Source organism: Periplaneta americana, chromosome 6 (assembly GCF_040183065.1).
Source record: "Periplaneta americana isolate PAMFEO1 chromosome 6, P.americana_PAMFEO1_priV1, whole genome shotgun sequence".
Lineage (NCBI taxonomy): Eukaryota > Metazoa > Arthropoda > Insecta > Blattodea > Blattidae > Periplaneta > Periplaneta americana.
The window spans coordinates 8,177,156-8,249,244 of record NC_091122.1 but is presented as its reverse complement, the minus strand read 5'-3'; the positions used below and the strand labels follow the sequence as shown (position 1 = coordinate 8,249,244).

General features: G+C 35.5%; 1 protein-coding gene across 1 annotated transcript; it reads right to left on the bottom strand.

Moving 5' to 3' along the window:
• Positions 1 to 20,271: 20,271 nt before the first annotated feature.
• On the bottom strand, positions 20,272 to 62,610 carry LOC138702153 (uncharacterized). The gene is made up of 7 exons (XM_069829759.1): positions 62,418 to 62,610; positions 51,804 to 51,871; positions 46,955 to 46,982; positions 43,529 to 43,557; positions 35,236 to 35,275; positions 26,326 to 26,384; positions 20,272 to 20,379 (listed from the first exon to the last, which is right to left on the bottom strand). Exons 1-7 carry the CDS (start codon positions 62,608 to 62,610, stop codon positions 20,272 to 20,274), a joined length of 525 nt encoding a protein of 174 aa, XP_069685860.1.
• Between the last annotated feature and the right edge of the window lie 9,479 nt (positions 62,611 to 72,089).

Below are 72,089 nucleotides of genomic sequence, written 5' to 3'. Positions count from 1 at the left end.
GCAAATGCTGCAAACTAAGTTCATTACAATTCAAATTAAAATTTTTCAAATTTATTTCCAATGAAGAATACCAGACATTTTGGAAGTCCCTATCCTAAGCAAGATTAATCCAGTCTGTACCATTATATCCCACCTTTCTCAAGTTGATTTTAATATTATCCTCCCATTTACGTCTGCCTCCCTCAAGGTCTTTTCCCTTCAGGTCTTTCAATTAACACTCTATACAATTTCTAGATTAACCCATACGTGCTACATGCCCTGCCCATCTCAAATGTGTGGATTTAATGTTCCTAATTATGTCAGGTGAAGAATACAATGCGTGCAGTTCTGCGTTGTGTAACTTTCTCCATTCTCCTGTAACTTCATCCCTCTTAGTCCCAAATATTTTCCTAAGCATCTTATTTTCGAACACCCTTAATTTCTGTTCCTCTCTCAAAGTGAAAATCCAAGTTTCACAACCATAAAGAACAACCGGTAGCATAACTGTTTTATAAATTCTAACTTTCAGCTTTAAATATCTATACCACACCGCCATTAAATATATGGAAAGGACCCATACCACTTGACTAATAACTATAAAAATATTTCACTTTAATAACAATATTGTTATCTTACGTAAGTTTTGTATAGACTACTATAATTACAGCCGTCACTCAGTAAATATTATAGAAATGAAGATCTAACTTCAGATATTTTCTACGCCTGTTTATATAACCCCAAAAGGTTTCGTTTTCATATCATCAATAAAGCATTAATCTGTATAATTGGTGACAAATACATCATGGAATTCACTATAATAATATTTTATTTTTAATGGTAATAATGTCATCAAATATTCTTAAGTTTTGTAGTTTTTAATATCCAATACACAGACAGCTGTACTCAGAAAATGACACACCAGAGAACGTTCTTTTTAGTAAGTCTTGAAGTTTTTAATAACCAATATTACAGAAACGTTCAGAAAAAGTTACACAAATGAAGCTCGGCAACCTGGCATTATGTCATCTGAACTCTAAATATGTTAGCAATCCTGCAGGTCATAGCCTTCGTGTGATATTGTTTATTGTAGTGCGTTTGTGTTTTGTTTTCTTTTATTCTGAAAGGGATATTAACTATTTTTGAAAACTGACGACAGATGGATTTTGAAAAATAGGAAAATGGTGTAGGAAAATTGACATCACTAAAAATTACTATTTTTCTGAAAAAACTTTGGGTTCCAAGCTTCAAAATGAGGGGTCATTTATTAAAATACGTTCAGTCGTTTTCCCGTAATTTCCATTACCAGTTCAAACTATATATATATATATATATATATATATATATATATGGGAAACTGGACTTAAAGGTAAATACCTGACGGTCAGGTTGGCTTATCTCCTTTAACCTTCACAACCTAACTGTTCTAGAATTTCATGCTACTTATCTTTTTTTTTTGCGCCAGTCATATTTGTTGTAAATAATTAGGGAATTTTATAACTTTATGCATATTTTACGTTGGAATAAACATGTTCTATCCCTGTCCAATAGATAAAGAAAAAGTATTCACTATTTTGTTATCCTACGAAATTACTTGATTGTCTAGACTTTACGACTGACTTACCTCGCATTAGTACAACCTGTATTACCGTATGATCACAGTCTACTATATACAGTCACGAAGTTTGAGTTTTGAGGGTGCTAGAAACAATAGACTGTGACGGTACTATTTTGCATTGCCTCTAGTGAGGCGATATTAGCGATCCTAGTGGTGAGCAACATTAATACAAGAGGGTGGAAACGCATTATCTAGCGAAATTTATAAACTTGTACTTGTAATTTGGGAAAAGGAAATTGTACCAGAACAATGGAAGGAGTCCATAATCGTAGCTATTTTTAAGAAGGGGGACAAGACTAACTGTAGTAACTTTCGAGGAATATCACTTTTGTTGACGTCGTACAAAATTTTGTCGAATCTCCTTTTGAGAAGATTAACTCCATATGTAGATGAAATTATTGGAGATCATCAGTGTGGTTTTAGGCGTAATAGATCGACTATTGATCAGATTTTTTAATTTTTTTTCCCAAGAAACTAGTTCGATTAATTAAAATGTGTCTTAGTGAAAGTAACAGCAGAGTCCGTATAGGCCAGTTGCTATCTGATGCTTTTCCAATTCACTGCGGGCTAAAGCAGGGAGATGCATTGTCACCTCTACTTTTTAACTTTGCTCTAGAATATGCCATTAGGAAAGTTCAGGATAACACAGAAGGTTTGGAATTGAACGGGTTACATCATCTTCTTGTCTATGCGGATGACGTGAATATGTTAGGAGAAAATCCACAAACGATTAGGGAAAACACGGAAATTCTACTTGAAGCAAGTAAAGCGATAGGGTTGGAAGTAAATCCCGAAAAGACTAAGTATATGAGTATGTCTCGTGACGAGAATATTGTACGAAATGGAAATATAAAAATTGGAGGTTTATCCTTTGAAGAGGTGGAAAAATTCAAATATCTTGGAGCAACAGCAACAAATATAAATGACACTCGGGAGGAAAATAAACGCAGAATAAATATGGGAAATGCCTGTTATTTTTCGGTTGCGAAGTTTTTATCATCCAGTCCGCTGTCAAAAAATCTGAAAGTTAGAATTTATAAAACAATTATAATACCGGTTGTTTTTATGGTTGTGAAACTTGGACTCTCACTTTGAGAGAGAAACATAGGATAAGGGTGTTTGAGAATAAGGTGCTTAGGAAAATATTTGGGGCTAAGAGGGATGAAGTTACAGGAGAATGGAGAAAGTTACACAACGCAGAGCTGCACGAATTGTATTCTTCACCTGACATAATTAGGAACATTAAATCCAGACGCTTTAGATGGGCAGGGCATGTAGCACGTATGGGCGAATCCAGAAATGCATATAGAGTGTTAGTTGGGAGACTGGAGGGAAAAAGACCTTTGGAGAGGTCAAGACGTAGATGGGAAGATAATGTTAAAATGGATTTGAGGGAGGTGGGATATGATGGTAGGGACTGGATTAATCTTGCACAGGATAGGGACCAATTGCGGGCTTATATGAGGGCGGCAATGAACCTCCGGGTTCCTGAGAAGCCAATAAGTAAGTAACTAAGTAAGTAAGTAAGTGGTGAGCAACTACCAAATGTTTGCATATTTACTACGCATTGAGCTTCGCGACTGTATATGCTAGACTGTGGTATGATAATATGCAGCGCGTTCGTAGCTCGGTCGGACCGGTCCGCGGCGGCTTGGACTGGGTGAGAGGGATTTTGAGTTAATTAATAATTCTGATGTTTGGCCTGCTGGATGCCTCATTGCACCCTCTTTTGGTAAACTTAAACTTGAGCAGCATTTTGCTCCCTCAGGTACTTCTATTGATTCTAGGGTTAATGCCTCTTAATATTATTCTCCAACTCTCAATGCACAGTTCTAGTAATCATCTTGAGATATTTTACCGAAATGTTCGTGGTCTTAAACCGCGATCGAGGCCTGAATCCTTATGCGATTTCTAAAACGAAATCCAGACGCGGCTTCAGAAGGAACAGAGGTTCGTGTATTTTATATATGGCAACGCAGCTTAGAATCGATTTTTATTCTTGTAAACAATCGATATTAGTAAGAAATGAACATCGGGATTAATATTTTTATTGGATTGCAGTAAGTCACATTCTTTTTTTCTCAGCTAAGGTATTGTTATATTTACTAATTTACAGAATATAATAGGTGCGTTTAAATGCTAGCATTGCTTAGATATTTAATAGGGAACGGATTTTTAAGTACCAGAATTAAGTTATATTGCCCAAATAAATGATTAGCACAAATCGAGCGTTTAAGTTGTAGTTTATCGTGTGTTTATAACTACTACCAACATTAACTACCTGAAAACCCGATTCTAAGGAATTAATAACCTAAATATTAACTGGATTACAATTTTTTTTTAAATAGGTTATTTTACGACGCTTTATCAACATCTCAGGTTATTTAGCGTCTGAATGAGATGAAGGTGATAATGCCGGTGAAATGAGTCCGGGGTCCAGCACCGAAAGTTACGCAGCATTTGCTCATATTGGGTTGAGGGAAAACCCCGGAAAAAACCTCAACCAGGTAACTTGCCCCGACCGGGAATCGAACCCGGGCCACCTGGATTACAATTTCAATAGAAACTAAAATGTTGTATGGTTCTATTTTGACATATAGTACTACTTGGAAAGCTCTAGTAGCATAAGACTTAAAATAAGAAGACAAAATCACGTTTCCTTCATATTCTTGTAGGCCCACATCATTTTCGAGTATTAAATAAAATGTCTAAAACTAATGTAAAGACTAAGAATTAAGTTATATCGTCTTATAGGCATAAAGGTATAATTAATGTAAATTATTATTTATTACTTCCCTCAAAGCAACAAGAAGGTTTAAAAAAATTGGTAACCCGCCGTCTCTTGCATTTCGTTGCAGATTATTTAGCATTATTGCTAATTTTTGCGTTGATTCCTTCGAAAATCGAAATATTCTTCTGAAATGATCGTCGTTATATAGTTACAAAGGATTATTCCTGTGTCTCATCGCTCTAATCCGGGATTTAATATTCGTAGTTACAAATTTTCCTTTCATAGTCATCCAGCTGATCTACTACCTCCATCTTGTATACATGAAAACCTGCCCCAGCCGTGGTCTCTGCTTCAGACCATGGTTTCGAGCCATGGCTCAGAAAAATGAAAAAGACCTCGTTTTATAAATCCAAACGCAGTTTAAAGCCACGGTCGTGGTCTAGACCTCGTTATAGAAATCGACCCTTAAGGCTATTAGAACTGCAGGATGCTTAAGGGCATGAGTTTCTGAGTTTCAAAGCTTCATCTTTATGTAATTTCAGTGATATTGTAATCAGTAATTCCTTTCATAGACATTACATGATGTTGAAATTTTCAGATATTTATTTCGGTTTGTAACCTTGGTCTCTATGGAATAAAGGAATGGAATGGAATAAAGCTTTGCACAGTTATTTATCATGGCCCAAATTATTTTTTTGTGGCAAAATTAAAAATTGGTAAGAACTGAAATGTTTCTCCAGAACTCAGTACCGCATACCTTTAAGAAAAACAAAATGGAAAAAAGTGGGAGAAATATTAATCTCCCATCCACGGACTGGATGTTTATCCTTTGCCACACACTGTCCTGTGTAGTCCTAGCGGGGGCCCTATGCCGTTCTGACCACATTACCAATACCCTCCCGTACACCAAGTGTGTGGTAGGAGGAGGCGAAACGTAAGAAAAAAGGAACAGGAAGGTGTCCATCGCTCCACAAAAATACAATAAATGTTAGGTTTTATTTGGAGTACTTTGCTGACGCACCGCCTTGACAATCCTGGTAATGTAATCAACTGAAAGCAGAAAAGCCTTCATGAAGGATCTGTACGAAGAGACCACCGACGCGAGTGAGAAAAGGGTCTCTTGGCATGAGAAGTGGAGGCCCGCTTGGAATGATAACTGTATAGGAGGCGATTATTCTTGACACGATAATTGGTCTGATACGCCTATCTGGCTGGGTTTCCCGGCATACGAGGCGATTATCCTGCTATCTACGGCGACCTTAGTCTTAGTTAAATAACGCAATAAAAAGAACAAAGAAATGAAGCTCATTGTCCTCAGAACAGGCTCTAAACCATGCCTGCACAAGATTTGCGCTCTCCGAGCCGGCTCACAGCTCATGAGCGGAATGCAGATATTAGCTGCGCTCTGTGTAAGGGTGGACTGGAAGAAGGGGTGAACTCGTACAAAATATACACAAAAGGAAGTACTATTACGAGTGTTTATGAAATGAATTCCCGTTCAGTGTTTGCAAAACTACCTTGGACTATTATTAATTAATAAAGAAATATTTATTTTACAGAAATAATAGAAATTCTATAGCTACTTAAATGTACAATATCATTTTGTTATATTTTTATTTATCAGTACATCAAAACGAGGTTTTATGCTGTTGGCAGCTGAAAGGAACAGTAGCCTACTGATCGTAATGAAACATCAGTTACAGATGTTCGATGTCTGCCTTTATTAAAGTTGATTATAGAAAACAGTTGCTCACAAATATAAATATTGAGCCAAACATAGCAATCATTTTCACAGCCAGCCTGCGTAGTTGTGGATATTATTGCTAATGTTTAGTCTCGTAAAACTCAACCAGGCTAGTAGTATTATTCAAACGATCTTTAGCCCTTAGGCCACATTGAAGATCAATAAGTTCGAGCTGTAAATCGTTAAATGTCAAATGTTATGTACCGTCTTTTAGATTCCTCCATACTGTACTGTAGCAGTAGGTAAGCAACGTGAAACAGTTACTGAGAATAGGCCTACACATTGCACTCCACTAGATAACTGAGTGGTCGTTTCCCTCTCCTCTACCTATAACAAGTCTATGTCATTCTGACGTATCTTCCTCTCCGTTTCGGCGAGCGGTAAACACCACTCTCCCGCTCCGAAGGAGCGCGTGCACTCGTTGAGCGCTGTTTGTGCAGGTATGCTCTAAACAATAGATCTGGACACTTACTGGCACAGACAGATCCTACGATGCATAATGTTTTATAAGGAAGCAGTAGACTTCACTACATTATAGCCTATGTGTTTATGTGGTGCCGATAACACACTTGACTGCATTCACACACAAACTCCAATGTCTGGACTACCACTACTACTATGAGATGATTTAATTGATTGACCCAAATTAAGGCGCCATTGTATTTATCTTAGTGGGTCTATATGAAGGACAGAATGCCTGCACTGAAGTATGGGAACTTAAAGAACATTGTGCTCAGTCAGGTTGCAGAAGTTGTTAAGGATAGGCTGGCCAGAGATCGATTATAGGTTGAGTATCTTGTACACATGAAAATATGCTGGTTACTTTACAAGTAATTTATTCAGTTGCTTGACCACACTGTGGCCCGATTTCTTCAACCTTTGTTATAATGCACCTAACATAGCGTTAATTAATTGTAAGTTAAAAGTATGAATTGCTGTTAAAAATTTTGATCGACTTCACATTTCACATTTTAACATTCTGTTTGTTAACTCTTTGTTAGGACCAGAGATTCTAGAGTTTAACCATAACCTATAACCAAGTATAGGCTCACTTCTGTTTTCTGAACTCTGACAATTGCGATTCTCGCTTGTTTCCGTTGTTTGATTCAGAGAGGATACGAGTCTTGCTATTCTCTCAGGTTTGATTTCTGCTTCTTTCCTCGTCTGTATCACAATAGCGTGGAGCAGCGTATTGGTATTGCTGTTATGAAATGGAAAACACTGGAACAAAAAGAAATCGTGGGACTAATTTCTCTTCGTTCGAAAGAAACCTTTTGCTGGAAATTATTTCCCAGTATAAACCAATTAATGAGAATAAACAAACAAACGGATCTAAGTTGAAAGCGAAAAGTGAGGCTTGGCAGAAAATAGCCTATACCTTTGTATGAACTTCTGGTCTGTCAAAACACAGAAATCATCCCCTCTGTTTATGTATTCATGGATATCATTTTCTAAATAATGCAGATATATAAGTCCAGCATCTAACGCACCAGCCATATTGGATACTTCTATGCTAACAGAGAGTTAAATGATTTAACTGCATGAAATTGGGCAGTTAAATTAACATAGGTTTTAACAGCCTGTTAGTACTAACAGTAGTTGAAGAAATGCTTCAACTGTTAAGTTTACAGTTAAAATGGAATAACACACTGTTAAATTTAACAAAGGTTGAAGAAACCGGGCCTGTGTCTAGTGCGAGCTTACCTGTCGTCGGTGTAGTCGGTGGACGGTGATAGTCAAATTATGCTTGACGAATGGTCGGAGGACTTTTCATGGATCACTTGGCTGAAGAATGTAATCGTCACCGTAGAATCAAGAAGCCATACCATCACTCACGATGGGAACAAACGTAACCGCTAAGACACTTATGTTACGTTTATGTTTGATTTTAATTGCGAATGGGCCTTTACAGTTTGTCAAATGTGAATGCTTTGTTTTTTTCTTTTCTATCATTTTTCAAATTAAAACACAAATATCTGTACAGTTGAATTCTATTTCGAGTGCTATAATTGGAATGAAATCGCCAGGAGGTTAGGAGAATGTAACTTATGTTTTATATTTTCATTGTAGCTGTTTTGGAAGGAAGTTTGTAAAGTAGTTGATAGATTCAAGGGAAGAATCCCAACTTTGTTCATCGCCCATAGTACTGTCACTTTTCTTTTGTGAAGAAGGGAAGGGTTCACACCTGCGGAGTAACGGTTAGTGCGTCTGGCTGCGAAACCAGGTGGCCGGGGTTCGAATCCCGGTCGGAGCAAGTTAACTGATTGAAGTTTTTTTCGGGTTTTCCCTCAATCCAATATGAGAAGATGCTGGGTAACTATCGGTGTTAGACCCCGGACTCATTTCACCGGCATTATCACCTTTGTTTCATTCAGAGCCCAGGTAACCTGAGATGTTGATACAGCGTCGTAAAATAACCTTCTAAAAAGAAGGAAAGGAAATATTTCGATACATCATGTTTATCAATTAATGAATTATTTGGAAATATATTGTTTCATACGTACAATTTATTCAATAAACTCTATTACTGTTTGAATGTGAAACAGTAGGGTTGTTTACTGTGATTGTAGGTACATAGTGGACAGTATTGAACAAACTTTAGCCTAGTAGAAATAATAACATAGGCCTATTAAATTATAAATGAAGAACGTGATTTAATGAATTAATAAGTGTTTATTATTGATTAACACATAATATTGAAATGTGCGATAATACAAATGAAACATAATCTCATAAAACAACAATGTTTTCCCACACCGTAGAGTTTTTCTTGAATGAAGTAATATTAATGTGTTGAGGCAAGAATGCACGTCAGTTATTTATCCTCGTTTTTCATTTATCACTTTGTCCGAAATCTGTAACATGCAAAAAAGAAAGTATATGGTTAACAGTAACAATAATTGGTACATTGCCGTCTTGAAGGTACAATAATTTGTTGTTGTTATTATTTATAAAGAGATTTTGCCTTTGACATTATTGAAGACCCTAGACACATCTCTTGTAGCTCAGTGTAGATGAAGAGCTGACAATATAATACGAGAATTGGGTTTGTCTTTATGAGAATGAGTGCTTTCATTGCAAGTTGTCATGGTAACAAGAAAAATACTAATGATGATGTTACTGATGCTATTTTCGCAGAATCTTTGATTGATTTGTATGAATATGAGTGTGATTGTGAGTGTGCCGGGTTAATATTAATTAACCAGTGATTACAAATATAAAAATACATCAGGACTGTCGCTGGGCAGTAACCTGAACACACGTTTCAGCGTCACATTGTTGACAAGTAACTCCATCTGTTAGCACAACCATAAAGCATCTAGTAGTTGCTATAGAGCAGCGGCGGACGCAGGATTTTTTGTCGGGGAGGGATTTGAGGAGATAGTGAAAATGGAGTAATGAGAAATAAGTTTATATAGTCACAAATTGTTTCCGAGTCACGAACGTTTACAAGTTGGCCTGAGTAGCGTAGTCGGTATAGCCTTCTGTGCTCGAAGTTGCGGGTTCTACCCCAACCCAGCTCGATGGCATTCAAGTGTGTTTAAATGCGACAGGCCTCATATCAGTTGATTTACTGGCATGTAAAAGAAGTCCTGAGGGAAAAAATTCCGGCACACCGGCGACGCTGATATAACCTCGGCAATTGCGAGCGTTGTTAAATAAACCATAATTTTTTTATTTTAACATTTACAATGACTGCAATACAAAACAATGACAGAATGACATTTACAGAAGAAGGCGACGAGGCTTCTTAGACATTTCATCCAGTACTTCATGAGCTTTTACTTCTACATTTTTATGTATATACATCAAGGCCAGTCCATTTAATCTGTCTGCTCCCATCGTGCTCCTCAAGTAAGTCTTCAAATACCGCAACGTTGAGAACGACCGTTCTGGTGTTGCTGTAGTTACAGGCAACGTGCAGAAAAGTTTCAGGGCCTTGCGAGTGCAGGGAAAAATAATTTCATTGCACCTGTTCAAAGATGATATAAAATCAGTAGGCATTAGGTGAAGATTTTTCTGATCAAGGAAATTTCTTCTCCGGATCCTCAATTCATTGAAGAAAGACTCTGGTGATGCATCAACATCAATGGGTCACTGATTTACTACAGCCTCAACAGCAGTTTCTAAATCTTCATCTGATGCTCGCACAATGTTTTTAGGCAGAAAAGTTTGTATGGACTTTAGGATTCCCTTTTGATTTAAAAACCTGTCCTTGAGCTGACTAATGAAATAGTCTAAGACTAGAAGGAAAATTAAAAGCCTAAAATACTCTTCATGACTCTCTGTCTTGAAGTAAGAATGTTGTGTTTGTCTTCCAGCAGTTCTTGGAATTTAACATTTTAGCAAAGAGAATTTACGTGGAAAACTCTCTAATTCCTATGTGCATTGACGAATTAAAATTAATATTACTTTTGTTTCTTGTTTCATATTTTTCTCAAAATTTCGGGAGGGGATATATCCCCTTAATCCCCTCCTTGCATTCGCCCCTGCTATAGAGTTACCAACAACGAAAAAAAAAAAGAATAAAATAGAATCTTTGATGCAGTAAATGAACATGAACTCATGGAATACTTTTTCTAATTTGCAGACTTTCAACCGCTAACTACGACTAAATCGTGAACGATGATGAATGAGAACATATTGCAAGTGAAATACTGTACGGTAATAAGTACGACCTTTTCAAACGTGCAATCCGTTTTGATCCCCGTCTTACGTGTTAGGATTAGGTCCACGTTTTTAGAGGTTGTGGGACATGCCAGTCATGTTTATTGGGTGCCTTTGACGTTAACATGATAGATAATTTAAATAAATAAATAAATAAATAAATAAATAAATAAATAAATAAATAAATAAATAAGTAAATAAGTAAATAAGTAAATAAATAAATGAATGAATGAATGAATAAATGAATGAATGAATAAACGAATAAACAAATAAATAAATAAATAAATAAATCTATACTAATAATAAATCTGTAGACGAAATTTTTCTGGTAATTTTCGATTTTCCAAAAATAATTGCTCCTAACATATATAATTAACCACCCTGAAACCGAAAATCGCTTTTTTGAAATTTTTGTTTGTCTGTCTGTCTGTCTGTGTTTGTTACCTTTTCATGCGATAATGGCTGAACGGATTTCGATGAAAATTGGAATATAAATTAAGTTCGTCGTAACTTAGATTATAGGCTATATGGCATTCAAAATACATTATTTAAAAAGGGGGTTATAAGGAGGCCTGAATTAAATAAATCGAAATATCTCGCTTATTATTGATTTTTATGAAAAATGTTACATAATAAAAATTGCTTTAAAAATCATTTCCGATAAGTTTTATTCTTTGAAAAATTTTGATAGGACTGATATTTAATGAGATAAATGAGTTTTAAAATTAAAATAACTGCCATCTAAGGCCGTGTAATGAATTAAAAAACAAATGACTTCCTCTATAAGGGGCCTTGGACAGCAACAATCGAAAGCTATGAAAGATAGCCTACAGATAATGTTTCTGCGTTTCTATGAAGTAATATCAGAAGCTTAATTAACTGATTTGTATAATTAATTATTAATTCACCATTGGAAAGTGTAGTTTCTCTAGATGGACATAATGCTATAATGTTATCACAGTAACTCCTGAGTGAATCGAGGACAGGTAAGATTAAAATAGATTCTTATGCACACAAAACTTGATAGGCTATTCTGTATATTCGTTTCCTGTATTTCCTAAACTAATTATTATGACCAAATGAGTGGTCTCTGGATCAAAATGATCGCATTTTAATTTTTTAATTAAATTTAAATTAAGTAACATAATAAACGATTTATCCTTCTATCAAACACGAATGTTCCCTGGATCAAATGTCCTATTTTAATTATATAATTACTTTATGTTTATTTCTAACGGGTGCAGCGGAGCGCACGGGTACGGCTAGTAAATAAATAAATAAAATTAAATTTAAATAAATATGTAGTCTACTAGTCGTTAAAACCTAACTGAAGAATATTGCTAGAGAACCTTTCAAGTGTAGTGTAAATATTCGTAATTTAAATATGTATTGTATTGATTAAGGCTGGTTGAGTGGAAGAGGAGGCCTTATGGCCTTAACTCTGCCAGCTAAAATAAAACATTATTATTATTATTATTATTATTATTATTATTATTATTATTATTATTTTATATGATTCCAATCTTCATTCATGATTCCATTATTTCATTTGTAATTATCATTTTAATTAATTGCCATTAATTTAATTATTTATTTGTACTTTTATTGTAAATTATTGCTAATGTTTTTGTTACATTGTTTGTGCTGAACTGTAATTGGCCTCTGGCTGTTGTACAGCACATTAAATATAAATAAATAGATAGGTAGGTAGGTAGATAGATAGATAGATAGATAGATAGATAGATAGATAGATAGATAGATAGATAGATAGATAGATAGATAGATAGATAGATAGATAGATAGATAGATAGATAGATAGATAGATAGATAGATAGATAGATAGATAGATAGATAGATAGATAGATAGATAGATAGATAGATAGATAGATAGATAGATAGATAGATAGATAGATAGATAGATAGATAGATAGATAGATAGGTAGGTAGGTAGGTAGGTAGGTAGGTAGCTAGATAGATAGATAGATAGATAGATAGATAGATAGATAGATAGATAGATAGATAGTATTACAGTGCAGAACTGGTTGAGTTTACGAAATTGTATATTTTCAACTTGACGTCCTTTCCGATCTCGCCCAAGGATCAACTAGATCTAACTCTTACATGCACATAGTATTGTGAAGTTATCCTCCCTGAATTACGTTTCGTACTAGAGCTACCATACGCCTATCTTAAGTGCAACGAATCAACATACTCAAGTCACTAACATAAATAATGAATAACGCAAATATTTGGGGTGCTGTAAATAAATAATGCACTTATGCACTAGCAGTTTTGCAATAAAGTTTCAATTTGAATTCCAAGGTGAAGTTGTTTTAATACAAAACCTGATATTTAGACATGTTTTTCAACGTTAATCCAGGAACGTTGGATCCCTAATCATTTTTATGTACGCGTAGTATTGATTTTAATTGAAATTATTTATTTTTTGATTTTATATTGCTTTTGAAGTTCAATTTACTTTTGAATATAGTGACATATAAATATAAATTACGTAAATTTATGTATTTTGGCCTTGGTTTACCTTGAATTAGCCAATATTCAGAAACGGATTTTTTCTTAACAAATGGCGGACACTAGACTCGTCAGTAACTGGCATTGCGTAGAGAGGAGTGGAGTGGAGAAAGCAGAAACATTACGTAAGCAAATAAATGCGTTATGATTGATGGAAAAATAAATAGTAGATTAATAATAAACCAATCTATACTAATAATAAATCTGTAGCCAAAATTTTTCTGGTAATTTTCGATTTTCCAAAAATAATTGGTGTTAACATGTATAATTAACCATCCTGAAACTGAAAATCGGTTTTTTGAAATTTTTGTTTGTATGTCTGTCTGGATGTTTGTTACCCTTTCACGCGAAAATGGCTGAACCGATTTATATAAAAATTGGAATATAAATTAAGTTTGTTGTAACTTAGATTTTAGGCTATATAGGATTCAAAATACTTGATTCAAAAGGGGAGTTATAAGGTGGCCTGAATGAAATAAATCGAAATATCTCGCTTATTATTGATTTGCGTGAAAAATATTACATAACAAAAATTTCTTTAAAAATAATTTCCGATAAGTTTTATTCTGTACAAAATTTTGATAGGACTGATATTTAACGAGATAAATGATTTTTAAAATTACAATAACGCCATCTAAGGCGCTGTTCTGAAATAAAAACAAATGACTTCGTCTATAAGGGGCCTTGGGATAAAACGATCGAAAGCTATTAAACATAGCCTAAGAGAATGTTTCTGTGTTTGTATGAAGTAATATCGGAAGCTAATTAATTGTTTAATTATTATTTCACCATTGGAAAGTGTATTTTCTCTAGATGGACATAATACTACAATGTTATTACAGTAACTTCTGAAACCTATAACAAGTAAAATAAAATATACACATTAAATCTAAATGATGTCAATCTTCATTAAACTATGGTTGCATGTAATAACAATTAAGAAACACGTTAAAGGAATTGTCATTGCACCAAATGATTGCTCTCTGGACCAAAATAACCGAATTTTAATTATTTAAATACAATTTAAATTAAGTAACATATTAAACGATTTATCCTTCTATCAAACACGAATGTTCCCTGGACCAAACGTCCTATTTTAATTATGTAATTACTTTATATTTATTTCTAACGGGTGCAGCGGAGCGCACGGGTACGGCTAGTAAATAATAAATTATGTATATAATTACACGCATAAATAGTAATGGAGAATTAAAAAATAAAATGCACTAAATCAAGAAGTAAATAAATGATATCAGCAAGTTTGTGATGATTTGAAAACTGTTTGCAAACTGTTGCAACTTCTCCTATTGCGCATGATCGGTTTGAAAATTAATTTCAACCATCCGTGATTTCAGCTGTACGAACGCATTTTCAAACTGATTGGAACCATTGCCGTCTAGATAAGTGTTTGAACCTACGACAGCAGAATCAATTAATTAAAATATTGCGATACTTTAAATTGTTGAGAGAGATTCTCTGCGATATGGCGGTTACACGGAAATGATAAATTCGCTGTTATTGTACCTGGGGATAATATGTTGAAAATAAGTTTCCTTTTGAGCCTGTGTCTTTCCTCAAATAATTCCAGAAGCCTAACTCATCCCCGCTGGATATACAGGGTGTTTAAAAAATACGGGGCATAATTTCAGGTATGTATTTCCCACATGTAGACAATCAAAATAGTTCATTACAACATGTGTCCGGAAATGCCTCATTTCCGAGTTATGGCCTTCACAACATTGAAATTCGCCGGAATGTTTTTCTTTCCGCAGGTCGTTGTCATTACAGAAGATGTTCAAAATGTCCACCTCCTGCTTGAATACATCGATGTCTCATTGACCTGCGAACACGATCCCAAACTCCAGGAGTATTGCGTATGTCCTCAGAACATGCCACAATTCGATTCCGAAGGGATTCCAACAGTCTCCAGACAGTCGTATGAGGAACATTGACTTGCAACGCTACCCTTCGTGTGCTGATAGAAGGAGTCATGTTCACAGCCTCCAGAATCTCCTCCTGTACTTCTGGAGTTGTAGATCTTGGTCGTCCCCTTCCCAAACCAGGAGAGTTAAATTTTCCATACTCGCACAGACGGTAATGGAGACGTACAAATGTCTTCAGATCTGGACATTGTCGCTGTGGGTACCTCTCCTGGTACAAACGACGAGCCAGCGCAGCATTGCCGTCCGCCTTACCGTACATGAAGTGTATCTCTGCCAGCTCTTGATTTGAATACATGTCGCACAGTCTAACGCCTACACAACACTGAATGTAACCTTCGCCTCGGAATGAACTGTCAGAGTGCCCTCTTAATGTCTCCTTTAACGGCAACGACCTGCGGAAAGAAAAACGTTCCGGTGAATTTCAATGTTGTGAAGGCCATAACTCGGAAATGAAGCGTTTCCGGACACATGTTGTAATGAACTATTTTGATTGTCTACATGTGGGAAATACATACCTGAAATTATGCCCCGTATTTTTTAAACACCCTGTATATTCCATATCGTTATCACTAGAAATGTTCAAATAAAATATCTGACAGAAGAATCGAAGCGTTGCACTTAATAACGGTCTATGTTACAATCTGCTAACTGTGCACGAGAAACAAAATGTTACATCGTAATTCCGCTCATAAATTTACTATCGGACGGGCAACATAGACCGTTATCCCATCAATATGTTTTGTACACTAAGCGAAGTATACGACTGTATGTTATGGAAAGTCATATTACACATCATAGAAGTTTGTAACATTTTCAACTGCGAAGAAATGCTACTGGGGAATGCAGACAATAAACAGTTTGATACAATCAGAATATTATGAAATGTACAAAATCAATAAAAAGGTTAAATTATGAACAAAATGATTATGACATCTATTTTTAAATGTTACATATTAATATGAATTAACAGAATGTCATTTATTGAAGTTAAGCTCAACGTCATATTATGAATAAACGCACAATATTGATCAAATAATAACACTATTATTAGAAAATAACTGCAGTATTGAGATGCAGGTACATCATTATATTAATGAAAGTTGTAGCAATAACAAATTAATAAAGAAAATGAAATATTACAGTTGAGAAATTGATGGGGGGATGGAATCTGAACCCCTATTCCGAATATTCAGTATTCATCCCAGCAGATAGCTTATTTGTTAAGAATAAAGTTTATTAATAATGAAGACAATAACAATCAAAATTTTTTAATCCTGACTGTAAGACAGTAATAGATTAATTTAAACAGTTCCTTTCTATCATCGACAGCAAGCTGTGAGCACATCTCCTTACAGGAATTTTCACAAGTCTGTTGCTGAAACGAAATTCCGTGATAAAATTCTAAGAAAAACTATAGTGACAAAACACAACATAGACCAACTAACACTAGATAACGTGTAAATTAAATATACCTAATAAAATGCTGCAAGAATAACAGACAGGAACTTGCATTACTTGGGGAATTTCTCGCAAAAACTTGCGACTTCGTCTTTCTTGTACAGGGACATCACTTTATTTTTACCAACATTTTTAACATTAACCTGGCTATACTCGAAAACACTTACCCCCTTCCATTACAAGAGTTTTGTTTACATATTGCACTGGTAACACCAATCATTTTACTAGCTATAGGAGGAGAGAAAAGTACTGTATCCATTTATGTTACAGGAAACACAGTAGCCTATTACGATTTTCAGTTTAATCATTACTTTTACGGTATTTTATCAAAAAACAGTAGAGTCGTAACATTTTTTTTTTTCACAGACTCAACTCTTCAGGCGGTTATATTCATTATGTAATGTCTTCTTTATTCAGTATATTACTAACCTAATTTATTCCTGAGAATTTTGTGAGCACTTCCGTAAGAAACCCCAATTTCTACAGCTAACGTCTTGACCCACTTATTAGGACTTCGCTGCATCCTTTCTCTAGCATCTTCTGTCATCTTTGTTGGCCATTTTACACTTTTCTTCCTTTCTGTACACACTGTTGCTCTAAATTTATCTACCAGATTAATAACATTTGGACACGAAAATATTCCGTAATGATATAATCAGGAAAAAAAAACTATTGTTCGCATTGAGTTATATCGCAATTTCAGTTTCCATCATCGTCCTTCATACCTACAAACAGTAAAACAAAACTCTTGTTTAAATAACGCTGTTAAGTACTGTGCCATATTATAGGGTACCGTACTTTGGGTAACTCTAATCTTCACTTGTGCTCAGTCCACACAGATAAATTCAATTATGCTACACACCATACCTGTGTGAAAATAAACTTCAATAATGTAAGCTCTTTCTTCTATAGAAAATGCAACATATTTCTGAAACACGCTGTACTCTGTACTGTTTACTTCACTGCTAGCAACAGCGGCCGTAAGTTTGTGTGACCGACGTTAGCAAGGACGTTAGTGAAAGGGGTGGGAGTCAAGTACATTCAGAGACGCAGGTACAATAAAAATGCAAGTAAAAATAAAGTGATGTCCCTGTATATTCAAGACCAGTATGTTTCAGCGACTTTCGCGACACATCTTTCCATTTATTGATATTAATTTGTCTGGATCTTTTTTCTTTTTTTTAGATTTATTTAGCCGGCAAATATCTACCATAGAAATCGTCACTGTCTTGCAGTCATCCATTTTACGTAATATATCAACCGAAACCTGATACACACAGTTCAAGTACCCAGTATTCGTAAAGAGAACAAACTCCTGTGCAATAACTCCCGATACGATGTAAACAACAAGAAATTCATGGTTGTAACTCGTGTAGAAGCGCCTTTAGTACAGATATTGAACAACAATTTTTGTTACAGCTGTGTAAGACTATACAGAGCATTATTCCATTAAGAGTTCGATTTTGAAATATTGTAACATAGACCGTTATTCGGCCCGACGCTTCATCACAGGCCTAAATTAGCCGAACTTGTATTTTAAAACACTTCCGGAAAATAATTTTACTAGAATTAATCCGGAAACGACTTCAGAATAATACCGCGTAAATACACCTATATGCCGTCATCATTGGTGCAAGAGACATCTCTCTTTATGCACTAATTTCTTTATGTACCCCTGTACCATCAATAAAAACGTGTTTTTAAATTATTTTCAATTTGCACAGTCTTTCTATATTTTATAAATTAAGTAAAATAGCTTGACATGATGTATCCAGAGAATTAAATGTTACAGCTATTGAATAAAAAATATTAGTACGCTTATAACTTATACGGTAAAAGTTTAGAATTGTAAGCATATTTTTATATAGTATTACATTTCTGAAAAATGGCAATTATACGAAGACAACTGTACTGTAATACAATTGATTATTCATTTAGGGCATACTCGTGTAGGTTATGTTGTAAATAACATAAAGAAAACAATGGCAAAACTATCTTAATGCGTATGCGTCAGCTATGGATAAAGATTGGTTTGCACTTGATTCGCAAATCAGTTCCAACTGTCGGAATGGATTTGTGACAGTTTGACGTGCTGTACAAACGTGTGACTATTAGTCAGAAACAGTCAGCGTTTGGAGTTTGGGCTGTGCGAACAGTAAAACCCATGTGCGCATGCTCGGAACTGTTCAAACCAGTTTGGAAATGCTGCGCGAACAAACGTATTATGGCACAGGAGTTACAATGTAAATGACATTGAACATACTTACTTGCTTCATTTTTTTCATTATGTCCTCTATTGCAGCTGAAACAAACAGAACAGTTATTATTCATCTTTATATCTGAAACATAAGACATGTATATTGTTGCAGAAATGCTTGTGTGATGATAATAATTAACCGTGCTGATTGCATCTGGTTGTACTTCACCTGTAGTGTATTTCAGCATCAGACTGGATAATTAAAATAAAATATTATGTCCGTATGTTGTCAAGATCCATTAACATATCATTTAAAGTGACTGCTAATAGTGCTCGTGGTTGATAAGGTAAGGAGTGATAAGTTTAACTCTGTTTTTAAGATGTCCAAAGCGACCAGTCTTCTGTCTAGTTACAAATTACTGTTTTTAACCTCATAATTAATTTGCCGTTAAATATTTTCTAGCTGTATAATTATGTTCCAGAATGATATATTTGCATTTCGATTATACTACAGCTTTGCTAGAAGTCTTCATGTAACTCTGAAAAGTCGGAAGGTTGCCGGTTCTATTCCCGATGGGGTCGTGAATTTTTTTCATTGATCTAATCTTTTCGGCCGCACAATGGCCCTGGTGTGTTACTAGCCTCTAACAGAGCTTATCCTTAGGAGTAATGGTAAAATTCAAAATAAGCTTATTGAAATAGGCTGCAAGAAAACATACCAAGAGAATGGCAAAGAGCTACAGTTGTACCAGTACTCAATAAGGAGGATCGGAAAGACCCCAAAAATTACAGAGGATTAAGCATATTGAATTCCTGGTGTAATATTTATGTCCAAATGGGCAATTTAAATGAGAAATTAAAATTGTATACAGAAAATTTTATAGATGAAGAGTAGTATGTTGATCTTGCGTAGTTACAGAGTTGACTCTAAAATTATTACTACTAGAAAGAAGATGAGAATTCAATTTAGAAATGCCCAATTTTGGATTATGAAAAGGCTTTCGATGACATCAGAAGACCATTATTAATCAATATTTCACAGAATGGAAACATACCCAATCCGCAATGGAATAAAAGTCAGTTTAGATTGAAAACTAACAAAATCCATCCATATCAATTAATAAGTGTGTTAGACAAGGAGGCCTTGTCTCCCGCTTTATTCAACACACACACACGCACGCTGATTACACAGCACAGTGGATAGCCACGGACAGCTTCTTTTATAAACTGGCATGTAGTAGTAGTACTATTACCACTACGAATATTAATAATAATGACCGCCTACATAGTCATGAAGTTAGAATGTCTGACTATAGATCCAGAGGTCTCGGGTTCGATTCCCAGAAAAGTGTTCAGAGTAGAAACGGAAATAGTGTTACTCCTCCTTTGGCCATCAGTGTAAAACTACAAATAAAAATTTCGCCTTAACTTGGCGTCAGTACTAGGAAAATGGTTAATCAATAGCTCACCTTTATTTTCAGGACTCGCAACGTCAAGGAATTGTGGTATCCGCTGTAAAAAATAAATGAAGCTGTAGTAAGGAAAAGTTTGTATTCGCATGTTATAGATATTGTGAGAATAATTACATCTAGTCCACTAACCGCATGGAAGCATTTTGCGCTTGAAATGTTAAAATAGAATCATGTGTGAGTTCTGTTTGAATTACGAAAGACTGTGGTAGCTCTACCTGCAGTTAGCCTTAGAAATGTGCAGTTTGAAGCACTGTTGTTACTGATTGATGAAAAGAGAAGGAGCGTTACCACAGTCTACTGCAGGGACCGTCAAGTGACTACACTCTCGTGCGTACGTACAAACCCTCAAGCCCTGACGTACGGCTGCGGGCAAGGGTAGCTGCTTCCACAGTGGCGGAGCTAAGAACTTGTATGTGAACCAAATTTGTGATAAGAATGTAAATTAATTTCAGCTTTTAATTGAAGCACGCTTTCACTGTTAATTGCACTATACTGAAAAACAGTACTCTATACAATTTTGTACAGTTAACTATATACGAAACAAATTTTTGCATGTTTGCACAATAATGAAACAAAACAAAATATACACTTTTATACAGATTAATATACTGTTTGTCTTCTTCTCATTGCTATACAATTCAATTAACAAAATAAAACAACAGTACAAACGTTGTCATTCAAATACAATTCTCTAATAATAGTACTTTTTCTTAAACATCAGAGATCCGCTGCGATTTTTGCAGTTTTCTGTTAGTAAGCAGCTATTTAATTCTCGGAGCTATTGTTTTAGTACCAGCCAATCGCAAACATGCTTTCAATTGTTCATCACTTAGTTGTTTCTGTGACGTGACTTTGTAAACTTCATTAAACAAAACAGTGTTTCGCATACGTAGGTTGTCCCGAACATTTACAACGTTCTTGCAGCAAGATTGTACTGTTTAGGAAACCTTTCTCGTGGAAAACAAGTATAGAAATGGTTAATACTTTTTCTGGTTTGATACTTATCCTTTAGCTCAATATCGCTTTGTAAATCAAGTATTTTTAATTGTAGTTCAACAGGAATATCCAGGACACTTACTGAAAAAGATATTGCAAATATCTTAAATTGTTGTTCAAGATCTCTAATATCCTCAAATCTACGTTCGAAACTTCGCACAATTGTTGCATTATTCTTATATATTCTTTCATGTCCAAGGCTTTTAACAGGTTTCCCATGTACATCCATAAATAAGGCAGTTTCATTTCTAAGTGCGAGAAAACGTTCCAGAATTTTTCGACTTCACCACCTTACCTCGGTATGGTAGAGTAAATCCCCATACTGTTAATACCATCAAGCAGTGCCCTGAAGTCCCTGTGATTGAGTCCTTTAGACCTTATGAAATTAATTGTTCGCATAACAACATTCATTACATTGCTAAGGTTCATGTTTTTAGCACATAAATACTCCTGGTGCAAAATGCAGTGCACCGGTGCCCCCAAGCGACCTCGATAGGTTCCACCACTGACAGACTGCAGTGTACAAGTGTACTGCCCGCAGTGGAAGCCGTAAGTAGGCCTGTACGCCCTCTCGCGATCTTGACTCGACTTGGCGGAGCCTGGTCTACTATATACAGTCACGAAGCTTGAGTTTTGAGGGTGCTAGAAACAATAGACTGTGACGGTACTATTTTGCATTGCCTGTAATGAGGCGATATTAGCGATCCTAGTGGTGAGCAACTACCTAATGTTTGCATATTTACTACGTATTGAGCTTCGCGACTGTATATACAAGACTGTGGCGTTACGGATACGACACATACTTCATCGCTGTGAGTGTTGCGTGATTAAAAGTAATCGAGTTGAAAGTTTTGCGCATAGGCGCTACATTTTCGGTTCGTCGTCGGTAGTTGGTGTAGCGGTTACCATTGAATGTAGAATTGTGAATTGGATTGTGGAGGGTGATAAAATACGTTCATTTCTTCAGAGAGAGGAATAAAATTTTTGAGTTCCGTTTCATCGTTAAATAAAATACTACCGGTGTAACTCAGCCGGCTGAGGTGTTTGCCTGCCGATCCGGCATTGCTTTCGGGCGTGGTTTCGATTCCCGCTTGGATTAATTACCTGATTGGATTCGTCCGAGATTTACCCCAACTGTAAGGCGAATGTGAGGTATTCTATGGCGAATCATCAGCCTCATTTCGCCAGATACCGCCTTGCTACCATCAATCCTATCGACGATAAATCTGAGAGTCGAATGTAGTTTTCTTGCCTGACTAATGAATGAATTGAAGGGCCCGTGCCACATTCCTGTTGATTTTTAGTTTCAGTGTTAATCCGACAGACGTTTCAATCCAGGACCTCTTTTATGAACTTCCAGTCTTGTGGCAAATCTACCGGATATAGTAAACTTAAGCATTTATAAATGTATGTCTCTTCTTTACTTGAAGAGAGAGAATCTCAGTGGAATAAATGCTTCACCTACAAAATTTAGTTTTGTGGCTTGGGCCCCTTTTCCACAGAGCTCCTTATTTGCAGACATTGCTCGAGATAAAGCTTCTCGCACCTAGAGAATACAAAACGTGAAGTTGTATTATCACAGTCACGAAGATCAATACTTACTAAATATGCAAACATAGATAGTTGCTCACCACCAGTTTCGCTGCTATCGCCTTATCACTGATTCTTTCCCTAGCAGACGATAAAATGTATTGTGCTTTCGATATCGTGTTCTTTTTAAAAAATTAACGCCTTCCTTCCACTATTGAATTATGAAATACATAAGGTTTATATATTATTTTCATAAAATATATATTATGTTCTATAAACTCACCCTCCTGGATCTTTCGGAAGAAGGATAACTCTAACCTATTTTTCTTACAATTTAAAGTACTACAAACGTCTCCTTGTCCTATATTATTATTCAGATTATTGTATTTTAGCCATTTACAGTTATTACAACCGATAACGAACATTTCACAGTTTATATAGCATTTTCACAAAAATGCGAAATACGGCACAGTCAATGCCTTTTCGATCTAGACAAGGCCATAATGTTTGCTCGGGTTTTCTATTTCAGTGTATGGAGCTCAGTGAAATATTATATTATAACTTTATTGCGTATCATTGCTAAGTTTTATTTAGTGTAATGTGTCCATAAGTTCCGCTTACTTCTTGTTGCATAATATGTTGCAGAAATAATTACAACACTGTGTTATTTTAATGTGAAGAGAATTTCACATGTTAACATAATCTGTTCGCGTCAACATTTCAAGTTTAGAATGGAAGCTATTTTGAGGTTCAATAAAAACGAATTTATATTGTGATTTCAATTTAGCACATCTACCTTCCTTAATTTTAGACTAAACATTTACTATACCACTCCTATGAAATTAGTGTACGAACAATTGTGTTGCTTCGTCTCTTAAGTAGTAGATAAATACCGGTACAGTAATTCAGTACTCAATTGTAGTATTAAAATACAGACAAATTGAATGTCCGGGGGTATCATACATGACATTATGCTTAATTATAATGTAGGCCTATAATTGCGAATTTAGGAATATAAGTTAAATATAGTAAGCATAACCTATAATTTTCATATGAATGGCAAGGCATTGGAGATCACTAAATTTGGACAGAAAGGGGCAACTGGGACAGTAAACATAACCTATAATTTCAACATATCTAAATATCCGTGCGGTGCAATTGAAAATTATTGAATCGCGCATAAATGAATGTACAAGAAGATTCGCAATGTTTACTCGAAATAAAGGCAGGTCTTACACATACGAACAACGTAATTTTCACACCATACATAATATTACACCTTAACTCGCAAGTGAATTATGTCTGAAGTGTCTCATAATCATTGTTTTAAATTTTATTAATGGAATTACACTACATTTTAGAGAAACATATGTTACTGTTTATGCAGTCCAACTAATTTATATGGTTGAAACGCCGCCCTTCGTGATCGGGTTAAGCGAGTTATATGTCTGCCTTACGGCCTGTATTAGATCACGATGGCTGTGGCACAGTCTATTGTTCCTAGTACTCACAGCGCTCCAAGCGGCTAGCAACTATCGCGAGAATTGCAAAAAATCATCCCAAGCTTCGTGACTGTATATAGTAGGCTGTGGTATTATATTGCCGCTATACTTGAAATTGAACGGCAGGAAAATTTGTTCTCACAAGGGATGTGCTTGACCTAGAACACTCAGAACCGCACAAAAACATGCTTATAATATAAATCGCTCATCACAAAAACAGTGGTGTGAGACATTCCCATACAAAACTGCGCGTTTTACCACGAGAGACATTTCAGAGATCGGCTATTCAAGATCTGGGAGAAGAACTTTGGTAAAGCAAAGAAACAAAATATCAATACAATAGGAAAAAACATATATTTCAATGTCGTGACTATATTGCTACCAGAACTACAAAGAACAAAATATTGCGAACATCTTTATGTGCACTTCTTTAGGCAGTAGAAGCTCTATTTATGAGAAGGATCGTTGATTTTGTAAGACTGCAATGTGAAGAGCCACAAGTAAAGTTACCTGATCGCCATTTCATCATCAGACTTCACTTTGTGATATACAGTCAAATTTCTGCACTGAAGTACAAGCCTATGTATGTTGCAATAAGCTTGGCAAAAGGCAGGTTGACATTGTTATTCTAATGTCATATGAAAATGTAAATAGTGTGGATTTTGATATTGGACTGTTGAATGTGAAAAAGTGGATTTTCAGATGCGCATTTGTTCAGTTCCTCTCCGCTTTGACCGCTTCATTGACACCCCACACCTGCACTTTGAACACCGAATTACCGTGCAACACTATCATGTGAACAGAAAAACAGTTATTTTTCATTTATGTACATAGGTTGGATAAAAAGTAATGGCAACACTGCTGTCACGTGACGATGGTGCGTTCGAGAGCTGCCAGGTGTGTGGACATGACCAAGGACTGTTAGATGAGTTAGTGCAGCCAGCGACGACAGTACTCTGTCAATCTACTGCAGTGTGTAGAACGTTGACTTTCAAAGGGATAGTGCGAGCGCCCTAAGACCATCCTTACAAAACTAGAGCAACGTTCCTGGATCAAAATTGAAGTGGCACGAGGTCATAGTGCATAAGAATGTTTTCAGGGACTGCGTGAAGCATGTGGCGATGCAGCGTTGCCATATCGCACTGTTGCACGATGGATTAAAGCGTTCCGGAAAGGCCTTGTTGCACCGGTACCAAAGGGAAGGTGACGACTTTCTTGGACGAATCGTCGCTATGGACGAAATCTGGACTCGCTCGTATGAACCAAACTTGAAACGCCAATCAAATGAATGGAAGCATCCCGGTTCTCCTCGTCCAAAGAACGTGCGCCATATACAAAGTGCTGTGAAGGAGATGTTCATTGTGGAGTATGCCATTGATGGGGTATTACTGCACCACGCTGTACCTCCAAGGCAGACGGAAAACGCGGACTACTGGAACATCCACCGTACTCACCCGATATGATCCATGCGATTACGATCTTTTCACCAAAGTGAAAGAACCACTGTGAGGGACCCGGTACGATACCAGAGATGAACTTATCGGTGGTTTAGGGCGGTCAATACGGAACATCAACAAAGATGGACGCGCTGATGGTGTACGACGCCTTCAAAACATTTGGCAAAAGGTAATAAATAAGGGGGGGTGACTATATAAAAGGTACGTAAATGTTGTACCCCTGTGAATAAAGCCATGTCAGAAATATCGAACTGTTGCCATTACTTTTTATCCAACCCTAATATATCTTTTAAATAATAAGTGCAGAAAAAACTGTTAACATTAATACCATTATAAAGCAAGTGAAATGTTGCGAAATGCTTGAAATGTTAACGTATGCGTCAACTTCGCGACTAATTTTTTAAAGTTTTTTCCCTGATTGTTCAAATTATAGATACAGGTCTTCAAAGAGGCTATAATTTGAAAATAGTAGGACATTATTTTAGAAAATTTTTAACGTACCTCCATTATTTGCTCGTAAGTTTTCTTCACCTTCTTTTTGTATCTTTGATGAAGTGCCCCTGCAAAGAGAAAGAAGAAAATATCAACCTGCAGTTCGAAATCAACACCATCTGTGAATTAGGTAGAAAGTAAGTCTTAATGTAACTTTGATGTTAGATATAGGGTGGAAGGTAACCACTGCACGAAAAACGAACTCAAGACGCTAACTGTTCAGATTATTTTTACTTATCTGCTTGTATAGCAATCAACTATTTCTCTCGGACCATTACTGCAATAGAGCGCTGTAAGGACTATTTTTTGTCCTGCTTAACCGTGCTCCATCGAAGGAAAAGTGCAATGAAAGTTTTGTTAAATTTAACATCTAGAATCACCTCTTAAATTTTGGTGCATCGCTCCCCTTCCACCATTTATATTTCGGATGTACGGTGTACGTTTGTTAGAAATGGATGGGTGCATAATCACAAGTAGCGTCAGCCAAAAGTTAGATTTGTTTTATAAGTTAAGATAATACATTAAACATTCTCTGATTCACTAATTGACAATTTAGCATTTCGAATAGGCCTACATAGGCCTATGAGTTGACGTTAATTGAGACTGAAATAGATTCACCGAGAAATTTTCCACAATTGCATTATGTGAGTTTTATTTATTGTTGCGATATTATGGGAGTCTCCATGGACGTACGCAAGGGGGAGTTACCGGGTTTGAACCCCCCGCCTTTTACACTATTTAAAAAAACATTACACATTTAGATTTGAATATTATTTTTATCCATAATAATTTTCTATTCTCTAATTTCGCACTGTTAGAGTAACAAAATCTTTATCAACATAAGACATACTCCTCCTTCAATAGGGTAAATTAGCGTCTGTTGGACAGTAGGGCATGTTGGACACTTTGTACTTTAACGTGTTACCTCGCCACTTGTTGGCACCACATTCTGCTAGAAGTCAATGAAGGAAGTATCCCCACTCGTGGCTACTTCTGTCATTGCCTTCTAGCAGAATGTGGTGCCAACAAGTGGCGAGGTAACACGTTAAAGTACAAAGTGTCCAACATGGCCGACTGTCCAACAGATCCTAATTTACCCTATAATCCCTGTGCTTGGTTCTGGGACACGTTCAAATTATAACAATACTACCTTTATTACAGCGCCTAGTACTGACCTTATAATAAAGTGATACTGACACAATATGAGATTTAACTTATGGTGAAACATAATTGCAAAGGTTGTCTTGACAATGAAGTTAAAACAACTTTTCCTGTTTTTTAGAAAAGCTAAAAAAACTATTGATGAAACATAATGGCAAAGGTTGTCTTGACAATGAAGTTAAATCAACTTTTACTGTTTTTTGGAAAAGCTAAAGAAACTATTAATGAAACATAATTGCAAAGGTTGTCTTGACAATGAAGTTAAATCAACTTTTACTGTTTTTTTTAGAAAAGCTAAAAAAACTATTAATGAAACATAATTGCAAAGGTTGTCTTGACAATGAAGTTAAATCAACTTTTACTGTTTTTTAGAAAAGCTAAAAAAACTATTAATGAAACATAATTGCAAAGGTTGTCTTGACAATGAAGTTAAATCAACTTTTACTGTTTTTTAGAAAAGCTAAAAAAACTATTAATGAAACATAAATGCAAAGGTTGTCTTGACAATGAAGTTAAATCAAGTTTTACTGTTTTTTAGAAAAGCCAAAAAAACTATTGATGAAACATAATTGCAAAGGTTGTCTTGACAATGAAGTTAAATCAACTTTTACTGTTTTTTAGAAAAGCTAAAGAAACTATTAATGAAACATAATTGCAAAGGTTGTCTTGACAATGAAGTTAAATCAACTTTTACTGTTTTTTAGAAAAGCTAAAAAAACTATTAATAAAAGATAATTACAAAGGTTGTCTGGACAATGAAGTTAAATCAACTTTTACTGTTTTTTAGAAAAGCCAAAAAAACTATTGATGAAACATAATTGCAAAGGTTGTCTTGACAATGAAGTTAAATCAAGTTTTACTGTTTTTTAGAAAAGCCAAAAAAACTATTGATGAAACATAATTGCAAAGGTTGTCTTGACAATGAAGTTAAATCAACTTTTACTGTTTTTTAGAAAAGCTAAAGAAACTATTAATGAAACATAATTGCAAAGGTTGTCTTGACAATGAAGTTAAATCAACTTTTACTGTTTTTTAGAAAAGCTAAAAAAACTATTAATGAAACATAAATGCAAAGGTTGTCTTGACAATGAAGTTAAATCAAGTTTTACTGTTTTTTAGAAAAGCCAAAAAAACTATTGATGAAACATAATTGCAAAGGTTGTCTTGACAATGAAGTTAAATCAACTTTTACTGTTTTTTAGAAAAGCTAAACAAACTATTACACAGTAACTATGCATCACCCATTTTTTTAACTCTTAGGTAAATGCAAATACATTCACACGAATTTATAATCAAAGATAGTGAAATAAATATATTGGATTTAAATGATTATGAACAGAACGATGGAAATAAACTGTTTTGAATTAAATTGCAGTGTTCCCTCACTTCACTGAACATAAATTTGATATCGCTTCTCTCTTCATTCAAATGAAATAACATATTGAGAAGTCTAAACAAAATCTCGATGGAAATATCCTCTTATATGTAGAATGCAGCTGATTGTTCCCTATTACGTTTAGGATTGAAAACTCGCTTTCTTGCTGCTGGTATTACTTTAACGTGAAGGAATAGATGTTTATCTTGATCTGTTTTACTTACAGTATAATTTCAAATAAACCTTCACGAAATCTTAGAATGTCAGTCTGATGCAGTCTTGAATACTGAAAAACAGAATTTATTTTCGTCCAAGTCCATGTGTACATGGTTGTTTCCACATAATGTTGTACCATATGGATCAGAGTAACGGTTTCTCTTCAAAGTAACTTGTTGTGAAACTCCTCGCTTACGTTTATGTGATCCTCTATTTACTTCTTCATTGTCACAATGTCATTTTCAATGATATTATTGCTTTGATTTATCAATACGCACATTAAGGGAAGAGGATGGTATTTTTTGGTGAAAAATGAGTAAATTTTCAAAAAACAATTTTTTCCCTTAAAATACTCTGTGATATGTGTAGAATACATTGTATAATATTTTGTGGGTATTTGTGCCCTTATCAGTTGTTGAGACGCCATTTTTAAACTTCCTGCGCTCTGGATTTTTAAATCACACCGCCCTTTTGTTTGTTGTTTCCGGAACTTCATTTTTTTTTCAAAACCAAATTTTTCTTTAAAATACTCTGTGATGTGTGTGGAATACATTGTATAACATTGTGTGGGTATCTGTGCCCTTATTGGATGTTGAGACGCCATTTTTCAAGTTCCTGCGCTCTGGATTATTAAATCACACCCCCTTTTGATTGCTGTTTCTGGAACTTTACTTTTTTCGCTACATAGCCAGACAAAAATCGATATAATTTTTTAACTATTAAAGATATATGAATGAAATTTAGAATACACATTCTCTAGACTACTAGGAAACTTTTCTCTGTAACGGAATTTCCCTAATTGATTTCATTTTAAAAATAAGTCTCTCTGTTTGCAAGAAAGAAAATAAAAAAAAATGTTATTAAATTTTAATTGTTTATTTTACAAATGTAGGAACTAATATCAAATTTCTGTTACAGACAGTTTGTAAAGCGTGCTTTTACAAATAAATTGTAACATAGTGTTTGAATTTATCTTTAAAAATGGCTTAGATATATCGAGTTTAGTAAAATCCTGCATTGGGTACATTTTTTTTTTCAAATCTGCCTCCCAAATAATTTATTCAAAATATTTATATTTTGTTGAGTTGCTATAGCCATGAGCTCTCTACATACAAAAAATTAATATTTTACACCAAATAAGAAAAAAGTTTTAAAAATTACTATCCTCTCCCCTTAACTTGATCAGCCATATTTACAAACTGAAGAATGTTCACACGGATAAACTTGATCAGCGAGAGTAGCTTCATTTAAATATTTCGTTATTCACTCTTCAATTATTAGATATTTAACTCGTATAACAATATGAACAACAAAATAATGATAATAAGCGCACGTATAACCTCCAAAAACATTTAAGTGTACTCACAACGTGAAATCCTAATCTTAAAAACTCAAGTTGGTACTTGTGCAATAAGCATGCGTTCCACGGGCTTCAACCTGAATGGAGAAGGAATTAACTTGATTTGTACAATAGTTCTTCAGTTCTGCAACACCTGCTAAATGAGGCGTAGTTACCGCTGCGTTGTATCTCGAGATGCTTCAGATAAATTGTACGAGCCATTCGAAAGCTGTACTGCCCTGCTAAGGCTAAGTGCCGTGTCTACAAAAAGCAAAGTATCGAGAAAAATGAGTTTAAAGTTTTCTGTACAGCCCCTTTCGATTTTTATTTATGATTACATAATTTATGTGGTTTCCAGCTATATATGACATTACAAAATTACTGAAACAAACAAAAATTATATTAATTCAGCCATTTAATAGCAACTGCAGATACCGCTCTTTAACACAGCATGACTTAATGTACTCGTATAAATATCTGCCTTAACTACAAAATGCCGTATGTTGCCGGCCTGGTAAGGAGAAGTGCGGCATCTGCATAAAATTAAGAAATGAAAGAATAGACATCCAGAACCATAAGGGCCCAATGTACGGAATCGAAAAATTCACATTAATTTATGATATTCAAATTATTATTCAGATTTCTAATATGTTAGGTTTTGATTTGTTCATGGTACAATCTTATCATCCCACACTATCTATTAAAATATATCAGAACATGCATATATATGCTAAAATATACAAATTCACCAGAGTGTGCTTTAGGCCCTTATGATTCTAGGCGTCTCTTATGTTGAAGTTCTGAAGTTGACGATTCTCTATTTTAATTAATAATGCTACATGAATAATATGCAATAGCAAATGCAGAAACCCATTAGTAACAAAAATTGAATATATATGATAAATCCTTTCTAATTATGTCACAACATGACATTATGAGTGACCAAAAATCACAATTTATGTAAGCCATGAACAAAATTATAGTATTAACAATGTAATATTATTAATAATAATCAATCTTTAAACATAAGTATGCACAAAATATTTACTGTATTAGTAAATCTCGCCATAATGTAAGTCTGTTTTCTGGAATGCATTCTTTCAAGGTGTTCTCAGTTCTATCTCTCTTCCCAAGATCAAATCCACAGGGCTTATCCAGTTGTTCAGGGAATTGCATGCCATGTCTTTTCTGTGTTATCTTTTGCAGGAAATCTAAAGTTTTGTAACTTTCAGTTTCATTATATGTTGTTTTGTACTCCAATACATAGTTACCTCTCACTGATTTCACATGAGCGATATCCTTGAGGTAAGGTAGTTAATTTGCAGTTTTTTTCTGATGGCAGTGGAATCTTTCCTTTGTGGAAGTTTGTCTAATCTATCTTTATTAGTTCCATTTTTCCATTATTTTCATCTTGACAAGCGTCTACAAAATCGTCAAAGTCGTATGTTCTTTTCTGCTTTTTGAGAGACATTTTGAACTTGGTGTTGAATACTGTAAGCAGAATAAATGTGTGTCCTGGTTCAAAATAGAAAAGGTTGATTTCTTGAGCAACTATTTCCTTGGAATTCACCATGAAGACCGAGAAAGAATACAGACACCATTTCTTGTTCTGGCTTGAACAATTATCTACCCAAATTACTATATTTCGACATCTCTGTGTCTTTCAGGAACATGTAAAACGTACCTATAATACCTTCCTTATTTCGTCCTGTAATAGTTTCATTCCAAACAAATGCAAAAGGTTTCAATTTAGATTTCTTTCCCATTGAAGCGAATGTTTCATGATAAGCTAGAATTCGTAAGTTGACTTGCAACGCTTAAATTAACATTTTCATTTTCCGTCATGTTGGATAAAGAACATTTTTCCAAAGCTAATTTCACTAATTGTTTAGAGCTAGAAGAAGTAGACATAATTATAATTGTTTTTAACACAGATTGCTGTTTAATATAACACTGTCAGGTGCATACTGAAGCAGAAAGCGCCATGTGGATAAAAAGAGTGTGTCAATGCTAAGAAAGGCCGCGGTATATGCTTGGTACTAAGCAACAATGCAGTATCTGCAACTCACATACCGCACTTTTGCGTAGCATGGGAGACATAGTGCAGTCTTGCTTAGTTTATCTACCGATTTTGTGCAGATACGGCAAAATAAAAAGCTTATATTTCATTTATCACTGGAGATACGGCATTTTTACTTAGTCCAATGAATTTCTGACAGTACAAAACCCTATAAAGTGCGAAAACCCCATTTTTCAATTTTCCTGCAGATACGGCACTTTTGCTTAGCAGGGCAGTGTATGGAGACGAGAAGTTTTATCTGCAACAAGATGGCTTCTCAGCTCACTGCCATTGAGATGTCAGGGTATATCTTGATGAAACTCTACCTGGACGATGGATAGGTCGAAGAGGTGCTGTCGAGTACCCAGCACGGTCCCCAGACCTAACACCTGTCCATGTCTCCCTATGGGGGGATCGTAAAGGATGTTGTTTATTTGTAAAAGCCAGCTACGCTGGATGCGCTTTGAGAACAAATCGAATTGTCTTGTATAGTTTTCACAGAACGTACCGTATATCGGCGGCATCGACAATGTTTGGATGCTGATGCATTAAGCTGCAATTCCCCCCCCCCCCCCGAAACTAGAATTTTATCTTAATTTGTCCCAAAGATATTTATGAACAAACAGTGTATACATTTTTTGGGCTACTCTGTATATCGGTTATCGACAAGATAGCAGAAAATATAGTTCCCTGTATTTTTTATGAGATTTGAGACTCTAGATTTGCCCAGATTATAACTTTTAAAAGTAATTCAGGCTCTGTTGTGAGTAGAAGTTTCAATACATTATTTCTTTTATTGTCGGATAAAGAAATGAAGAGCATCATATACTGTATATAGGCCTATATTGCATTTATACACAGAGTGGAAGTGAAATAGCCTTACAGATTTTCAGAGCTAATAGCTCATGTTGTATCTGAGAAAAAAAAAATATATCATATTGTTGGAAAAATAATAGTTTTTTTTTCAGATTTTTTTTTCCCAAACGTTTAACAACCTCGTATTCGGTAACTATTGCGAGTAGGATCGTGATTTTTGTCCATATCGATAGGAAATACAGGGACATCATTTTATTTTTACTTCAATTTTTATTGTACCTGAGTTTTTGAATGTACTTCACTCCCACCCCTTCTACTAATGAAGTTCAACTGTCCTCCACATAGATCCAAGACCGCATATAGTAGCCTTACGGTCATAGTAAACAGTACGTTCCAAAAATATGTTCCGTTTTCCAGTGACGAAAGAGCTTTCAATATTGAGTCACTTTCGCACAGGTACTGTCGTCCATTTGCCTACGTCGTATACCGGTTTCCCCCCACCAGCTTTTATTCGCCAGCTAGTGGCTGGGCTGTCTTAGCTCTCTTCTGAAAACATTAATTTCTGTTAGGAATTGGACGTCTACGTAATATCATACAACTGTTTAAAATAACTTAAATAAAAGGGCCTCTTTAAGTAATTAACTGTCACGTAATTACCTCCATTTCTACGACACTACGACATAACCACTTAGACGGACAGTAGATAGCATGTCTGAGTAATTTTATCTGTGCGGGTCGGGCAGAAGTGAAGATTGAATTTACAGTACGTAAGGTACTCTTTTATAGAGTAGGTACATAATTATTTCAACATGAGTTACTAGCACGAAGAACGAAACTGGTAATTGGGATTAGGTACAATAGTCTGTAGTGCGATAATATGCACATTAGAACTGAAGCCTGTATCGAAATGAACGGCCACCATTTTAAAAAATGTTTTTAAATATCCATATTATGATTATTTTTCAATTTAACTTCATTCTCTATATTGTACGCTAATGTGCTGTAGGCAGTATAATATACACTGCATAATGAATACGTCCACATGGACAGCTCAGTTCGTGAGTAAAAACACCCATTGTTAATACTGTACTGTATTTTGATTAAACAAAAACTTAATGAAAATTATCAAACTCAAAAGCGCAATGCTTCCTAGTTTACGTAAATGGATGAACTACTTTTCTTCCCTCTATACCTAGTAAAGTGATTTGTTTGTATATTACGTCAGTAGCATCGAACTCCAGTCGTGGGTAGCAAACGGCGTTGTGTCAGAGGTAGAGGCAAGTTAATATTAAAAATGTTAGTAAAAATAAAATGATGTCCCTGTATAATAATGTATAATTAATCTCTCCGGCGTATTTCAATAGCGTGAACGGTTTTCATGTAAATTTAATTTTAAGAACCTCTAATTCCAAGCCACTGCACATGCCAACAGATTGCAACGCCGCGCCAGAGAACAGGCCATCTAGCGACACACACCGCGTTCGTTGACCTGTTACATTTGTATCACAAGAGTGTGTTAACGGCAATGTTGCCGGACTACTGAAAATTCAAACTTAATTTTCTAATTAACCGTGCATTTAATCACAAAACGTAATAGAGGTTTTCTATGCATTTTAGTGTACCCTAATCACCTCTTTCAATCAGTAAGGTTATTTCACTTCCAAGCAGTATACTCTGGAAAGCTTAATCAAGTCCGTTCATTTTTGTGTTGCTCTATTTACGACTTTTAAACTGGTTTTTGTCATTTGTTAATTCGCTCCAGTGTAACAGGTCGTTGAAGTTCAGCACGGCACACTTTCGGCGCATTGCTCAATTGTCTCGTAAGTCACTTTATCTGCAGTAAGAGGGAACGATTTGAAGCTACACATTTGGATAATGAACACGGAGGCCTTACCTTTGGATAATGTACATGGGAAGAATAATACATTACGGAAGTTTTCCGTGGATACTAACCATTCCATTGCAACAGGAGCTTGCCAATTTCGTACTTTGTCTGCAAAACAAAAAATAGATACTCTTACATAAAGCATTATTCTTGCATGTAATAGTTGGATGATGACTAGGGATGTGAAGCTTGTGCACTGTAATGTAGGATTGGTGCTTTGTATACATTTAACCACGCCCTCATACGCACCTGATACCAGATATTTTTGAGTAGCAGTTGTGGTGTGAAAGCAATGCATATTATTCCAATCACAGAGGTCTTTAAAGAGGACATATAGCTATTTTTGTACAAGATCCTAAAGTAATATGCGTTACAAGAGCGGTATATTGTAGTTTTCATGTTCGAGGAAAAGTTTGAAAAAGCGAAACGTAGTTGAGAAAACATACCGCTCGTGTATCGTACATTATTTTGTGCGAAAATCGTTTATTACATACGTGAAAGAGGAATTTCTAATTAGTTGCAATGAAATCTCCATATTGGTTTCTGTTCAATGACGGCAAATTTGCAAAACAAAAATATCTATCTTCAACATTGTTGCTTTAAAATGTTTTCTGTGTTTACTATACTCCAGCAGGCCATTATATACGTCTGTCTTTTTTTCCCCCAGTCTATAAATGCGAACTTAAAACAAACGGTAAGGTTATGTAATGATTTATTTTTCATTTTAATATTTTAACAATATTATTTATATAACATATTGCAGTAATAACATCGGCAAGTTTGTTGATTTTTTCACGGCTTCCTTAATGTTACTTGCATTATGAATACAGTAACTTTAGTGGAGTTGTAGAGGTTACTTAATTTTTGCAAATATTTAAAAACAATAATTAACAGTGCAATTTAGGTGAAATTACAGTAGCAAGTTTCCAATTTATAATTATTACTATATTGAACATCTCTAAAAATAATATGTTAAAAGCCTAAAGCAGTAAAATGAATATGTCACTTAAGCGGTAAGAAGAGGGAAATTGTTATGTGTGTTACGTTGGGAATACTGAATGTGGAATTTTATACTTTCCGCGGTTTGGTTTTGTGCGGAAACCAAGCAAATACGCACGATTTTGCACAAAAGGTTTTCCTTTTGGCACGAATGTAAAGTTTGTGAAACGAGGTGAAGTCGAGTTTCACAAACATTCGAGGGCCAGAAAGATAACGGTAAGAACGTGTATCGTACAATATGTTTTTTGTACAATAGCTCAAATTTACATTAAATAAATATTTGAAATTGTAGAGGTTATAAGATCACGATTTTATGGCTGTCTAAACTCAGAACTATTAAGAAATAAGTATCCAAGGAATGACAGCCTGTTTTATTCATGATCACGATTTCATGGCCGTCTAACCCGGCAGTATAAATCAACAAAGCGGTTAGGAATAGTTGAATGCTACATGTATAATGAGTACTAGACATTTAACTTCAGAATAACACGGTATAGGCCTAAATGCAAATATGAATGTTGAATTTGTTGCTTGTTTATGTTACATGTTATAGTTAGGCCATTAAAGATCGATGTAATACATTAATTTCTTATTGAATGAAGTTTTTACATAGAATATTGCATTTTCTTTGGCAGTGCTTAAAGTGATAACTTACTTTTTAACGCACACGGTACGCGCCAATAACAGTGGGTAAAACGCAAGCTTACACACGCAAAAAAAAAAAAATCCATCTGCGTATGCGCTATGCCTCCCACCAGCAGGACCGGCGTGTTGAGGAACATTATGCCTAAAGTTAGGTGCGCACAGGAACGTGTTTACAAAACAGCTGGCAAGGAAGTTCTCTGCCCTCATAACAACGTAAAGCGTACTGTCATTGCAAGTTATCTTGAACCTTACATCCCCTAAGTCTGTCTTTGGAACTGCTCGGTTCGGCACGTACTCATCAACGTAACGACACGGCAAGGATGCCCCTCCCTCGGGTAACGTGACTCTTTTCAAAAAACGTTGGTTCTTTTACCTTACGGCTCTCTACTGTAAAAGAACTTGGTTCAATACAGACATCATCTTCTCTGGATACACCGGTTTTGAGAGGATAACATAGTTTCGTAGCAAGCTTTAATTAACCTGTAATGAGTAAGTATTGAAATATAATCGTGTGTACACTCCTCTCTCATCCGGGCTGGGGACCGGCAATGGAGGAGTTACTACAGCTATTTCTGTACATTATGTAGGCCTGCATGACTTACCCCTTCAGCTAATATGTACATATTCTTATAACAATATTTTACAGGCTTATTATTTGAATTTACATTAATTTACAATTATACACAATCCATATCCCTAGCATTGCTGCCATAATCGCTTGTTCCAAAATAAATTATTTCGTCAATGGCATCATCCATTCGGAATTATCTTCTTAATCGTAGGTACTACTTTCTGAACACGATAGAATTCTTCGATTGTATCCCGAATAACATGTTGATCGAAGTCGTCCACTTCAACTTTACACAAGTCTAATTCTGGAATGAAATGTTATGTTTAGTAGAACTATAAGAAAATAATAACTTGCAACAGTAATTCATTATGTCGCTCTCAATACACACACTATTGTACGTAACTATTATAGCAATAATTTCTAACATTACATACCTATTCTTTCCTGGACTAGTGTGAGGTTCATTGGGCTGTTATTCAATATTATTTTTAATTCTCTTCACGGAACTAATACTTTTGCCAGAGTATTTAGCCTCTCTCTCATATTCCTTATCAAGAGGTTCCAGCAAATATTTGTTTAATTTTTCCTCCTCGCAACGCATAATTTTATTATATTTGCGATAATTTCTCTTTCTCGGCTATGGATAACAGCGTTACTTTTCTCCGCGGTGGTGTGATTTCACCATAATTACTACCCTGTGGTTGCTGCTCCATGGTAACACTACTGGTACGCACTGAAGGAAATAGCTCTATGTTTCTTGACAAGAGATTATGCTGCGGAGCATGCGCAAACAACTCAGTTGGCTCCACCCATGTTACTCGCTTCCTTCCCTCTGCCCCTCTGTCCCCGCTCAGAAGGTTCAAGATAACTTGCAATTACAGTAATATAGGTTCAGCAAGGGGGGAGGGTTACCTTCGCTTGAAGGGCAGACGTAAGTATTATGTTTGATAGATACAATGTACTACTCGTGTCAGATTTAATTTTTTCTAGGTTAAATCTATACTAATAATTAGGCTTCGTGGAATTGCCACGAGAATCGCAAGGTTTACTGCGCACGCGGTATAGACTGTATGAGAAGGGGGCATGCAACGGATGGAGTGTGCCTCTGATGTAAACACTGAGCAGTATACTGCGGTTACAATAAAACCTGTATCCTGCATTCAAGAAATATAATGGGTGATCATTGAAGTAGGAAACGTCTAAACATGTAAATACACAATTATTTTGTAGTGAGATATATTAACTCTTAAAATGTAATGTAGTATACTCACATCATTCTTGAATATGTACATTGAAGTGAAGAGTTACGTATATTTTGAGCGACTGCAAAGTAACCTCCTCCGATGGTCACTTAAACAGTTTTTATATTGGGAAAATGTACGTTCAACAACACACGATGTAATACGTGCATATTTGAAGAACTTTTCAGTACACCAACTTCAGACGTTTTGTCGTGACCTGATAGTACATCATTTATAATAAGAAGTTGTGAATAGGCAGAATTTTTAGCAATAATGTTTCTCAACTTACATTTTATTTTTTCTGAAATTAGTGAATTATTATTTTGGATAACAGTTTGTGATATTTTATACACTATATTAAGGGCTTCTGAGAGTTGTAGATTAAACAATTCTAACAGGGTGATGCTTTTGGACACGATTTTAAAATTAGAATCAGTGAACAGAATATCTTCCAATAGCTGTTCAGAAGGTAATGATTTTACAGCTGCAACAGCGGAACTGTCTGTGCTATCCAATGCATCAATTACCTTCATTACTTTGCCGTAATATTTTGCATAATAATTAACAGCATCCAACCACGTTTTCCAAGGGTCAAGACTGGTTGCGGGGGTAAGGATATTCCAGGGGCAATTGTTTGGAAAGCAACATTCTCATTGTAGTATGTTTGATTGAATTCTTGTCTGCATTGAACAAATGTTAAGCTTTGACTATTCCAACCACAGTAATGCAAAAACATGTGCTTACTTAGGTATACATCAGCTGTAGCTGCTCTATCTATTTGGACCGGTCACAACTCTTAACATGAACTGCTTGTACTACGAGACCGGGCGGTCGCTCACCTCCTCTATACTACCGTATATCGGCAATCTGATTGCATGCTGCGTGTGGCAATTCAACGAAGTCTACTAATAATAAATGTGTAGCCAAATTTTTTCTGGTAATTTTCGATTTTCCAAAAATAATTGGTGTTAACATGTATAATTAACCACCTTGAAACCGAAAATCGCATTTTTGACATTTTTGTTTCTTTGTCTGTCTGGATGTTTGTTACATTTTCACGCGATAATGGCTGAACCGATTTATATGAAAATTGGAATATAAATTAAGTTCGTTGTAACTTAGATTTCAGGCCATATGGCATTCAAAATACTTTATTTAAAAGGGGCTTATAAGGGGGCCTGAATTAAATAAATTGAAATATCTCGCTTATTATTGATTTTTGTGAAAAATGTTACATAACAAAAGTTTCTTTAAAAATGATTTCCGATAAGTTTTATTCTTTACAAAAGTTTGATAGGACTGATATTTAATGAGATAAATGAGTTTTAAAATTAAAATAACGCAATCTAAGACGGTGCAATGAATTAAGAACAAATGAGATCGTCTATAAGGGGCCTTGGACAGCAACAATCGAAAGCTATTAAATATTGCCTACAGAGAATGTTTCTGTTTTTGTATGAAGTAATATCAGAAGCTAAATTAACCGATTTGTATAATTAATTATTATTTCACCATTGGAAAGTGTAGTTTCTCTAGATGGACATAATGCTATAATGTTATTACAGTAACGTCTGAGTAAATCGAGGACAGGTAAGATTAAAATAGCTTCTTATGCACAGAAAATTTGATAGGCTATTTTGTACATTCGTTTTCTGTATTTCTTAAAATAATATTTATGTACACTCATTTTAATCTCAGAGAATTAACGAACAACGAGAGTGTATTGATTTAGTATGCAGTAATAGTACGTTAGCTTAGCAATCCATTATTTTATAATTCAAATTTTAACTATGCTCAATTGAATCGTGTTAAAATACATAAAATATATATGCAATAAATGCAATGCAAAAAGAATTGGGTAATGAGCGAAGCAGATTATCTTGCGCTGTTGTAAAAGTTGTTCCCTGGATCAAACGTCCTATTTTAATTATGTAATTACTTTATATTTATTTCTAACAGGTGCAGCGGAGCGCACGGGTACGGCTAGTTGATAATAAAAGAGTAAACTGAGAATAAAATGAATTAAAATTAAATATCACCACATCATAAGATAATTGAAATACGTATATCAGTCATAAATGTGATAGTAACTTTAATATTTACGTATTCTACATATTTGTTTTATTTTTAATTTGAATTTATATAATGTTACAGTTTTTTATTTTAGGTACTTCGAAAACATGTCATTATAAAATGTTTATCCATCATTAAGGCTGTGTTTTTTTTTTGTCAACAATTGTTGACGCATTTTGTCTCTTCAAAAAAAAAAAAAAAAAAAAGACGTAGGCTATAGATTAAAAATTTGTTCTAATTGAATTTCGTTTCCGACATCACAATGACTTCAAGTTCTCCCAATTCACCCAGCGTCTGTGCTAGTACGTACGGGACCCCCAACCAGAACTTGAGAGACATCGCAAAGGATAGATCCGATAGATGGAAAAAGTGAACAAGCCCAAGCCTATTCCTCCATCTTTGCTCAGTACTCCGTTATTATCCTTGTTGGCCACTTGTCTCACCTGAATTTTATTTGTAATTCTTTCTGCTCTGCAAAATTATTCGCAAGATCTTGGAGGTGTGAATGACTCCTGCTTAAACATCTTAGTTCCGGAACTGCTTCTATAAGCGTATGCATCGTGTAACATCACCGTCATCCGAAGTGGACTTAGAAAATATTCGCTGTTCACGAGTGCGGCCACTTTTTTTGACAGCTGTAGACTACAAACCAGTTTTATATAATAGGTATCTTCATATGTTCTAATTTGTTATATTTTTAGATATACAGAACTAATGGTTGTTACCAAAGCTCGGAAGTTGGGGACTTGTGTCTTTGAACGTGGCTAAGCGACCGGACTTCAATGTCAACAAACTCCCGCTTCCAGCACAAAGGTACTGTCAGGTCTGCTATAAAAGTGGTTCCTGGCTGGAACAACATAATGATAATATTATGATAGGTTGAAACATCTAATTTTATAGCATATATATATAAATAAATATGCAAAATACATCAAATTTACAGTTCTGCTCTGTACATTTCATTACAGTGTATGACTACATGCATTCGAAGATTTTCGAACCCATAAATTCTTCGTCTGTTAGTTAAACATGATTTGAAACGAAGGAAACTTATTTCCAGAACACATGAAATGACGGGAGCAAACTTTAATTTTTTTATTTTATTTATTTTAACTAGCTACCTAGTGAGTACAAATTGCATTTATAAAATAAAAATGTTTCTAGCCACTACCGTAAGAGTCAGGCTCGTGTACGGTGTGGTCTTAGTGAATAATATAACATAAAATTTACAAGGACAGTTTACTAAATACAGTAATTAACTTAATTCAAACCAATAAATACAACACAAGAGCAAGAATAAAGAAGAAAGAGAAAACGAGAGAAAAATACACATTTAATATAAATTGACAATCCGACAGAAGCCAGTGATATTCAATAAAAACATGAATATAGTCGATAGAAATAAAAGGTAAAAAAAGTACATTTGTTACTATAATATATCATGGATAATTTTACAAAATTCTTTTTTAAAAGTTTCAATTTTAAAAAATTTCAAATTTGGAAAATGGTTTGAAATTTTATTATAAAGTCTTGGGCCTAAATAAAATACTTAATATTTTCACTGTCACTGTTTCCTGTTCGATTTTCAGCAGATCTCGTATCTGAGAAAAATAAGTATATCCTAAATTTTTCTCGCAAATAGTTTTCAATTAGTGTATCACTACTAGGGAAGATCCCTCTACGACTTGATCCATGGCTATGGACAAATTCTCCATCAATTTAAAGGACTGCAATGTCTTTCAATGAATGCCCGTTTCCAGCTCTAGTTTATGTGTGGCACAACTTACAAGATATAAACTCTGCATTAGAAGAAAGTAATGTATCTCCTCAGAATTCCTCCACGAAATTCTGTACCTAAAATTTAAGAAATGCATTTTCAAACTTCCATAACACCCATTCGAATAACACGTATTTTCTAATTCCTCAAACAGACCGTTTACCTGTAATTGTCTTAATGTCATTGGCTTCGACGTGGCACAGTTTATTCGTTCGTCTTCTTGCCATTCGATGTGACCACTTTCTTAGTACAAACGACTGTCCCTGAGCTCTTGCAGCGTGAGCTTTGTGTACGTTATGCCTGTAACCTTACTCAAGCGCACGACACACGAGTCCCCAAGTTCCGAGCTTTGGTTATTACAATGTAAACTACATTTATTTACTCTAGTCTGTATTATAAAAGAGTTCCATTTTACCTCCTCCCAAACAAGCTATACTCGCAACGCGCACACATTGCAAGCAACGGGATATTTGTCCGGGCTTTACTTATCCGGTACTCTTTTGAGGATGAGACCTGTATCTGTTAGGGCTGAGGCAGAATGACTTACCTGTCAGCATCGGATTCACGAGTGCCTTGGGACAATCATCCGCATTCATAGAATGGACAATGTGTCAAAGGATGCCTAAGTATAAGGGTACGGTTTGGGTCTGGCCATCGAAAAAAAGAGGCAAGCCTAGCTAAAATTATGATGACGAACACGTGAGAAGACTGAAGCGCTTTTCAAATGAAAGCCGTTTGTCCTTGAGAGCCTCGCGAGCAATGTCCAATCATAAAGAACGAAAGAAAAAGAGTAGGCATTCTCTATGCATGAAGCGGCAAGGTTCCACCAATATTAGTGTCTATTGGCTGTTCTGTAATTCGCTTCCGACTTGAAAAGTGCAAGTAGTATCGTACTGGGTTTGACTCAGAATCACCTGAGCCGTGATAGCTGGCTGCGACACACAGTACATCCGCTACGCTACTCCGCCTTCAGCTGGGAGATTATTCACTCATCCACTACGAATTCTATCTCTGATGAATTCATAAATAACTGTCGATGTAGAACCAATACTTACTTGCCCCAGTTTAGAATTTTCTTCAGGGTCTGGAAAAGAAATTAAATATGTTATTACTGTTGCTCAGAATTATATACAATAAAAACTTTAAAATATGCAATATAAATAAAAAAAATCTGACATAGATTCTCGCAAGTGCAAAATCAATGTTCAATAATGGAAAATGTTTCAATTATAGCGTTTAGGAAGGGATTAATAGAATTTATTAGAACTTATTCAGTTTAAATTATTTTTGCAAGGAACGATTGTGCCGTTTATATTTCGGCACGTCAGTTTTTCCTTTCCATTTCTTTCCTTTTCTCTGTTTGTTCTAGTACTTCTTACTCTTCATAGATGGCCTGTAGTTTGTTCCTTTCTGATTTAAGTGTTATTTCTTTTATATAGATGGCTTACTTCCTCTCATCTTTCTGTTTTTCCGTTTTCTCTGGTTCTGTTCCTTATAACCTGTGATGAGTTGAAACTGTACGAGTGTTAAGAGTGATCCAAAGCTGTTGTTGAAAACGGCCATAAACTAATTGAAAATGCATCCAATAGCTCAGTAAAGTTGCATCCTCAATTGAGGCGCTGACATGGGAAAGGTAGTAACTGCCAAAAACAAAATTTTTCAGGGGAAGCAAAAAACAAATTTATGAACACTTTCTCACTTACATTATTACAGAAACTGCTTTAAATGAAAGGCATACACTCATGTTTGTGTTATATATGAAATTTGAAAAGTCTGGCACAGATTTATCTGTGAAATCCTATTTTATGAAAATACAACATTGAAATCATCCTTAGCCAAACTGAGAATTAACGTTATTTATACATTATGCACAAATTTTTCGGTAAAATACATGACACTTTTCATCGAGGAAGTCTAACATAGATAACAATTCTCTCTTTTCGGCATCAGGGACGACTGTGGTCTTCTTTCAAGGCGTTGCAAGCACTGCAAGTTAGTGATTGACGTTAATGACTATCCTTTCTTAAAAATCCTGTGCTCTGTCCACATTTCAAGGTCATTAAATGACTGTCTTGTTTTTATTAGAGGAAAATCAGCTCTTGAGAGTCTAATCCAGTTGAGGGTGCTGATTTTGATAGGAGTTGTATTCAAAAACTTGTCACATTCTGCAGAAAAGTCGAAGAAATCCTCATCCTTCATCATTATTACATTATTAGGCCTTACCTCTTCTGGAACCATGGTCTTGCATCTTTTTTTTTTATTTTCTCTATGATGCCAAATTCCCTATCACATGGCATGTAGGAATGTTCTGAAACCAGGAATTTCAAGTCCACTGAATCAAAATGTTTCTTGGCAATAATGTAAATCAGGTCCATTAGAATCATCCGATTCTTATTCTGCCCTGCACAGTTATCAGCCCATATTTGTCTAGACACACTCTGATGTTGTAAAAGGAGTTACTACCTTCACCGTGCCAACAGCTGTGCACATACAACTTACAACATCTAGTGACTACGTTTCCAACTTCGTTTCATTCCATACGGACATACAACTTTCTCTGTGCCATTGGCATGGCCATTTACTACCTTCTCAATGAAAAACCTAAAAATTCGAATTTTTGGCAGTTACGACCTTTCCCATGTCAATGCCTCAATTAGTCAGCTCTGCCAGTAAACATTGGTCTAACGAAATATGTCCCTGAAATATTTTATTTTCTCTTGAAACATGTATTATAGGTTTATTGGTTACACTTTTATTCCGGGGAGGTCTTCCGTGTGTAATACAGAAAACGAATTTATGCTCGACCATGCCGAAATCTAGTAATTATACACCTGGTAGTAGCCGTTTAATGCACCTCATTAAAGTACACCTATTCATTATAGTTCAGTTGTTCAGCCAATCAGAAATCACCATTGTAGCATTATAAAAGCGCAAGTATCGATTATTCTCGGATATGCAATCGAAAGACAATTAGCGAAAAGTCACGGAGGCTGGAAATCCAATACTGTCGCAGAAGGTTATGTTCTGTTACTATAATAATTAGCGTTAATTGTAAATAATATTCAAATAAATTCAATTTGGCATCTCGTTTTTCAATTCTAAATCAATTTCCAGGTTATATCAAGACTAATGTTCATGTTATTCTCTAGATTATATCAAGGTCAATGACATTCGTTCCTCGGAAAAAAATCAATACTTTCGCGTCTGCGCACATCTCACAATTTAGAAGGCCAGTTCCGCTCCTCACTTACATAACCATAACATGAATACTTATGAATAATTTCAAGTTAGAAATATGGTCGAGCATAAAAAGTCGTATGGAACTTGCCTATAATGGTAATTAAGACGCTCGTATGAAAATTATGAAACTCGATTGCGCTCGTTTCATAAACAAACATACTGGCGACTTAATTACTACCATTATAGGCTCGTTGCATAATGTACTATTATCTTTCAGCATAGGTGCAAATCGCATTATTTCATTTTTACAACGTTTATTCTCTATTCTCTCTTTTTAATAATAATAATAATAATAATAATAATAATAATAACAATAATAATAATAATAATAATAATAATAATAATAATAATAATAATAAAAAATACATTTAATACATTTAATTGCAGTTACATACAATACAATAACAAAGATTTTACTATTGTAATACTCGTTTGTGAATATTCTTAAAAATTCGAAATTGATTACCAATCTCATAGTCAATATTACATATTACAAATTATTCTATAAATACAATGTAACTGGGTCACACCCGATAAAGCAAGATGCTTGATGTCGGGTGTGACCAATAATGAAAACTGGATAGAAGAGAAAAAAAATAATAATCATCATCAGAACTCTGATTAAACTGTTAACTATAATTACATATAAAAATTTATTAAAATAATAAGAAAACAAAACAAAAACAAACAAACGGTACATAACCTATACATAAACATTCTAAGTTAAGAATACAAATAAAAAAATAAATAAAGGATAAGAATTTACATGATTATAATTTTAAAAACAGTTCAAGCACTTGTTTTTTGATTAATATATTGTTTAATAATTTTAGTTTAGGATTCCTCTTTATAAAATCATTATACAATGTTGGACCGTAATTACAACTGTGCCTTAGACCTGCTTCAGTCTTACATTTTGGTTCAATGAGGGGGAGCGAAATGTTGTATCTTCTCGTGTTGTGACCGTGATTTGTTGACGTGTTTCAAGTAAGAGCATATGTTAAAAGGGGACGAATTTATATGAAACTCTCAAAATGTAGTCTAATTAAAAGAATTTGTATATTTTGCTACCTTGGTGAATCTTGTTTATTTACTATAATTCGTATTCGCAGCTAGGATTTCGTAAATAATCCTTACCTAAATTACTTATCCTGTGATAATTTTCAGTGTAGTCTTGGACGTGATGTTTCGTACTAGAAAAAAATATAGTTTCTGAGAGTAATAATGTTGTTATTGCTTACCTTTTACGTCCCAAATCACCTTTTCAAGCTGCAAATAAATGAAGAAAATTCAGATAAGTTTTTAAGGCGTGGAGAAATTAGTCATTATGATGACTTGGTGGGAAGAAAAGGTAGGATTATTGTGTTTGGAGTATAAGCTCTTAAGTCCGTGAATGGGAGCCCTGTCGAGCCAAGTTTACCAGTAAGTTATTTCCCGTCCATTAGATTTTTTCTTTGTAAATGAATGTATCTTTAGCACAGATTGTAGATATTTGTACAAGTCTTTTGTCGGAATGTATGACGAAGGAAATAGAGAACAAAATATAAAAATCTGTGTTCAGGGATCCGTAGCAAATACGCCCTAAACAGAGAATAGCAGCAATACATTGACGTGCAGTGGAACCGTGACCAACCGGATAACCACAAGACCACATAAGCTGAAGCGTTGGCCAAATAAGAGGTTTAGTCTTCACGGAAGTGTTTTATTATGAGCACTGGAAAATCTTTGGAAATTATGAGGGAAACTTCAGCCTCAGACATAAGCATCATCATTGTGGACCCCGGCCTGACGTAATATTTGAATCATGATTGTTGCTTAATATCGATCTGTGGGTGTTCTGAACAAGCGATGGGACACTGACAGATGAAGTAATGATGATTCCACGTATGGGGTTTTCTATCTGAGAGCATCCGAAATATAAAGAAAATAAAAAAACGAAAGTTTGTGTGTGTAAATAATTACGACACAATGCTTTATGCTAAGTTTGAGACATCAGAAAGTAACAGTTTTCAAATTAAAAATGTTCATATTTGTCGTATTATGTTAAAATTGACAATTTCCAATTGTTACAACTTCCAAATTCTTTATCGGATTGATTAAAATCGTGGTTTGTTGTGAAGCTGAAAACTTCGTTCATACTGATGTGTAAACAGGTTCTCTTAATTTTTACAGCAAGTGGAGAATAGTTATTTATGGTACTTGTGAGGTAAGTGCATCTTTATTGCACGAGTGGAAAGATCACGCTCACAAGTACCATACGTAATTTTATCCATGGCCATAACGAAAAATTCTGTTTTATAAAAGAAAATATGTTGAAAATAAGCCCTCATGTAATCACCATACCATGGCATGGATTTTAGAATCAATACGTGTACTAGGTAGGTCATGATGTAGGAGGCCATGATTAGTGAAGAATGGTATCCAAGGCGTTGGATAAATACTTACTTATTTACAAATGGCTTTTAAGGAACCCGAAGGTTCATTGCCGCCCTCACATAAGCCCGCCAGCGGTCCCTATCCTGTGCAAGATTAATCCAATCATACCCCACCTCCCTCAAATCCATTTTAATATTATCCTCCCATCTACGTCTCGGCCTCCCTAAAGGTCTTTTTCCCTCCGGTCTCCCAACTAACACTCTATATGCATTTCTGGATTCGCCCATACGTGCTACATGCCCTGCCCATCTCAAACGTCTGGATTTAATGTTCCTAATTATGTCAGGTGAAGAATACAATGCGTGCAGTTCTGTGTTGTGTAACTTTCTCCATTCTCCTGTAACTTCATCCCGCTTAGCCCCAAATATTTTCCTTAGCACCTTATTCTCAAACACCCTGAACATATGTTCCTCTCTCAGAGTGAGAGTCCAAGTTTCACAACCATACAGAAGAACTGGTAATATAACTGTTTTATAAATTCTAACTTTCAGATTTTTCGACAGCAGACTGGATGATAACAGCTTCTCAACCGAATAATAACACGCATTTCCCATATTTATTCTGCGTTTAATTTCCTCCCGAGTGTAATTTATATTTGTTACTGTTGGTCCAAGAGATTTGAATTTTTCCACCTCTTCGAAGGATAAATCTCCAATATTTATATTTCCATTTCGTACAATATTCTGGTCACGAGACATAATCATATACTTTGTCTTTTCGGGATTTACTTCCAAACCGATCGCTCTACTTGCTTCAAGTAAAATTTCCGTGTTTTCCCTAATCGTTTGTGTATTTTATCCTAACATATTCACGTCATCCGCATAGACAAGAAGCTGATGTAACCCGTTCAATTCCAAACCCTGCCTGTTATCCTGAACTTTCCTAATGGCATATTCTAGAGCGAAGTTAAAAAGTAAAGGTGATAGTGCATCTCCCTGCTTTGCCCGCAGTGAATTGGAAAAGCATCAGATAGAAACTGGCCTATACGGACTCTGCTGTATGTTTCACTGAGACACATTTTAATTAATCGAACTAGTTTCTTGGGAATACCAAATTCAATAAGAATATCATATAATACTTCCCTCTTAACCGAGTCATAAGCCTTTTTGAAATCTATGAATAACTGATGTACTGTACCCTTATACTCCCATTTTTTCTCCATTACCTGTCGAATACAAACAATCTGATCAATAGTCGATCTATTACGCCGAAAACCGCACTGATGATCCCCAATAATTTCATCTACGTACGGAGTTAATCTTCTCAAAAGAATATTGGACAAAGGCGTTGGATAAATAACAAATTATAATTAATTATATAATTTTAATATATATTTTTCACCTTAAACGTGTATTTTGGTCTTTTTGAAGTTTCAGGGATTATTTAGAAGTGTTCACGGGACTATTGTGATTAAAATAATTTCTCATTTTACTTCTGTAAACTTAAGAGGAATATTAAAACGTAATTAATCATCGTGTCTGTTTAGCTCAGTTGGCTAACGCGTGTTGTTTTAAAATCCTATAAACCCAACTTCGCAGGTTCAAGTCTCCTCGCATCCCGAAAGGTGCAAACTGTGTGTCCAAAATATCATTTTAGTAAATGTGTGAATAGAACGAAGTCACTGGTGGAATATAGTAAAGAGAAGTAACTCATACCAAACTAAATTGCACGTTTGTGCGCACTTCTTTCTTATTAAATTATTACAAAATTTTAAAAACATGCGTATTAGATATGGATGTAATGCACAAATTACGACGTAGCAGATAGAGAAAAGAGAAGGAGATTGAGTGTATGTATATTTAAGAAATGGTAATAAAGAAGTAGAGGTAGTGACATCTAGTAACTAATATATTAACTTCTTGAGTAATAGTTGAAAAGTATACGTGTGTGCCCGGGTACTAGGAAAATACTAATGAACTGTGAGATAAAGTTCAAACTGTGAGGTAAAGTCTTTATCTCACTAGTGGAATAAAGTAATGTTGAATAAAAGCCTACTTTACAAACGCAAAAGTATTTAGTAAAGGCATGCTTTCGTTATGGTCATGGATAAATGTAGTTTTCTTCATTTTGACGCCAAGAAAAAAAATGTATAATCGCATTGCGTTTTTAAATATATAAATGCAACGGGTATTTTTTATTGATGGTAACTTATAAACGAGTATCGAACAAAATTGTTAAAGAAGAAAATAAATATAATACGCGTGGACTCCGAACTGTGTGTACTTCAGCCATGGACATAATTTTCCTTCATGGAGGCAAAAGATGTGCAGTACTTTGTTCACTAGGAGGAAAGAATAGGGAGCGAAGTATATACTGTGCCAGTTGTAGTCGCTAAGGATTCAGTGCGGGTTATTAGGAAACACTGATAAAACATACAGTATGTCCTCTGATTGAGGTTCTGTCCGATACCGAGGAGAATTGTGTTGTTTATAAATTTCTTAACCACACAGTTGTCCCATTGGCTCTTCAGAAAAGTACAGCCGTGGCGAAACTGCGATCTTGCGCCGAGCCACTGTAACCTGCAACGTGCATAGCACCTGTGGAGGGAGGCGGACACCCGAAGGGGAAGTGAAGTAACTGTCTGACTTATTAACCGATTTTCATTTTCCTTACATCAAGCACTTAAATATAATTTTATAGAGTAAAAGGTTACAAACTAATGTTTAGTACGTGTAACGAAGAAAGAAATGAACAAGAAAACATAGGACACATTATCACAACCTAAAATTGTCTTCAGAATATCTTTGCGACAAAGTTTCAAAATCAGGAATTATGTCACTTACTGCCAGTCGTAGTTGATCACGAAGGTATTTGTCTGTCAGTCGTGATCTAAATTTGGTTTTTACTATTTTCGTTGTTGAAAATAATTTTTCACAAACGTAAGTTGTGGTGAACATGGCTTCAACAGAGCAAGCGAAAGAACGAAGCTTCGGATATTTATTTTTTGGCAAAGATTTGAAAAGTTCAACATTTGTCAAGTCTTTACATCTAGCTTTCATTTGACATCACATTGTAAATCTGAGAGTTTAAATTGAAGTTCTAACCGCATTATTCGTACATCTGCTGAAAAAGGATCGATGTACAGAGATAATAATAATAATAATAATAATAATAATAATAATAATAATAATAATAATAATAACAACACTTAACCTCTTAATATTTCATGAGTGACTTGTAGTATAATGTCGTTTTATGTTATACAACCGTTTCCTAGTAATACTCGTGAACAAATCATAAATTTAATATTCTCATCATATTGGCAGCAAAAAAATGCGTCCTCCCATCCTACTTGAAACTTTCGTTTTTGTAGAGGTACATGGTTTCGAGAGAGACATTGGATTATATGCCACTCGCAGGTCAGAGACAAATACAAATGGAACGGAGTTTTACTCCAGTGAGTGAGAGGGTGCGGGTTGGGGAAGGTAGGAAACAAAAGAAATGCACAGCTATCATTGCGAGCCACAATGTGCTCGCGAGTCACATTTTCGCCACGGCTGCTCTATAAGGAAATTGCCTACAGTTTCAAAAACGGCCTGGCATCCAGGATGTTAACAGAAAATGCTTCTATAATAAACAGCATGATTTTGTTTTTTGCCAATACTTAAAAGTTTCTCTTAGTATGTAATTTAAAAAATTATTCTTCATACTTACTAAACCCACTAATTGTCCTGTGACTTCACCGGGTTTAGGCTCTTTAGTTGTGGTGTCACTTGCCGCTTCTGAAAAAAAAAAAAACTTTGTAAACACAGTGATAGTACGTAGAGCGATTGGTGGGTATTTAATTACCTGGTTCGTATGGGATCTGTGAGCTTCCATTGGGGGAACGTGCATGACACTTTCAGTGGGGATACGATATTATGATATGATATTTATTTCTACAGGTCTTATTTATTTTAGTAATGGGTCGCCACCCACCACATCTCTGTATTGATACTTCCCATCACCTTCCAATTGGAGGGCCTGAAACCAGAGTGACCCGAGTCCGAAAATAGACTTTTCAAGATAGCAATTGGTTTTGTTTGGTTTAGCCAGCGAATAGGGATTATAAAGAATGGATACTGAGCGAATTTTCCTGTGTTTTGTTTCTCTGTGCGCCGGCGTTTAGTTCCACTTTCAAGCGCTAGAGGTTAGTGTAATCGAGCATACGCTAAGATAATAATTGAGTATAGAGTTGAGACACAGGATCCAAACATCGCCTACCTTATTGCATAATCCAATAACGCTTTGCTTCAAATAAATTCCAGTTAACAGCTTTTTCTTATTTCTTAGTGGCAAACTAGTTGTAATAATAATTTTTTTGTATTTCAGATATAATACATTATAAAATTCAGTATCGAATTCGTTTAATATTTGTATATAATATAATATAGGTATATGGTCCATGTATGGTGGGTCCCTATCAGCACGGCATGGCGCGTCCTCAGGTTGCGGATAGAGGAGACGGCCTCCAGATACAGAGGGTAGCTGCGAATATATTGAATAAGCAGTCGTGGACAGCCGATAAGGGGTGGTCCTCCAGCTTGGGGATTGGGCGAAGGGCTAACAACCCATCACCGTAAAAACAGCTTGTTACGAATTCCTACAGTAAGCCTCGGAATAGGACTGATTCTCTGGCACGACCACAGCAAAGGAATATAGAGACTGGCTTAATCTTGCACAGGATAGGGACCGATGGCGGGCTTATGTGAGGGCGGCAATGAACCTTCGGGTTCCTGAAAAGCCATTTGTTGTTGTGTAGGTATATGGTTTTACTTCTCGTAAGAGTTTAGTTTTTCCATTTTCAGTGCTATCAAATCATTACATATTTTAATTGCTGTTGGGGTCAACGTCTCAACTCTCATTATAAAGGAACTCTAGAGTCTAGACATTACAGTTAATGACGGATTTATTGTTTTATGGATCCAATTTATTTTATTTGAGTACATAATATCCCTAGATTTATTAATTATATGTGTTATATTTCCGCTGTGTCGACTGCTAGCTGGTGTGATGTCAGCGCCAACTCCAGGGAGAAAGCAGAATCTCACGCTCTAGCTGGCTTGAAGGTCATTGAAATCAGTCTGGCTGCATCAAAGGTACCGACGCGAAGTGTCCATATTTAATTACCTCATCCCATACAGAACTGTGTCAAATAGTAACTTATTGGTGAGAAAAAGATGGGGTAGCATTATTGTATACTAGGAATTTTGCATTTGTACAGTTGGCAGAGTGAACTATGTCTGAAAAAAAAATGGCGTCTAGTCGAAGTTGGTTCATACCGGTGGCAATAATTCTCCTCATAGTAATGGAAGTAGTAACAGTGACATTGATTTTGATGGTGGAATTAGTAAGGAATATGAACCTGAGACTGATGAAACAAGTGAAGAAAGTAAGCTTTATTACTTCTTGAAAATATTAGCATTTACTGAAAAGACAGGAACCCCTTATGAATCTTGTGCCAGAATGAACCACGTACAAAATCTGTGAATAATGGCGCGGTTTTAGTGAAGACTCGAGGTTATGCCTTTTCAGTATTATTTCTCCCAGCATGCAGGTTACTGTGTGGTTTTCCACTAGCAGTGATAGAGAGCGCGTCAAACGGAGTTGATTCACTCTGGCGTAAGGGTTATTATTAAACATTTCTTTATTCATTGTCTCGTAGCATGATTAAGTGATGTATGTGAACCTTGTTTGTCAAGTATACAATAAAATTAAAATGACTATTTCGTTTATATGACGTCATTCCATTTTCGACCAATGAAGTGTAATGAAATTTTGAATTCCAACCAATCACAGTCACACTTTGCGATAATTTTTGCAATTAGATTTATTGCTATCAATTTATCGCATGGTCGTTCTTTTGTTTAGTCGTTGTCGCCAACTGTTTCCTCGTAAATTGATGATCATGAATACATTAAGATGCAACTACACTGTTAAACTTTTCTTTCAACTTTAAAGCGATGAATGCAAGATTGATAATTAATATTAATTAATATATTTACGCAGTGAAGACGACGTTCAAAACGGCGCACCATGTACACACAAAATCTTCATGTATCTTAATTGAACGTACCTTTTAAACTTGATTCTTTCAATATTCTTCCCAGATTGCACGCATACTCGATTGGAATATTGAACTGTGTAGATGCAGCTTTAGTTCCGTTACACACTACAGCGAGAATGCGTTTGTCGAGCTATAGAAAATGCTTTCGCGTAGCACTGATTGTAACGGTAGATATAAGACACAGCTGACATTGGTCCTGCTCCCACAGGTAACATAACCTATAAGTAGCCTATAAAATTGTATCTTGTAAATGAAATGAAACATTTAATAGAAAGTCAGATGTTCAAATTTATGTAACATCATCGCATATCAAACCCAATGACCTTGCATAGTAATAATAAGGTCTTTTCATCACACTGCCTTCCGTAGGGCGTAATAAAATTCGTGTTTTAACTAGGCCTATCTATACAGAGATGGCTTCACTGCGTAGCAACATGTCTCGCTGTGAATACATAAGCATTGGTATATAGCTGTCCCCACTGTTACTGTTAAATTAAATTATGATTTCAGCAGATAATGAAAATATATTTATGTTATAATAATAAGAGAAAACTGCAGTACATATAATTAACATTGTTAAACCTGTATTTCGCTTTTCGCAATTGGCATTACTGAATAATAACGTCGAATTTCTTTATTGCAGTAATCGATATTCATCTACGAGTATTTCAACTTCACAATGTCTGAATAGGTTAAGTATTCGTTAATAAACAATTATTAACATTTTGTGATCGAATTTTAGGGATATGTTATTTACATTTTTATTTTATTCACGAAATAGTCCTAATAAATGCCACTCGAGGTGCCAGATGAATCCACTCGCTTCGCTCGTGGATTTATCGGCAGATCTCAGACCTTTCGTGACATTACTACAGATAAATGTATAAAGTAAAAGTCTATAGGCCTACATGTGGGTATCTCAGAAAATGCAAAATTAACACCTCTTTGGTTTTACATAAAAATATAACTCTCATGTGTTAATTTCGGTGTTCAGATTGTGATGCAGCAAAAGGAACGATGCATTTATGGCATGAAGGAATTGGCGGACGTGGACCAGATGAAATTGGTTCTTACTTGATTAAGTATTGTGACGCCCACGTGAGATTCGATCTCACGGCCGACGGAGGAGAGGCTAAGTCGGCCTTGTGTTGGGCGGGGTGCGCGCGCATCTGCCTCCTGCGGCATGGCTACGCGCGGTGAAGGAGGGGAGCAGCAGCGTGCGAGATGATTCGAGAATGGAGACACGCGTCGAAATATCGCGAACTATCCAGAACTCGTACTTTCTCGCAACGATAGTTTAGCTATAAAAGAAGAAACGCCAGCGAACTTGAGCAGTTTTCAGTTGATTAGTCAGCCAGTCAGTGAGTAAGCCAGAGCAAGCAAGCCAGTCTTGTGTACCGGAGTTCGACTCGAGTCGACAGCATCCGAAGGCCTGAGTTCGAGTGCAGTGGACTGCAGTTGGAGGGACCTGAGTTCGAGTACAGTGAACTGTCTCTGAGGGTCTGTGGTTCGAGATACTGTGAACTCGAGTGACTGAGCTAGAAGAACTGTGAACTGAGAACTGATAGTTCTGATTTGTAAATAGTGTTTTGTAAATATTAGTTAAGATTAACAGTTCATTGTTGTTCGTAATAGTCCAAGTAAATTGTCATTGTCGTCAGTGGAGTGCTATAACGAATATCGTGTTGAATGAAAATCCTATTGTTGACGAGAGCGTTTAAGGTGAATTGTAGAAAGGAATTATTGTTGGAAGAATAAAATCCTATTGTTGAGTTGAAATAAAATTCACAGTATTTTAAAACCCCCTTGAAAATAAGAAAGATAAAGTAGTGCTCTGGTCAGATTCGTGCGGTGGACAAAATCGCAATTTCAAGCTTCCTTCCAAATAACGCTGGTTTTGGACACATTGAGAGTAAAATGAAATGTAATCCGCACATCTACCATTCGGATCAGCTGAGAGACATAATACAAACGTGCACAGTAAAGGAGACAGCATTTGAAGTTGTGTCTAGGGGAAGCAACGATGTTTATTGTTTTGCCAACATAACATCTACTCTTAGGAAACATTTTGAAGGACAAAAAGTTGAGTGGATGAAGATAAGTTGTATAAGAATTTCACAAGATCACGCAAATGATATACTGTCACCTTTCAAAAGAGACTGAAAGGGCGGACAATATCATTATCAAACAGTCTGTTGGATTTAAGTTTTCCACAAGGCAAAGCAAGAACAGCTGCCGAAAAGGAAGATATTGAGTCCATGCTTTTTTTATCCCCTGATATACCTGGCGTTCTGAAGGTCTTGTTGCATACGTGGTACAGTCATTAAGTTCTAATACTGAGCGCATAGTGGCGTTGTGGTGCATTATAGCGCATATGTGGCGCCATGGTATGATACCTTGTCAGTTAGTCTCTCGACCCAACAAGAGACAGTTGAGTGCATGCACTGTAAGCAGAACTACGGTCTTCGTTGTGACGGTGATTTGAATGCGCGCGTCGGAACTCGAGTATGTTGCAGTTTGAGCAACGGGCAAACGTCACGTTCTGTCAGAAATTAGGCGAAACTGCTATAACCGATCATAACTGGAGACGAAACATGGTGTTTCCTTTACGGTCCGCAACTGAAGCGACAATCCGCCACCTGGAAAACGCCATTATTTCCACGACAGAAAAATCCGCAACAAGACGGGTAAAAAGGCAAGGTGATGCTTTAACAGTTTTTTTTATTCAAATGGAATTGTTCACATAGAATTCATCCCACAAGGTGCAACTGTAGACAAGATCCTCTACAAAGAGATTCTTGGCCGTTTAAGCAATTCAATTCGTCGTAAGCGTCCTGAGCTTTGGCATAGGAAGAATTGACTGTTGCTACACGACAACGCCCCTGCACATCGCTCCATCCTTGTCCAAGAGAAACTTGCAAGGCAACAGGTCGCTGTTTTGCCACACCCTCCGTACTCACCTGATATCGCACCATGCGATTTTTTTTCTCTTTCCCCTCATGAAATCAATCCTAGGAGGGCGTAATTTTTATGCGGCCGAAAAGGTCATGACTGCCACAAGAGAAGTCGTACGGCATCTTCCTGCCAACATCTTTCAGCGGTGCTTCCAGCAGCTACACCAACGTTGGCAGACGTGCATAGCGGCCAACGGCGACTATATTGAGGGAGGATGTCGATCTGTTTAAGTGTACGCGGCATCTTCTGAGACATCCAGATTCTTGTGAGTGCCTACCCTTCAGGCGTCAGTGTCAGAACTTAGCAAATGGTGTTCTTCTTGCTTGAATGATGATGTGACGGTCCTGTTGAGGCGTAGTCTTACGATTTGATCCAGGTCAATATGAGCCTTTTTCACTATGGCACCATCACATCATCCTTGGCTACAACATTAACATCGTTAGTTGCGATCAGCAGCTTCTTCAGAATCGACTACGAAGTTGTATTTTGTGAAAATTTCAACAAGGAAAAATGGACGTGTCGTGAAATTACAATTGGAGCAAATATGGGAAGTGTACCCCATAAAAAAGAAACAACTGAGCTATACAAAGATACAAGAGTTTTTGACGCAGGTGTAGGATCCTACCAACTCAAGAAAGGGATTCTGTAAGAACATGTGTATTGCGATGGTCGCTGCATATTCAACGTCTGCCAGTGGATGCTTTATACTAGGAAATTCGTATGTTAAAATATGTCCTAGTGATATAATGCGTCGTGAAGGTATATTTTCAGCCTACAAGCATAGTCTGTCTGCTGGGTGAATGACGGAAATCAAGCACCTGCCATTGGATAGAAAAAACTTATATTCTGTCTTGACAAGCGGCAATCGATGGTCTCAGAAAACTTTGAAAAATGTATACTTGACTCGAAAACATTACGCCTCTCTTCTTGGAATTGGTAATCCCTCATAAACCCCCATCCTTTACTCAACCCCTAGCCGCGTGGCAGAAATACAATAGATCCCAGCATTGCCAAATCTAGCAGTCATTGCCTCTACCTGTTGGGTTTCACCCGTTCTCAGTATCTCTTTAGACATTTGTCGACGTGTTGTTTTATACCGTTGTGCGCTTCAGTATGTCTATTTATTCCGGCCATGATTAATGAGTGATGGAGCAGATGATCCGCAGCCAGGCCTTCTGATTCACCTGAAGATCACGACAAGAACAAATAACACCGTCGAAGAAAACAGAATATCTTATTTGTAGAGGAGCGTAGCTAAGAAAACAAAGTGTTAAAATTATTCTAACGTTAGAAATTCTATCCATAGAGTAATCGAAAGTTGAGGCAGTTTGATAAGTACAAATCTTAATCACTTAACATCGGACGCAACCGGCGGAGTTGGTAAAAAAAAATTATATATGGGGCATAGAAATTAAGAATTACGATTCACCAACTGAAGAGAAAATAAACTAAAACAGAATTCGGTAAGATAGACGATTTTATACGTGATTTACTTCGTCGAACAGCATGTGAACAGTATGCGAAAGAGATATCGCCAACAGCAAATAAACTTGGAAATATTCTGGCCTGATTTGTACATTATGTTTAAAAAATTTCATTCGATTCTATCCAGCACTTCCGGAATTACCAGGAAAAGGGTTTTTAAGGAATATAGTTTGCGAAGAAGAAAAAAAAAAAGCTCATGCCGTTTTCCACTTAACATCTATTATAGCCAATGCCGCACTTTACATTAAAAATCATAACTTCAGAACTAATACAGAGCCACTGGCGTAGCTCAGTTGGCTGAGTTGATTGCCTATCCGAAGTTGTACTCGGGCGTGGGTTCAGTTCCCGCTTTGACTGATTTATCTGATTGGGTTTTTTTCGAGGTTTTTCTCAACAGTAAGGCAAATGTCAGGTAATCTATAGCGAATCCTCGGCCTCATCTCGCCAAATACCATTTTGCTATCACCAATCCCATCGACACTAAATAACTTAGTAATTGATACAGTGTCGTTAAATAACTAAAAAAAAACTAATACAGGTTGTTTTACCTCAATGAACTTCAATAGTTGATGTAGAAATTTAAATTTTATATTACGCCTATATCTTACATAACAGAATTTTAAGGTACAATATAAGAAGTGTACATGCCCCCTTAATTAATTCAATCATATTTCGTATCTTATAACGTTCCTTAGGCCTACAGAAAATTTGCATCGAATCAGCAACTAAACTGGCAGAGAAACAAATATATTCTTTTTTGTGCTTTAATATGATTTTCGTGTTATGAAAAAATGATGTAAAAGGAATACATTTATCCATGACTGGTATCTAAACTGATCTTTATTTCACCGTCCTTAGCAACCTAAATAATGACGTTATTCACAGCAGTGCTTAAAAGTTTTCTAACTTACAGCAGTGAATTAAATGTTTTAAATCACTCTCTACATGACAACCAACATATTAGCATTAATTAAAATGAATGTAAATGAACTTCTTCGCCAACAACACATTACAAAGAAAAGTCCTACAATTTAAAATTAAATTTACATACCAGTAATGAATAAAATATTGTATAGCACACTAGAGTAAACATGTTAATTGCTTGTGAAAATTATCACCCAAGGCAAAGCGGGTAAAATCTAATTTTACTCTCTTGTACTATATATTGCTATTCAATGATCACAGTTTCCGAAAATTTTACTAGCGCCACATCCTTAATTAAGTATAAAATTCTGGAACTTCAATAACATGAGAATTTAATACTTATTATATAATTCTGCATTTCTTTGTTTATTTAGGCAAAACATGTTAGTGAAAATATAAATATAAAGTGTTTTTAAAAGAAGTTTGTTCATTTTTATACCAATTTTGTTTTAATAATTTATAAATGAAAGTATATTTACAAAGATAATATAGTCTCGCTGAAAATCGCGGTTTCAAGGAACACAGTTTGAAAAACGTTCGCAAATCGCAATGACTTCAAGAATTGGCAACTCGGCTAAGGCTTTATTCCTTGCGCGTGCCTGCAGTTAACTGATTAAGGGTATGAGGGAAGGTCGTCATGTTTTCGTGCGAAGTATATAATAATTATGTTGTATATTGTGCAACAAGATACATGTAATTCAACAATGCCTATGCCATCATTTTGTAAGCATTATAAATGTTGCTTAAAATGATTGGTTTGCCTTGTATAATATTAGATATTTTTTTATGAATTTACATATTTAACTACATATTTCAGTGGTTGTATTTTAGTATACCGATTGGTGACTTGGAACACACACCGTAGGGATTTCAATGGTAAAATTTATATTTTTGTTGTATTAGCTCCCCTAATTATTATGGAAAAAATTGTCATTAAAGTTGTTTGTAGAGAAAAAAATTCTATATCGGTTTGAAGAGTGCACTGTAAAAAGAGGGAATGTCGTAAACTTGTGAAAAAATGAGATGAAGGTTCAGTACTATAGATCAAGGGGCGTAGAATACAATACACTTTGTTGCACTGCAAGAAAGACGGTAGTTCCAGATCTACATCGTGTTGACGAATTGGTATACCACACAAAAAAGGGGGAATGTCATAGTTTAAATTTCATTTCCTGCAGAATGAAGTAAATTCAAAATTCTCTCTTTTTGCAGTGGACTCCTCATTTGTTGTATTAAATTAATATTTTGATTACGAGTGTGTTTGGAGTTAATTAAAATTAAAAAGTAATTGTAATCATCTTTAATGATAAACTAATTGCAGTAATGGGTAACAGATATTTGTGTTTAAAACAAAATGTTCTAGGATCCAGCTAGTTACGATAAAATTAAAAGAGGAAACAAATGAATGTGACGTCAATGTCAATTCAATTTCTACAGATTAAAGGCTCATTCACAATGAAAATTAGACATAACGTAAGCGTTAACTTAAGAATATAAACGTTACGGTAAAATCAAGAAGTCATGCCATCATTCACGATGGGAACATAAACATAACCGCAAATATACTTGGTAACCATGGAAACATAACAACGGCGCCATTTCCTCATATCCTGTCGTATACTTCAGCGCTCCACGATTGTGTTCTGTTTGCAAATCACGTAAGCATAAGCATGAAAGTTTGGAGTTTGTAAACTTTCATGTTAACATCTTACGGTAATGTTTATGTCAATGGTTATGTGAATCATTGTGAATGATCCCATTTGGTAGCCTGGGCGCAAACTTCTGTGTTTATGTTACGGTCATGTTTAATTTTCATTGTGAATGGGCCTTAACGATGAAAATACCAATGTTTACATTATTTCTTGGTAAATTAGTAAATCACAATACATTTTCAAATAGACCTCCATTTACTTGCTAAGCAATAACAAAGTCTGTTATAAAATTCTCGTCTGATATTTGTTAGGTGCTCTTTCCAGTACAATACCATTTGTTAATTTGAACTTTTTTTTTCCTGAAATACCTGTCCTCAGATTAAGAAATGAACCATAAACAACAATATCCCTGCATTCAATTGTTTTTACTAGGCCATGGCTAACTGTGATTAACGTGGATAAAAAATTGTGCAGTTTCTGTCGCACCAGTATTTTGCATTATTTTTTAGATTTTTTTTATTCCAAGCCAAAAGTTGTTTTAATAGTAAGATTTAATGGAGAATTTTTTTCTCTACAAAACCCTCCATTACATTTTCTCCTATAATAGTTAGGGGAGCTAATATAACAAAAACACATTTTAGCATTGAAATTCCTATGGTGCGTGTTCTCAGTTACCACACTGTATATTTACACACATATTTCGCTATACTACATAAAAGTCCAGCTTTTTTTTTTTTTTTTAGTTATGATAGCCTTAATATTTTAAACTGACTGTAACACTCATACTTCAAGAGCGTGACGTCATACAATTTCGTGTGACAATTACCCAGAATCTGTGTTGTGGGTAACCGTTGCCGGAACTTATCATGATACGGACGGTATGAAAAAAAAATGAAAAACGAAATGCTGAATACGGTGATAATGAGACTGTGATGCAGAAGGAAGTCGAACAGATAGAGAAAGGATGAGATACCAAGAATGATGATAATCAAGAAATGGAAATGAAGGAAGGAAAGAAAACTGAACAGAGAACTGGGAAGAGAAGATGTCTTCGAACAGCGAAGTGCGAGAATCAGATAACCTAGCCCTAATGGAATAGCATAAGCGCAATGAATTTTTATATTTATAATTTCGTGCACCAGCCAGCGAAATGTGGAAGATTTGGTGACGGTAACAATGAGCCAAGCAATGAAGTGTTGAACTTACCAACGAAGAAGAAGGGCACGAATGCAGCGAGCACGAAGATCAACAGCGATGTTCTCATTGTCTTGTAGTAAGGCACCTGGTCTGCTGTCAATGGTACGCCGTCACAGTGAAAACGAAGAGCTCCACCGACTTCTTTTATACGGTCTCCAAGGACACGAGGCCGGTAACCTGCTAACCTACCTATCAAAGGCATGGTAAAGGTACTTGGACGTAGATTGTGTAATACACGACACATTTATTTCATTGTAATGTGACGTGTTAAGGATCAATCTGTGATTATGGAGTAAGTCATTCATAGTGCCCAAGGTCAGGTCTTTCACTGCAAATCCAGCATTCTCCAGTCTTTTCAATTTTTTGTATTCCTTTTAGTCTGCGTAGGTTATACGATCCATATATCTTAATGTCGTCTATCATCTGATATCTTCTTCTACACTGAACTCTCTTCCCGTTCACCATTGCATCCGTCAGTAGGGAGTTTATTCCCATCCAGTGACCCAGCCAATTCATTTTTCTCTTCCTGATCAGTTTCAGCATCATTCTTTCTTCAGCCACTCTTTCCAACACAACTTCGTTTCTTATTCTGTCTGTCCATTTTACACGCTCCATTCTTCTCCATATCCACATTTCAAATGCTTCTAGTCGCTTCTCTTCATTTTGTCGTAATGTCTATGTTTCTGCCCCATACAATGCTACACATCACAGAAAGCACTTCACTAATCTCTTCCTCAGTCTCTTTGCCAGATGTCAGCAGAAGATGCTCCTTTTTCTATTAAAGCTTCCTTTGCCATTGCCATCCTCCTTCTAACTTCCCGGCAGAAGTAATTACGATTTTGAATGTAATATTATTGTTTGTGATCAGTTTCTGATCCAGAAGCGTTGGAATTGCCAGTATTTTGTAAAATTTTAACACGGTTTCTCGCCTCACTTTCGTGATTAACATTGTTTTCATTGTGCCAAAGAGTCGTTGGAATATGACCATTTCATTTTCTATGTATCTGGAGAAGAGAGTGCAACCAAGGTTAACCGAAGGGATCCACTTAGTTTGTAATTCGATTATTTGTAATACTTACTATATTATAAACTGTTAGTTCTCCAGATAGGCATTACTTTTGTGTTGATGTGGACGAATTTTACTTGAAGCAAATAATGAGTTCGGTTTGGAAGTAAATCCCACAAAAAGCAAATTATATGAGTGTGTGTCGTGACTAGAACATAGTACGAAATAGAATATAACAATTGGAAATTTATCCTTTAAAAACATAAAAAAATTAAGATATATTGGAACAACAGTAACAAATATAAATGACACTCGTGAGGAAATTAAACGCAGAATAAATATGGAAAATGCGTGTTATTATTCGGTTGAGAAGCTTTTATCATCTAATCTGCTTTCAAAAAAACTGAAAGTTGGAAATTATATAGCGGTTGTTCTGTATGATTGTGGAACTTGGATTCTCACTTTGAGAGAGGAACAGGAGTTATTTATTTATTTATTTATTTATTTATTTATTTATTTATTTATTTATTTATTTATTTCTTTATTTTTCTGGTGTAGTTAAGGCCATCAGGCCTTCTCTTCCACAACACCAGGAATACAAATACAATAACAGAAATAAAAAGGAAAAAAAACACTATAAACGAAGTAAAGTCACACAAAAATATACACAGGTTGCAGTCACACAAACTTTAAATGAGTGATTAAGTATAATTAATTCTATCCTAATTAACTAACATAAACAAGAAACTTGCGATTTTAATCTGGAGTAAAAAAAAACACAAATCAACACTTCTAGCAATATCTAAAAGCATTAAACAAGACAAAATTTTCCAATTTAATTTTGAATTGTGATAAAGTCCGGCAGTCCCTGACATCATTAGGTAGCGAATTCCAGAGACGAGGTATTTCTACAGTGTAGGAGGATGAGTATAGAGACGTTCTATGATGAGGGATAGAAAGAAGTGCTTGATGTCGGTTTCGAAGAGTTGTAAGAAATTGAAAGCGCGATGAGAGATAATTCGGAGTAGAAGTATGCATGATTCTAAATAGAAGAGACAGTGAATGTATTGTTCTTCGTTCCTTCAGATGCACCCATGAAAGTAACTGGAGGGAAGGTGTTATATGGTCAAATTTACGAGTATTGCAGATGAATCGTATGCACACATTATGAACACGTTGTAGTCTCTCAGCTAAGAGTGAACTTACATTAGTTAGTAAGGAATCGCAATAATCAAAATGGGGCATTACAAGCGTCTGAATAAGATTCTTTTTTAGACTAAGTGGTAGAAATTCTTTCATATGAAACAAAGAGTGAAGTTGAGAAAATCTTTTTTTGCAAGTGTGTGTTACTTGGGTGTTCCAATTTAGATCGCTATCCATAAAAATGCCAAGATTTTTAACTGTTTCACTGTATTTAACAATAATCCCATTCAATGTTATATGTGGTATAGTACCACTATCAAGAGTACTTCGTAGACGATTATGTCCCATTACGATTGCTTGCGATTTCTCTGGATTTAACCTTAATCCAAATTAGTGTGACCACAGTGAAATCGAATTTAAGTCTTCGTTTATTTTATTTACTGCGTCACTAGTCTCATCAGGGTGGAAATGCAAATAAATTTGCAAGTCGTCAGCATACATATGGTATTTGCAGTGTTTTATCATTTTAGTCACGTCATTAATATAAATCATGAAGAGTAAAGGTCCGAGAACTGATTCTTCCGTTGAATTCCAGATTTCACGACACACCATCTTGAAGAATAATCGCATGCAATGACACATTGTTGACGCTCGCGAAGGTAGGATTCAAACCAAGTAACAGAACTTTCAGAAAGATTCAGAAGTCTTAATTTACATAATAGAAGGTCCGTGTCAACTGTATCAAATGCCTTACTGAAGTCAAGTAATGTCAGTAATGTTAAGGGTGTTCGAGAATAAGATGCTAAGAGAGATGAAGTTACAGGAGAATGGAGAAAGTTACACAACGCAGAACTACAAGCATTGTATTTTTCACCTGACATATTTAGGAACATTAAATCCAGACGTTTGAGATGGACAGGGCATGTAGCACGTATGGGCTAATCCAGAAATGCATATAGACTGTTAGTTGGAAGACCTGAGGAAAAAGACCTTCTGGGAAGCCGAGACGTAGATGGGAGGATAATATTAAAATAGATTTGGGGAAATTGGGATATAATGTAGGGACTGGATTAATCTTGTTCAGGATACGGACCAATGGCGGGCTTATGTGAGGCGGCAATGAACCTCCGGGTTCTCAAAGCGCCATTTGTAACTAAGTAAATAAGTAGATATTTGTAGATTGTATTGATTTGAGAATTTGCATAGTTCGTTTTATGCTCTCTCTAGAGTCAGTTCGTCATCGGTTCATAGTAGTATATAGTGTGATTCAATAGCAAAGGACCATACTTTGACAGGCGATAGAATAAAAGCATTAGGCTTATATAAACATAATATATATCTTATTCTTAATGGTTTTGGAGAAAATCGATCGAAACAATGAGAAACGGGAACAGTGCATGTGATAGTAAATCATTACGTTTATGTTATGTTTTATTTTCCATTTCTCTTTACCTAAGATGTTAAAAATGTAACTATCAACCTCGATGCACTTTGCAGCTCGTGTAGCCAAATGTGTGTGATCACAGACATTTAAAACGATGTCAAGCAATTGCTCCCTTGTTTGCACTTCGCGTCTGCAGACTTCGCTCTTTAGCCAACCCCACAAACAATAATCTAATAGTTCAGGTCGGTTGACCTCGATCGCGACCAATCCAACACCCAGGATAGGTTTAATTGTGGTACTGGATCACAGGCCGGCTGGAATGTGCAGGGGTCCCATCCTGTTTAAAGTACTACATACCGTGTTACCAAGAGAACGTCCTCCAAGTATTCTGGTAACATATTTTTCATGAGCTCAAGATATCATGCCCGGTTAAGACTGTTTAAAATACCTAGACCAGTGTCAATAATATCACATCACATATTAACTGCAAAACGACGCTGAAAATTAGGCCTACTGTCCACAGCAGAAAAAGGATTTTCATCTGCCAAAAGGTGATAGTTGAGGATGTTGTTGATTTCATTACTAATAAATGTTGATTAATCCGTAAACAGAATGCCAATCGGTCATAAGAAATGATAGTCACAGAATCCCTCGTCTCCTTCATGAAGGTGTTGCACAATTGCTCGTGTATTGTGCGCCACACTCGTGTTTGTGGAATATCAAATTCTGCTGCTGTTATCATAACTAGTAATCAAATTCTGCTGCAGTTCTTCATAACTAGTAATCAAATTCTGCAACAGTTCTTCATAACTAGTAATCAAATTCTGCTGCAGTTCTTCATAACTAGTAATCAAATTCTGCAACAGTTCTTCATAACTAGTAATCAAATTCTGCTGCAGTTCTTCATAACTAGTAATCAAATTCTGCTGCAGTTCTTCATAACTAGTAATCAAATTCTGCTGCTGTTCTTCATAAGTAGTAATCAAATTCTGCAACAATTCTTCATAACTAGTAATCAATTTCTGCTGCAGTTCTACATAACTAGTAATCAAATTCTGCTGCAGTTCTTCATAACTAGTAATCAAATTCTGCAACAGTTCTTCATAACTAGTAATCAAATTCTGCAACAGTTCTTCATAACTAGTAATCAAATTTTGCTGCAGTTCTTCATAACTAGTAATCAAATTCTGCAACAGTTCTTCATAACTAGTAATTAAATTCTGCAACAGTTCTTCGTAACTAGTAATCAAATTCTGCAACAGTTCTTCATAACTAGTAATCAAATTCTGCTGCAGTTCTTCATAACTAGTAATCAAATTCTGCAACAGTTCTTCATAACTAGTAATCAAATTCTGCAACAGTTCTTCATAACTAGTAATCAAATTCTGCCACAGTTCTTCATAACTAGTAATCAAATTCTGCTGCAGTTCTTCATAACTAGTAATCAAATTCTGCTGCAGTTCTTCATAACTAGTAATCAAATTCTGCTGCAGTTCTTCATAACTAGTAATCAAATTCTGCAACAGTTCTTCATAACTAGTAGTTGGGCTACGTTCAATTATTTAAGGAACTTTCTCAACTTCATTCACGGCCTACATCTTGTTGGCCGTGTCGAGCAGATACAACATGGAGACTGGAAAGAGTATCATATGTACGCAGCATATCAGACACTGATATACATCCTTCTAGCAGGTGTTCTGCGTTTAGGAAACCGTCATTATATGTTCAAAGAAAAGTGCAAAAAGGAATAACTCAGTTTGATGACAATGTTATCTTTCAGTATGATAGTGCTCTTCCACATCATACCAACTTTTTTTTATGGATGTTGTTAATGAAAGATTTTCACGGCGTTGGATTGGGAGGGGTGGATGAAAGCAATGTCCTCCACGAGCGCCGGACATGACACTTTTTTTTTTCTTCTTTGGACTCTGAACAAATGCTCTTCGGATGACTTCTACCGTTTCATAATTTTGTCGATGGTCTTCCAGTAAGGTTTTTCTCCAATAATCTTTCAGTTTGTTATAACTGTATCCCAACGACGAATATTATTGTCGTGAGGTGGTTCTTCGTTAAATACTTGCGAATTTCACGTCATACATGAGCCATAGACTATCTGATGCTTTTCCAATTCACTGCGGGCTAAAGCAGGGAGATGCACTATCACCTTTACTCTTTAACTTCGCTTTAGAATATGCCATTAGGAAAGTTCAGGATAACAGGCAGGGTTTGGAATTGAACGGGTTACATCAGCTACTTGTCTATGCGGATGACGTGAATATGTTAGGAGAAAATCCACAAACGATTAGGGAAAACGCGGAAATTTTACTGGAAACAAATAAAGAGATAAGTTTGGAAGTAAATCCCGAAAAGACAAAGTGTATTATTATGTCTCGTGACCAGAATATTGTACGAAATTGAAATATATAAAAATTGGAAATTTATCCTTTGAAGAGGTGGAAAAATTCAAATACCTGGGAGCAGCTGTAACAAATATCAATGATACTCTGGAGGAAATTAAACACAGAATAAATATGGGAAATGCGTGTTATTATTCGGTTGAGAAGCTTTTATCATCTAGTCTGCTGTCAAAAAATCTGAAAGTTAGAATTTATAAAACAGTTATATTACCGGTTGTTCTTTATGGTTGTGAAACTTGTACTCTCACTCTGAGAGAGGAACATAGGTTAAGGGTGTTTGAGAATAAGGTGCTTAGGAAAATATTTGGGGCTAAGCGGGATGAAGTTACAGGAGAATGGAGAAAGTTACACAACGCAGAACTGCACGCATTGTATTCTTGACCTGACATAATTAGGAACATTAAATCCAGACGTTTGAGATGGGCAGGGCATGTGGCACGTATGGGAGAATCCAGAAATGCATATAGAGTGTTAGTTGAGAGACCGGAGGGAAAAAGATCTTTGGGAAGGCCGAAACGTAGATGGGAGGATAATATTAAAATGGATTTAAGGGAGGTGGGATATGATGATAGAGACTGGATTAATCTTGCACAGGATAGGGACCGATGGCGGGCTTATGTGAGGGCGGCAATGAACCTTCGGGTTCCTTAAAAGCCATTTGTAAGTAAGTAAGTAAGTACATGAGTCATAGATTCAAATTATGCCAGCGACAAACCACACTGCACATTTTTTTCTTTGGACATCCATCTTGTATAATGATTTGTAAGAATGAATATTTGTTCGATTGTTACCGTCTTTTGTTTCTTACAGTGTCTCAAACATACAGACGAAAAACTTTGAGAGTTTCATTTTCATCTGCCACTAATATTACATTTCTACCTCTATTCATTGAACAAATAAAATCCTCAGAAACTGCAGCATGACTTTTGGGACACCGTGTATGTCGTCAGGTAGCGCCTCATGTCGCTATATACCATCTCGCCATCACCAATTCCATCCATCGTACATGATTTCGCAGTTGATATAACGTCGTTAGATGCCTGGCTGAAAAGGAAACTGTATTGTGAAGAAGTTGGGTTATGTGATGTCTTTAAGGTACAGTTATTTTTCCTTTAAGATGCGTGTCTTTGACGCATAGGGGAGAGTTGGATAGTATCGGACATCGGGTAATATCAGTCAGTGAGTTTCTTTCATCTACAACCAGATGATAGTATCTGAATGACATGGTTACGTTTCTGTGATGTCGTATACAGTTACGTAACCACGTCATTCAGGTACTACCATCTGTGGTAGATGAAGGAAACGCACTGTCCGATATTACCCTATCTCCGATACTACCCAACTCTCCCCTAAGGAAAAGGGGACATTTGAACGAAGAATTTGTGAAACCCTGATGGAATTGCAAGTAAGGTAACATTTATTTTTTTCTTAAACCCAGTACATTTGAGCGAGATATTTTTTTTAATTTTGAGGACGCCATGTTCCTCTTTCTTCGCGATTGTCGTATCAGTTCAGTTACCTTGAGTTGTCCTAAAGGCGAAATTCTAATGTGCTTATTCAGACGCAGATAATCAATCCATTATATTCGTCCTTTTTTTGTGTAAGTTATGGAACAATGAAAATTATCAAGCGTGTCAAAGCACCATTTACTAGGTATACTTTTTTCGTTGTGTTTAACGTTATTTACTGATATGTCCAAATCTTGAATACAGAATAGATATGAAAAACGCATACGTGGAACAGGTAATCAGCATTGACTAAAATAAGGGGATTTTTTTTTTTCTATTTAGGCTGTCTTTGGTTGTCACTTTGCGATCACGAAAAGTGGAATGGTGCGCCATGAGGAGAAAGAAGTTTTTATTTTCATGGTGGAGATGGCGCTGTTTTATTTACTAAAGCTGAAAATAAATTCCAACGATCATTTTACTTGTTTAATCTGACCTAAAAGGAATTTTACATAACTGTGTTTAATCAAAAAGCTAAATCTAGGCAATCTCTGGATTCCCCATAAGATGAAAGTTCGTTGCGGATAATATTAATATTGGACAGGCATCGACAATTTGAGATTTGTGTTTACATATTAATAGTTAACACCACTTTAAAGAAGGGAATATTGACAAAAAATTAAGAGCAATAGAATTGCAGGATACTTAATGGCATGAGCTTCTGAGTTTTAAAATTTCCACACTTTTATGTGATTTCAGTGATATTGTAATCAGTAATTCCTTTCATTGAGATTAGATGATGTTGAAATTCTCAGATATTTATCTTGGTTCGCAACTTTGGACCTTAAAAATTAAATACAAAAATGCATATCTTACCCATAAATCATGTTGCATATGAATTAATGAAAATGTTTTCTAGTTTCATGGCGTTTAGCAAATAGCTGAGTAATAAAATTGAGTAATGGAATTGTGTATTAGTTTTTTGTTATCATTTGCAGTTTGGAAGAAAAACATTCTTAAAATATGTATTTTCAATTTTTTTTTTCTTAAAGTCGTGCATAAAAATTACAGTGGCTGTATTTTTCAAAGGACAAAATATAGCACACATTTCTATAGAACAGTGTTTAAAAGGTGGAATAAAATACTATTGCATTATCGTACTTTTTATTTGAGAAATGTGTCTTACATTATATATTTATATACTAGTGGCTTGTGCAGAAAATGCTACAAACTAAGTTCATTACAATTCAAATTAAAATTTTTCAAATTTATTTCCAACTAGCCGTACCCGTGCGCTCCGCTGCACCCATTAGAAATAAATATAAAGTCATTACATAATTAAAATAGGACATTTGATCCAGGGAACATTCGTGTTTGATAGAAGGATAAATCGTTTAATATGTCACTTAATTTAAATTGTATTTGAAATATTAAAATGCGATCATTTTGATCCAGAGACACTCATTTGGTGCAATGACAATTCCTTTAACATGTTTCTTAATTGTTATTACCAATTATTTTTGGAAAAGCGAAAATTAACAGAAAAATTTTGGCTACAGATTTATTATTATGTTTATATTATATTATATTATGAAAAAGTGTGTTGATAACGGATGTACTCGAATTAGAAAGTTTTTAATTTGTTGTGGGAGCTCTTGAATCTCAGGAGGAACAACTTTTACAACAGCGCAACATAACCTGCTTGGCTCATTACCCAATTTTTTTGCATTGCATTTATTGCATATGTATTTTAACAAGATTCAATTGAGCATAGTTAAAATTTGAATTATAAAATAATGGATTGCTAAGCTAACGTTCTATTACTGCATACGAAATCAATACACTCTCGTTGTTCGTTAATTATCTGAGATAAAAATGAATATGTTCATAAACATTATTATAAGAAATACAGGAAATGAATATACAGAATAACCTATCAAGTTTTCTGTGCATAAGAAGCTATTTTAATCTTACCTGTCCTCAATTCACTCACAAGTTACTGTAATAACATTATAGCATTATGTCCAGAGAAACTACACTTTCCAATGATGAAATAATAATTAATTATACAAATCGGTTAATTTAGCTTCCGATATTAGGCCTACTTCATACAAACACAGAAACATTGTCTGTAGGCTATGTTTCATAGCTTTCGATTGTTGTGTCCAAGGCCCCTTATAGACGAAGTCATTTGTTTTTTATTTCAATACACCGCCTTAGATGGCAGTTATTTTAATATTAAAACTCATTTATCTCATTAAATATCAGTCCTATCAAAATTTTTCA

Excerpts from the sequence above, each read along its gene's own strand:
- LOC138702153 (XM_069829759.1), bottom strand. The coding sequence starts at position 62,610 with ATGCCTTTGATAGGTAGGTTAGCAGGTTACCGGCCTCGTGTCCTTGGA. Across the intron at positions 51,872-62,417 it reads CGTGCCCTTCTTCTTCGTTG|AAGCGGCAAGTGACACCACA; the intron begins GTAAGTTCAACA and ends TTTTTTTTTCAG. Across the intron at positions 26,385-35,235 it reads GCTCCTGTTGCAATGGAATG|GGGCACTTCATCAAAGATAC; the intron begins GTTAGTATCCAC and ends TTCTCTTTGCAG.